The sequence below is a fragment of the Budorcas taxicolor genome, chromosome X (genome assembly GCF_023091745.1).
Source record: "Budorcas taxicolor isolate Tak-1 chromosome X, Takin1.1, whole genome shotgun sequence".
In the NCBI taxonomy this organism is placed as follows: domain Eukaryota; kingdom Metazoa; phylum Chordata; class Mammalia; order Artiodactyla; family Bovidae; genus Budorcas; species Budorcas taxicolor.
In genome coordinates, this window is record NC_068935.1 from 27,836,560 (window position 1) to 27,908,648 (window position 72,089).

Here is a 72,089-nt window from a genome sequence, read left to right on the forward strand (position 1 = left end):
TCTTCCCCTGTAGACCATGAACTAGAGCAAGTCATTAGTCTTAGGCATCTGTGAGAGAGGCCTCCCTAGCACAACCCTGAGTATATAGATGGATACTCAATACTTGCCTGGTGAGTGAATGGCTAGTATCTGTAGTGTATGTTCTATAACTTCATGGGTCAACAGATACTATTAATATTGTTGGGTTGTTGTTTATTTAAGGAGTCAAGCTAAATTGTTGTTGTTTTTACATTGTGTTTCTGGGACTCTCCTCATGTATGAGTTTTATGAAGGGCAGAGTGCATTGGACTGGATTTTTCTTAACAAGTCCATATAACTATTGCCAGGCTTCTTGTCTCTCATTGTAAGAAGTAGAGAAACTTTCTGATGAACTAGAAGTGGTGAAGCAGTGTGCTCATTCATGAATAAAATACTTATCTTTGCCAACTAATTTATTGACAGTAAAATATCACAAAGAGAAATTGCAGAAACCACTATCACTATACAAAAGCCCACATACCCCTCAAGCTTTTCTACCAGTGGATATTCACTACCAAAAATTTTGACAGTGATTTATCTGAATTCCTTGAATGTCTTTTATTTAGTTGCTCTGTGTCCAGTTCATATTGAGTATCACAGAGATCTGACTCTGATGTTAAGCTATGTAGCTGTTTATTGTTAAACAGAGTGAGCAGTAAGGGACTTGAAGGTAGCTTAGACCCCAAATGAAAGATCACCTTTCACTGTTTGGACAGAGGCACTGTTTTTGCATCATATCCTATATTGGTACTACTGTTCCTTATGTGTGAATTAGTCACTGGTGACTCAGCTCTGAAATGGTTAGTCACAGTAACCTTTGTCATTTAACAGCCATAGTTTTTTATTGGCAGCTTCTTAATGAGCTCATCTCCGGGGTGACAAGTGGCAGAGCTATGACTTTTCTTTAAGAAATTTGAGAGATATAGTCAGTCAACATTTTTATTTACTTTGAGAGAGACTTGAGTTCCAAGGCCTGACTGAGGTTTTCCCGATAGTATCAATACTTGCATTGTCTAACAAAACATGTCAAAATTTTCATACTTGTCATCCAATGAATATGGCAATAACAGTATTGGGCAGACTAGGACTGAGAGGTTGCTGGCTGCAGTTTATAATGACTGAAGAATTAGTATCTGTGAACATTCTGCATGTAACTACTCTGGGTTGAATGTTTTCGAAGAAGTTGAAAAAGCACTTAGTATAACCTGAAGTGGAATCTGCTAAGATGTTACAACTGATGATGTTAAAAATACGAGTGGAGAAGAAAAGAGTTAGTGAATAAATACACAAAATTTGTGAAAATATAAGGTCTTTAACTCTTTGGGTTATTCATTATATTATTTATCAGCAGTCACATTGCAGACAATATTTGAATCTCTCATGTGTTATTAAACTGACAGTGTTAATGGGGAACACCCTTCACTCTCATGAACTTAACCATCATGGTTCTGTGAACTTTTGTCAGAAACAGAAGTTGGATGTCCTGAATTTCTCTACCACTCTGTGTGTGTATGTCCATGTGTATGTGATTTTTTTAAGCTCATGGTGGAGATTGAATTATTTTTGATTGAGAACATCTCCCTCAATTACCATTTAACACTGAATGGCTTTGGAAATTAGCTTTTGTTCCAGGTTTGATAATATTTCTTAATGAACTAAACCTAAAGTTACAAAGCAAACAGTGCTTATATTAAAAAACATATTGTGGTAAAGTCATTTCAATGACAATTAACGTTATTTGAATCAAAGTAATGTCAGACTGCTTTATACTCTTCAGATGCTTTCAAAAGTTAAATTAAGGGAGCTCTCTATTCACATACAAATTTGGAGTAGATATATATTCAAGCTCATACTAAAATTCCAGCAGCTTTTTTTTCAGTCCTCTATGCAAGTACAAGGGCTCCCCTTATAGCTCTGTTGGGAAAGAATCTGCCTGCAATGCAGGAGACCTGGGTTTGATTCCTGGGTTGGGAAGATCCCCGGAGAAGGAAATGGCAACCCACTCCAGTATTCTTGCCGGGAGAATCTCATGGACAGAGGAGCCTGGCGTGCTACAGCCCATGGGGTCACAAGAGTCAGACATGACTTAGCGACTAACCCACCACCACCACCATGCAAGTACAAAGGAAGTTTCCATATTTCAGATCCACTAAACTGTGCAGTTGAGGAGCTTCCACATAAACTTCAAATGAAAGTGATTACTCTGCAATGTAATGACATGCTAAAAGGCAAATATCAAAAGAACCTAATAGAATTCTATAATTTTCTTCCAAACAATGAATATGCTAAATTAAAATCATATGCTTGTGGATTGATACCAGTATTTAGAAGTACCTATCTCATGGACTGATACCAGTATTTGCCAATATCTGTGTGAAAAGACATTTGCAAAGGTGAACTATGTAAAACTTCATTACAGAACAGATGAACATATGCAGTTTTGACGACAGAGAACACTTTGATCTTCACCTAAGCAAAATGATATTCTCCCAAAAGAATTTCATTCTTCTCACTAATAGACCTATATTATTTAAACATTGTAAGCAATTATTAACATTTTTTAGTTTCAGCAACATTTTATTTGTTTTGGAATTCTGTTATGTAAGTACCTACATGATAACCATTTTGATTTTACCTTTGAGCACCTCCAAGCCCCAAATGTTAACTCTCTGCCTTTTACAGAAGTTTCCTCAGCCCACGTTATCAATATATTGTACCATTGTGGGTTTTTGCACAATCGTAAAACTAAAAGGACAGGAACCTTCCATACTTAAATGTAGGCTAGAACCAAACGCAGGGCGTCAAAAGAACCAGGAGACGATTGTGAACAATTCTACAATCTAAGCATCTTGATTGTTCATTGGACACAGGGCACATCAATCCTCCATTGTCAGCAAATGAGCTCAGAGCTCGTGACGAGGGGGCACGTCCTATTGGCTACTCTTCTGGCCCCGCCCCTCCTCTGTGGCCTAGGGGAATCTATTGCGTCAGGCCTGGCTCCACTGTTGTCTGAGGCCCAGCTTTCGGTGGGACGCTCCCGCCGTTGGCTGCCTACCCTCCCTGTCGTGGGGCCTCTTCTGTCGTCCTCTCAGTGGCCGCCTCGTCCCGTCCTGCCACCCTCAGCCTCCCCTCGGGGCAGCCACTTCAGGCGCCACCACCTGGGCTGTTGCCGTCATCACCCGCCCAATTGAGGTAACTGCCCAGTGCCATGTCCACCACGAGAGGTGGAGATCAGGGCCCTGAAGGGCAGCAATGCCCAGCAGGCATGGCCGGGGTGCAGGCCGGACTGTCCAGAGCCCGTGAAGGTGTGGACTGCAACTCCGGGCCTCGCAGGGGTGACGCCGTGCCTGAGGCTGGGGCAGGCGGAATCCCTGAGGCCTCAGGAGGCCCAAGGGAGGCAGCCCTGGAGGGTGGGAGCGCCGAGGAGGGGGAGGAGGAGCAGGCAGGGGGCCGAGACCTCATGGCGGACACACACCACTTCCCCATGGCTGGCTTCCGCCTAACGTTGCTGGACCTGGTACGCTCGGTGCTGAGCCGCATCTACTACAATGACTACATCCTCGTCTGGCCCCACAACGGCCACATGTCGGTCCAGCACCGGGCCCAGCAGCACTCGTCCGATCAAGGCTCGGCCGCAGTGGCCGAGTTCTCCGAGCTCCGGGTGTCGTCGGATGGACCGGGGGAGGGGCCGGCGGGGAAGGCTCCAGCCCAGGAGGTGGAGGAGGCGGAGGAAGCCGAGGAAGCCTCTTTATGGGAGACAGCTGCCGAAGAGTCCGAGGAGTCCAGCTTGTGGGAAGTGGCGCAGGAGCCAGCTGCCCCTGAGGGTGAGCCTTCAGGAGGGGAGGGGGTGAGTTGGGGGGGACGGGGACACTGGCATCTGCAGGCCGGGTCTGGGGACCAGGGATCCCGAGGAGGGGGGCAGGCTCAGAGGAGGGCCTCGGGAAGGGAGGCTGGGAGTGAGGGCCTCCTTGAGTCGAAGGCCAGAGGGGCCCAGTAGAAGCCCAACTCCATAACGACCTCTCTGGTTTGGGGTGCGGGGTGCGGAAATAAGCTTCCCTCTGCCAGCCCTGGTAAGAGGTCTGAGATGATCGGTGCCAGTTATGAGCCCACAGGTGAAGATCAGTGAAGGCAGGTGTTTGGGAGGGAGCTTGAGAGGACATGGAAGAGAACAAGCAAATGGCATACGTCATATTTGGTTCATAGCTTTTAAAAATGGTAAGATTCTTGGAAAGTTGATCCCAAAATATTATGAACTGATACAGGAGCACTTGGTCAAAATGAAGTTTCAGGGGGTTGAGGAACTAATGAGCTTCACCGTAGAATTTGTCATTGAGGTGAAACATATTTTGATGAGAAAGTTCTGACTGAAACAGAATGCATCAGACCCAGAGGATTCTGATCTTTGGCCAGAAGTAATCAGTAGCACAGGGTGACAGATTTACTAGAGAAGAAGAAATAATGTGATTGTGAAAATGATCAAGCAGCAACAAAGTGAGGGCCATGGAAGTGTATCCACCAGAAGGAAGGCCCCCAGTTACTCTTTTCTCAGTTGCTCCTATCCTCCTGCTTCTCCTGAGGGTAGAGTTCTGGATGTCTGTTGCTATTCCTTACGAGTTGGGATTTTTTTTTTTTTTCTGTAAACCTCTGGTCCCAAAGTCTGTATTATTCCTCACTAAAGAGATAGGTAAGCACCAGGATGAGAACTCCAAAAAAGAGATCCAAGGCACTGAATGTGAGGTGAAAGAAGAGAAGTATAACAAAAAACAAGAAGAACCAGAAAAGAATCTGGACCCAGCAAAGGACAGGCCCAAAAATTCCAGGTATCTGTGTATAGCTTTGAAAATAAGCCAGCTATTCCCAGGCATTTACAAATTTTGTTTTTGCTTTTTAATTCTCCCAGTAAATTAAGAACAAGTTTGTTTAAAATTAGTTCAGCAATTCAAATTTACCTACTTAATGTTTATAGAACACTCACGCACCTAGTCACTGGACTCCAGTACTCTTGCCTGGAAAATCCCATGGATGGAGGAGCCTGGTAGGCTGCAGTCCATGGGGTCGTGAAGAGTCGGACACGACTGAGCGACTTCCCTTTCACTTTTCACTTTCATGCATTGGAGAAGGAAATGGCAACCCACTCCAGTGTTCTTGCCTGGAGAATCCCAGGGGCGAGGGAGCCTGGTGGGCTGCCGTCTATGGGGTCACACAGAGTCGGACACGACTGAAGTGACGCAGCAACAGCAGCAGCAGCAGCATGCACCTAGTAATATAAAGTGCATTATGTACTGAAGTATACTTCATGGCTCCTCATTTGTTTTTATGAGGTCTTTTGTCCTCTACCTGTAAGACTACTAACAAGTTGTAAATGTATTAGTACCTAAGACCAGTATTTGTTTAGTAAACAGTTACTAGAAGCAGCAGTGAAAGTAACTGGGCTTCGCACTAGTAGAGTGTTTATTTCTTGACCACAGAAGTCGAGTCTCCTGCACTAAGAGATGACATCTTTTAGAATGTGACTACTTACAAATAGCAAAAAGTTCAGAATTTCAAGTAGGGACCACATTTAGTGATTAATAGGTAAACATTTGTTCAGTTGTAGATTTTTTTTTAAATTTTATGTGACAGTTAAAAGAAGAGTAACTTTGTCATAGTATGACTTGCTTATCACTGAGCTGGTAATGAAGGTATAAGATATATCTTGTCTTTAATAATGAACATTTTTCCCTCATTTTCATAATGGTGTATTTCAAAACAGCCTCTTTCTCATATGGTAGATATGGAAACTGAGGGTCTGGGAGAGTAAAGGAGTATCGTCTGTGGCCTGAGCACAGACTTTTAAGGTGAAAAGAGTGATTTAAGTCCAAGAATAGCCTCTCAAAGGGGAAAAAAAAAACATGTATAGTGTTGGGCAAGAGGGAGAGAAGGTTGGTAGGATCATATAATTGAAGCCATCAGGTTGTACATATATCAATATCTATGATGCAGGTTACAAGAGGGAAATATGTTGTTCTTCCCTACTTGTTGAGATAACAGCCCTCAGATATAGATTAGATTAAGAAAGTCTCTGGTGCTGGTAAATACTGTATAATTGTTCATTTTCTATCATTTCATCCTACAGTTTGGAAGACTAGAAAGATGGAGAAAGAAGAATCCTGATTTTCAGGGTTTTCATTTTGCAGAAGCCCATGGGAATGTTATTAATGCTGATTCCATTCCAAAATTCATTTCCCTAAAAGTGACATCCAATAACATGACTTGTACCATCTACAGATATGTTTGAGAGTGTTTGTTCTAGTTAAAAATAAGTTTATTTTATATAGGGCTTCCCTGGTGGCTCAGAGGTTAAAGCGTCTGCCTGCAATGCGGGAGACCTGGGTTCAGTCCCTGGGTCGGGAAGATCCCCTGGAGGAGGAAATGGCAACCCACTCCAGTATTCTTGCCTGGAGAATCCCATGGACAGAGGAGCTTGGTGGGCTACAGTCCATGGGGTCGCAAAGAGTTGGACACAACTGAGCGACTTCACTTCACTTCACTTCACTTCAAACTGAAATGCAGGCAAATTTTGTTTAGGTAAATAATCCTGACTCAAATCTCTTTCACTTTTGTTTGACCCACTTTACTTTCATTGAAAGGCATCACTTTCCACCATTTGGTAAGCCTGCTTTAAATTCCTTATTGCAGCCCCAAATAAATTGAAATATCAAGTTTAAAACAATTTTTGTAAAGACAGAAATGGAGATCAAGCCTTTAGAACTGAGCTTGTTTACTGCATGATGGTAAAGAATCTGCCTGCAATGCAGAAGACCCAGGTTCTATCCCTGGGTTGGAAAGATCCCTGGAGAAGGGCATGGCACTCCAGTATTCTTGCCTGGAGAATTCCATGGATAGAGGAGCCTGGAAGGCTACAGTGCATGGGGTCGCAAAGAGTTGGACATGACTGAATGACTAACACTTCCAGAAAAATATCCAAGGGACAGAGCTGGTTTCAGAAGGTCACAGACATAATACCAGGTATATGAAGTCTAAGAGAACATTCACTCACCAGGTACGGATGGTAGATATACACACAGAGTAAAAAGCAATGCCTGTGAGGATGTGTGCGTACTCAAGCATACAGGAAGGCATGCAGTGGAAAGATAAAAACTACATTTAGGATGGTGGCTACCCCTTGGGGAAAGAAAAGGATGGTGATCCTATTGGGGAGGGATCCACAGTGGGCTTCAACTATATTTGTAATATTACATTTCTTAAGCTGGGTGGTGAGTACATAGATGTCAGCAGTATTATTCTCTATACCTTTGTATAGGTCTGAAATATTTCATAATTAAAAATGAGTAAAATAGAGGAAAGGGAGAGAATAAGCTTGATATCTAGACTGTTTAAGAGGGAAAAAAGGATAAGTCACATTTGATCAGAGGATCAGAGAAGGCTCATTTCTGCATTTAGTTAAAGCTTCCTAAGTGCTCTCTTGGTAGCATTGATACCTTCTCTCATATTCTGTGGTAGGACATCTTATATTCCAACTTATATTAGCATTTTTAATTGAGGTGAAGTTCACTTAAAACCAACCATTTATAAGTGAACAATTCAATGACATTGACAATTTTGTGCAAGCACATCTTTAGTTCTGAGCATTTTCATCACCCCAAAACTCTGTACCTATTAAGCAGTCATTCACCATTTCCTCACCCTCCAATTCCCTGGCAGCCACCAATCTGCTTTCTATCTCAATGAATTCACCTATTCTGGACATTTCCTATAAACAAAACCATACAATATGTGAACGTGTGTGTCTGGCTTCTTTCACTTAGCATGTTTTTAAGGCTCATCTGCATTGTAGCATGTATCAGCATTTAATTTTAGGGCTGAATAATATTTCTGTTGTATGTATATACCACAGTTTGTTTATCCATTCCTTTTGTTGGTAGACATTTGCATTGTTTCCACCTTTTGATTATTGTGAATAGTGCTGTTATGAACATTTGTGTCCAAGTATGTGTGCATGATATATATGTGTGTATCTCCTGCCCCCACCTCACCTCCCCCAGGACTGTGAACTTCTGAATGTTTGGGGCCTTAAGATGTTTTATCTTTCCCAAAGTCCTAGGCACTGAGTTGTCCACTTAGTAGGTGCTCCACTAATATCTGTCAAAGTAAACTTAACACTTACACTGTCATTTTTTTTTTTGTCACTGATGCTGATGTTTTAAAATGTGTTATATTATTCCTTATGGCTAGAACCACATGGTGAGACAGAAGGCAAAGCACTCCCTGTCACCATTATTTCAACTAAAAGGGCAGGTCAAGTAGTATGATTTGAGGCCCTTCGAACTGGTTCTGATTTGTTAGTATTTCTGCGGTGCTAGTTGTTAAAATAGTATTGTTTCTAGACCCAGGGAAGAGGTATCTCTGTCTTGAGCTCTATGCTTTAGAGGGCCACTTTAGTCTTCTTTCAGCCACACCCCTCCTGCCAGGGCCAGGAGCCCAGCCCGTGGGAACAAGGGGTGTGTCCCTGCTAGCCCATGCTCCAGGTACCTGGCAGCCCTAAACAGTCCCTAGCCTGCTTCCAGGGCCCGTGTGCTCCTCTTAGACCTGTCCTGGGGGTGGCTGACTGCACTCACTGCTGGGGTGGGTGCTCCCAGGCCCAAGGAGGGGTTGTAGGCCCAGAAGGGGGTGTGGCCTGGCCTAGGAGCCAGGGCATGGGTGGGGGAAGGGAAGGAGGGCAGCTCTCCCTACGTCATCAGGGCAGAACTTAGAGGAGTATGAGAATTCTAAATCCCAACCTGGCCTTTCAGGTCATTAGAAAGGTACATTTGTCATGGAAGGAGATACAACTTATTTAATGGTTTATCATTTGATTTAAACATTTCAAATATTTTTAGACATGTTATGTGGATCCCTACTAAACTTTTTTTTTTTTGAACCTTGCAAATAGGACAAATGTTATTTTCTGCTCTATTACTCTTTCCCCTTGCTCACTCTGTGTTACACTTGGTTACCTGAGCACAGCGGGGCCCCTTCCTTTTGATAATGGCTTGTTCTAGAAGCCCATCTTGCAGGAAGACTCAGACCTAGTCCCTGAGCCAGGCTGCAGTACAATCTCCATCTTGTCCCCTCTACTCACCTGTCTGCATTTTCTCTCCCACCCATCTCTTTGCTCCTCATGTGTTTACACATGAAAACCCCCTCTTTAGTAGTACCACTCCCTCATATAGATGCCCACCTGGAGGCCATCAGCTTGGTCAGGCACACCTGCATAGGGGTCCTTTCTGCTCCACACAACCTCTCAAGATCATTTGCTCTTCTGACAACCCTTGGGTCTAAATTGTCAATAACCTATTTAATTTCCCTCCCCATGTGACAGAGACAGACTATAGAACAAGCTTTATTGAATTTATTTGCTTTGCATACAGCAGAAATCAAAGAAGCTGAAAACTTATCAAAATGTGCCTTTATGCATCAAAAAAGACTTAACCTAAAAAAAAAAAGACTTCACCTCTTTACTTAAAACATAGTTTTTTGTTGTTAAGTGTGAAAAAGAAATTGTTAATGGAGAGTTCTTAGAGTGAGAATAACCTAATTATGGTCCAGCCTGAGAAAAGGGGGAAGGGAGGTGTAACAGTTAACCTACCAGGATTACCTGGGTAAAGGCATCTACCTTAATGAACTATTCACTATGGAAATACAACAGAAATCAAACCAAATCAATCAAAAACCTAGCACTATCAAAAAGGCAAAAATATAGTATAAGGAAAAATACTTGTTTTATAGAGAAAATGCAAAATCCAGCAAATGATTGTACAGTATCACATTATACCATCATCAGGAAAACCAAGCACCAAGGGTTGAAATTGCTTCTCCCACCCTATAGCCTCTGAATTTTTCTTGCATAAGGCAGCGCCCTACTCAGAAATTAAAGGCACAGTTATGTCTAGGGCTGCATTTCTGTTTAAACAAAGTAGCTCCACAGTGACAGGGGCAGATACCATGAAAGGTGTAATACTAAGACACTTCTGGGTTCCCTGAGAAAATGAGCCAGGTACTGTCCAGGCATCCAGAAGGAGCTCTCCCTTAGGGGGGTGTGGGTGTGTGTGTGTGTGTGTGTGTGTGGCAGGTTGGGGAGGGAGTGGTGGAATGGAGGGCAAGGACTTGGAGTGAGTGGTTCACTGGGGAGGTGGGAGCTGTCCAGCCTAGTGACTGTTGGGTGTGTGTGCCTCTAGGAATGAGGGCGGGGAAAGGCTAATTCAATCACTCCAGGCTTCCAGTTAGCAGAAAGACCTGTTCTATGGCTTTGAGAATTCAATTTTGCTTTGAGCCCAAATCTTGTGAAACAGAGGCTGCTGAGGGAAAGCAACAAGAAACTGGGCTACTGGGAGCCTGGGCATAAGACAGCTGTCCAGGAGCCCCAGACTTCCTTCGTGGAAGGATTCCCATCTGCTTGACTAAAAGCACAGCTTTTGGTCTCCGCTGTGCTGTGCTGTGCTTAGTTGCTCAATTGTGTTCGACTCTTTGCGACCCCATGGACTGTAGCCCACCAGGCTTCTCTGTCCATGGGATTTCCCAGGCAAGAATATTGGGATGTGTTGCCATGCCCTCCTCCAGGGGATCTTCCTGACCCAGGGATCAAACCCAGGTCTCCTGCATTGCAGGCAGATTCTTTTATTGTCTGAGTCACCAGGGAAGCCCCCATGTGCAAAATTTGAATTTTAAGAGGGCCTTAAGTGCTTTTAAAATAGGATGTATGTGACATGTACTATGCTTCTGAGCAACTAGAGAGGGCCACAATAGCACTGGGGTAAGAGGTCAAACACTGGAGGGCTAACCCCTCAGAGGAGTATGATAGTCCCCAAGGAATGGTATGCCTCATAGGAAGGTGCTCACAGCTGCCAGACTTGTGACAGGTTGACATGCGGCATGTGCAAAGAGAGCTCTGTGTAAGTTGCAGGGGTTGGGGGCCCTCAGGGATACAAAGAAGGTGTTTCAAAGGGCATTGGACAGACTGGGGAGCTGGCTGTGCAAATTTTTTTCTTGGAAACCCAGAATTTTCACTTCTATCAATACCACCTCTTCTCAGGAAGCTTTACAAAGTTCAGAGCAGCAACGAAAGAACTAAAGTATTTAATTAGGCTCATAAAACATATAAGCCAATCCTTGGACCAGATCATCTGGATATTTCCATTAGAATGAATTTATTTGATCAAGGGAAATGCCTACCTCTTAGTTGCTCCACCAAAATGTTTTAGCTTTTTCCCTTCTACAGCCCATGGTCCAAAGTTAAAGATTTCTCAATTCAACAGCAGTGCAAACATTTTACATAGTTTTTATAAAGGAAATGCTGGGTTTTCAGATGCTGGCAGTGACTGTACTGAAGGTTAGGCATTCATGGGATCTATTTCATTCAAATAATTATTAGCTTTAATGCCCATTTTAAGGCTCTTATGCTTAATAAAAATGGCTACCATAAATAATTCACTACATGGCATTAATATAGCTATTGGCAATTATAATTTGAAATGCTGATACTCCACCCAGGAGCAGTTTATTGCATCATTTCTGCTATAAGGCTCCATGCCTCAGCTTTCTTCTTGGCCAGGGAGAACCAGACCGGTTCAGCCGGCTCAACCGGCTGTGGTAGCATGGCTGGAAGTGTAGCAGACCTGGTTTCTTTTTCCATCGAAGGTACTTGAAATATCTTCTCATGTTCAAATCCAACTGGAACCAAACCATAGCAAATAACACATAAGCAGTAAGAAGCCCCAGAGATACTGAAGTATGTTTATGGGATGCAATAAAAATTTCCCTCCTTTTAGGTTTTCTCTGGTTTCTAAATGTCAGTGCTATAGGGTGGTATGTGAAAGGAGTAATGTCAGTATGGCTAGAACCACAGAGGCCTGGACATTGGAAGGCCTCAGAATAAACACCTGCAGCTGTAACTGCCAATCTTTGGGTTGTTATTATTGGACTGTCTTACACTTTTGAACTGAGACCAGAGCGGAAACATGTTATATGGTATCCGTTCAGTTTTTAAAATTTCAAATAAGGTAATATTGCTTTTGTTTTTCCAATCCCTTATGTTGTATGAAATCACTGTTGATGACTCAATAGGTCCACCCAGGAAAAGTCTATGCTAAATAACATTATATCAAGACTACCTCGCTATGCCCCAGTTCTGCAAGTACCTCCTTCCCTCATCCTGCTTTACGGTTGATTGACTTAGTGGCTTAGAGTCAGCCAGTGGTTCTCAACTCTGGTCACATATTAGAACCATCTAGGGTCTCTTTAAAAATACAAATGCACATGCTATTTCATGAACTAACTGAATTAGAATCTCCAACAGTGGATCCAAAACCATCTATAATTTTTTAAAAATCACATCAGGTGATTCTAATACATAGTGAGAGTTGAAAACCACTTGATAGGACTACCGTGCGCATGAGAAGCTATTCACTTGACCTACTGTGCTGCTATATCATGGCCAGACAGTGGATTCCTAAATTCCTAGTCTAATTTCTTCATGAGATGGACTAAGGAAGAGAACAAAGATGACTCAATATAAACCTATCCTCCCCTCTCCCTGCTCCTTCTAGAAAGAAAAAAATCCCTCTGACACATAACTCTACTGATGAGACCCCATTCGATTTTATCACAGCACAGTGTTTTTCTCAGCTTTCAACATGCCCCACCTCTCATATCCCTGCTCAGAATATGGAGGGGTTGAAACAAGCCTTTTAAATAGTTTTTTAAAATTCAATACTATTGGGCATCTATACTGGATTATTTTTCACAGTTTCACTGGGAATGTAGAGGGTGAGAAAGTACCACTTCGCTGTGAACTAGAAAGTGGCTTGGTATTCTGTCCTTTTGAATACCAGCCACAGGAACGTTCTAGTGCATGATCACAATTTTGTTCCTATACAGATTCCTTGATGGGGTAAAAGACTGAAAGGCCCTCTGAAAGTTACACACTGGACTGACTTATATTAGTCATAATAGTTGGATTTTCCTAAAACAAGCTAATATCTGTATCTAATGGAAGTACCATGAGAGAATCACAAGCTGACTTGGGGGAAGAGACACGTATTGCCTGAGTTTGAAATGGGAAGTTTCACATTCTGTGAGAGCTCTTTTGGGAGTCGAGGGATAGGGTGTTTTTTTTGTTTTTGTTTTTTACCTGTTTTGGTAGACTTTGGAGGCTTTGTTGGTGCCATCTTCTCTTGTCTCTTGACATCAGAAATGAGAACCATTCTTGGTTGGCTTTCACTTACAAGGCCAGTTCTCTTTAATACAAAAATGAGAACAGAATGATCTTATAAGTCCTGATATGAAAATAGCAAATTACTTACTCAGATCATAGCTGCACGTCCCATCCTGGGCATTATAAGTTCAACATTAACCAAAAAGAAAGAGAGGTAAGGAAGGAAAGAGCACAGAAAGCACCTAGGTTCAGAATTTAGGATCACAAAATCTAAGCTGGTTCAACGTTATCACCTTTCTGAGCTGGGAGAAAAGGTTATCTAATCATATAAACAGTGTAGTAAACAGGTTAACATGAGAATTACTTAGCTCGACTACAACCTTTTCTCCAGCAGTTAACCAGCACTTAACAGAAAGCTCACCGAAATGTGGTGGTTGCAAACAAATCTTATCAATTAATTGGGTTCCATAGATTTCTACACAACAAAACTTGTTTACATCTTGTGATCATGCCTTGCATTAGGAAATGATATAACTATAGGTCTTTTCAAAATGGTACAGTTTAAGCTTTTCAAATTAACCTCACCACAACTGATCTAAATTAATTAGTTTACATATCTTAGTATATTTCCCTTTGACAAAATTTTAACCAAGGTAGACTTTTCTACCTGTATGATCCTGCTCCCATAAAAATAATAATGATGAAATGAAAAGATCTTTAAAGCAAAAAGTGAAAACAGATTTTCACATGATCCTTCAACAAATTCTTTAAGCACTTAAAAGTATAGGAACTTAGACATCTCTTGTTATGTAAACTTCATTGAGTTTTCTTGAGGCAGTTTTATGCAGTGTTGACAAAAGGGGTCCTCATTCTAAAACTTGCAAAGACATTGCAAATGGGACATTAAAAGCAAGATGTCATCCTATCATGTTCTGATCCATTAGCCTAGTTTATCACATAATTTCACTTTTAATCTATAGGGAGGTGCCAGACCAAACCAAATCAATATGTGGAAGCCCGAACACTAAACATTACCTTGTAAATCATTACGTACTGATAATGGAAAGGTGCCCAGAAATAAAATGTTAAGTGAAAAAAAAAAGTTTAATTCCATTCAGTTTCTTAAATGCATATACATATTTAGAGGCTAAAATATTTGTAAGAATATATTCAACTCACCCCAGTGGTGACCTTTGGGGTTTTCTTATATCTACTTATGCCTCAACCAATTTGGAGGAATCCTATTCTAGAATATTTAGAACAGGATTTGATTTATAGAACCTTCTCTATGCATCGCTTTTCACAGATCCTTTAGGAACATAAAGTGGGGGCACCTTTCTATGAGTACAAACCAAGTCTTTCCCCTCAAAAGTCCCTTTGCCTTGATTAATGCACCCAAGGAGGTGGGGAACTGCATGTCTGGCAAAGTTCCTAATACAAACTTAATCAATTGGCTCCAATGACCTTTTGGAGTGTTTTGGAGGCTGCTCGAGGTCCTACTCCGTGTCTGGATTCTTTCATCTCAGCCTTGGCTGCAGCTCTACTCTTGGGTCTTGGCTTTTTGGGAGGAATGTTGGCCTGGAAGCTCCTCTGCTCCTGCTTTATCGCAGTTATCCAAGCTGGCTCTGAGGTGGCATAGTCTGACCATTGACCAGGAGCTTTTCCTGAAAAAGGAATGAAAGAAAGTAGAACTAAAGTGAGGCAGGCTGGGTCTTGAGACTGACTGGGACCTACCTGCAATAATGTCTCAAATGGGATCCTTGTTAACTGCCAAATGAAAATAAACAACAAATAGAGAAGGGCCCCATTCTTTAGTGCCTTCCCCACAACTTTGCGAGGCAGGAACACCTTGAGTAGTTAAGCTGCACTTCAGAGTTTGTCAACTGTCCTTTTACTGGTCCCTTTCCCTCCCTTGTCCATCTCTCTTTCTATCCCCAATTCAGGTAGGACAATGGTTGCCAAATGGGCCAGAGAAGTTCCTAGGAGGCCAGATGATTAGGCCACTGATATCATTTCTCTAACTCCAAGGAAAATCTTATTGCATCTGTTACTTCATAGTCTCTAATGAAGGTGTGTGGTTATGGATATGGTTATAGGCATGTACAAGACTATGTGATGATAATTCTGAAGGTACAAAGGCTTTGAGAGAGATAAATGCTCAAAAAGTCACCTAGCTCTTGATTTTTAGACATTTCAGGTGAGTTAAGAAGCTGTGGAAGTACAAACATTTACAATAAATTAAGACTTCAAGCTGAGAGTCTGAATATAGTGCTCTATTAATGAGTTGGCTTCAAAAATAAACATGGAGGACTTCCCTGGAGGTCCAGTGCTTAAGATTCTATATTTCTACTACATCAGGTTTGATCTCTGGTCAGGAAACTAAAATCCCACATGGTGAGTAGCCAAAAAATAAATAAATAAATAAATAAAAGCTATGTGGTGTTGAAGGGAGCATAATACATGTAAAGATATTTTGAGAAAGGCATAAAATCCCATCTGCATGTATATGGGGTAAGGGGGGTGGGGAGATGGTTACATGTCCATTACAGAATGTGGACAAATGTCCAAAGGAGACCCCATTGGGAAAGAGAAGACTCCCAAGTTAACCATCTCCAAATCTATTCATCTAGAATAGAGCATTATTCTGCCCCTAAATCCCCAAGCGAGCCCTATCAAAGCCACAAGGCAATGGGCAAGGCTAGAACAGACTTCCTCCCATTAAAGATTTTGCTTTCTGGTTCTTCTCACCTCTTGGTACCTGCTGCCCATCTGGGAAGATAAAGACTCACCTGGAATCCTGTAAGCAGGTTGCTTCTTGGCCATCCTTTCAGATTTGGGCCTCCTCTGTTGCTTCTCTGCAAAGTCAGATACTGTGGTGAGGTTTTGCATGGTGCCCAGGGCCCCCTCGGAAGCCCTTCTGATTGGCTGGGCTGTATCTACAGAGGATGAAATTGAGCCCAATGAGAGTGAAAAAAGCTTGATAAAACCTTGTTTCTCACCCTTATACTTCTGTGAGGAAGAGGTTCTTCTCAGTCGGACTCCAAAAACCTTTTCAACATCAGCCCCGTTGTTGGATGAATCTGAATGGCTGTTATTTTGATCATCACTCTCAGGAACTTCCTCCTGAGAAGAACTGCTTCCAGAAGTGGGCGCTTGCAAGAAAGGAGTATTGGCCAGCATGAGCTTGGTAGGGCCAGTTGTGATGTTCTTAGTGAGGTATTCAGAGCTTTGGCTGGGTTTCTTGATTTTGCTTGGAGAAGCCAGGTCTCTGGGTAGAGACCAGCAGCTAGGTTCACTCTCCAAAGTGGTTCCTTCAGCAGCAGCACTCACGGGACTTGGATAAACCTGTTGCTGATGTTCAGGGTCTGCAGGAGCCTGAAAAACTTTTTTGGGAGGCAGATGCTGCTCAGAGCTGCTCCACTTCACAGGTGCACTCACTGGGCCTGTTGAGAGCATCAGTGGCTGAAACTCAGCTCCATCTTTGACTTGGCTGGGGAGTTTGCCAGGCAGCCACTCTTCACAACTCTTCCATTCTTCAGGAGAGCTCTCAGAAGCTGAGGAGGTTTCTTGCTGGTACTCAGACTTCCCCAGTGTCTGGGCAAGATGTCTGGGAGGCAGCTGCTCTTTAAAACTGCCCAGCTTCAGAGGAGCACTCTCTGAATGGGAGAGGACTTCTTGCAGGCCTTTGGGCTTCCCCAAGCTTGGTAAAAGGCTTTTCATGGGCGCTTGCTTCAAAGAAATGGCTGCCTCAACATCGGTACTCTCCCAGCCTGAGGAAACTTGCTGCTCAACTTTCAGCTTCAATGATTTGGAAGGTAGATTTGAAGATGAAGGATCCATGTGAGTTCCCTCCTCTGTACCAGGCCTCTCTGAAAAGACATGCTGTGCCATATACTTCACAAATGACTGAGAAGGACGCTTGACAATCACTGATTTCTTAGGTATGACTTCTTTATCAGCCATGCTCTCTAGACGTGAGGACATCTCCAGAACCCTAGACTTTTTAAGCACTTGGCTGAAATATATGGAAGGCGGTGGCCTTCCAGAAATGCCCACTTTGGCAGCAGCAGTCTCAAAACCCAATGATATTTGCTGGACTTTCTGTCTCACAGTGGAGTAGGGATGTTTGTCAGGCAGCAGCTCGGTAGATGCATCCCCTTCAGTGTTGACACTGTCTGGACTTTCAGAGATTGCTTGTTTGACTCCTGCTCTCATCGAGGCCTGAGAAGTCCTTCTGGGAGGCAGTGGCTCCATGGTAATGCCCCACTCGAAGGCAGCGCTCTCTGGACCTTCAGAGGCTGGTTGCTCAAACATGGGGATCTCCCAGGACTGCTGGATGGTGAGTCTGGGAGGCACAGGCACCCCCGGACCGCTCCACTCTGTGGGAGCACTCACAGACTCCAGTGGAATGATCTGTGGCTGGAATTTAGACTTCACAAAGGGCTGGGGAGGTGGCACCTCCACAAAGCTGCCCTCCCCAACAGCAGTGCTCACCAAGGTTTTCTGGGTTCGAGGATTTGTCAAGGACTGGGGAGGATATTTGGGGAGCAATTTCTCCACCAGACTGATCTTCTGAGCAACAGAACCCTCCAAGCCTGCAAATACACTCTGTTCAGCTTCAGAATAAGTCACAGAGACTTGTTGCTGGGCTAGAGCTCTCATCGGGGGCTGAGAATGATGCTTGGCAAGCAGTGGCTTCATAGAAGTGCTCTTCTCAACCACAGTGCTTTCTGCACCCATGAAGTCTTGGTACTCAATTGCTGGCCTCACCGCGGCCTGGGAAGGACATGGGAAAGTCAGCAAGTGTACAGGTGTGGTCTTCTCAACATCGGGGCTCTCTGGACGTGCAGAGCTTTCTTGCTGAGCTGCTGGTTTCACTGAAGGCTGAGAAGGATGTCTTGGAGGCAGCACGCCTGCAGAAGTCATCGTTTTAAGTGTCATCACTCCTGGGTCCAAGGAGACTGGTGGCTCAACTTTTGGCCTCATCAGGCGCTTAGAAGTCACTCTGGGAGGCAGTGGCTCCATGGAAATGCCCCACTCGATGGCTGCGCTCTCTGGGCCTGTGGAGGCGGGTTGCTTGAATTTAGGGCTCACCCAGGACTGGAAAGTGTCCCTGGGAGGCACCTGCCACTCAGAAGCACCCTGCACTTCAGGTATGGTCTTTGAAGCCAGGGAGACTTCTTTGGGGTCTTTAGGCTTTGGCACAGCCTGGGCAGAGGATCCCATGGCCTGGGCAGGGGGTCCGGGAGACCCCCCTTCCTTGGTATCATTGGCACTGTTGTACTTCTCCACATAATGATTTGATCCCATGGAGACTTTGTCTTCAGGCTCCCCCACAGCCTGAGAAACACATGTGGGAGTCGGTGGCTCATTAGAACCACTCATCTGTCCCAAGAAACCCAATTTTGTGAAGACTTCTTGGCCATCTTTGGACTTGCTCAGGGGCTGGAGAGAGGGTGTGGGAGCCTGGTGCTGCTCGAAATCACTGCCCTCTTTGGAAGTGCTCTTGGAATCAGAGAAGATAGCTGTGGCTTTGGACTTCCCCGAGGACTGTGAAGAATACCTAGGGGCCTGCTGCTGCTCGCGACTGCTCAGCTCCACAGCTGAACCTTTTGATTCTGGGAAGACTTCTTCATTCCTGTGCATCTTGGAGGGTGGGGAAGAATGTCCAGGAGCCAGCTGTTGCTCAGAATCACTGCCCTCCTCTGACGTGCTCTTGGAATCTGAGATGATGACTGTAGGTTTTGACTTCCCGAAGGACCATGAAAGGCTTCTGGGAGGTGGTCTCCTGGCACAAAAGGCTCCCTCCACCAAGGCACTCACGCTCCTGGAGATCCTCGCTGTTAAGGCCTGCAGAACACTTCTGGTAGGCTTTTCTTTGAGGGTCTCTTGAGCGGACTTCATTTTAAATTGGATACTTTTCACATCAAAGCCAGAAGCTTCTTCCTTTTCAGGCTGGCTCTGAGAAGGCTCCATAAACATCTGATCATCCACTGCCACCGAGAGAGGATCTTGGGGTGTAGATGGCCTTCCGGCCACATGTGATAGAGCAGCCCCGGCTTCTGGCTTCTTGGCTCCAGAAGTCCCATTTTCATGGGATGTTGACAGACCACCCACCACGGGCTCTTCCATGTCTTCAGGCTTGAGTTGTGATATTGATGCTTTTCTGGTTTCAGAATCTGCATCAGCAATTCCCCTTCCTGGGTCATTTTTACCTGACAGCAGCTCCTGAGGAGTAGTGCTTTCTGTCTGTGGTGTTGTGAGCTGCTCCATGACTTGCTTCTCTAAGGACAGTTGCCAGAAATGGCAATCCCTGGCGTTCTTATCAGCAGGTGGGGACCCAGCTCCATCACTTAGGCCAAGCACTCCAGTGGATTGTTCAAAGCTTCTTCCTTTGGATCCACACTCGTTCATTCCTGAAGTACTTGAGCTTTTCTTTCCACGGCGTTTCATGTATGCTGCTGGAAATGGGTAACTCTGACTCTCAGTAGCATCTGTGTTTATAGCCGGATCCATTGTCTTCTGTTTAGCAATCTCAATCTTGTTGCTCTGTTCCTGGCTTGAGGCACCTGTACCAAACAGAAGGAAAGGAAAAATGTGTTCTTTTGATTATCTAAAATAAGAATACTCTGCCTTGTCCCAGTGGGTACCTGTTTGCTATTGAATTCCCTAGTGTGGAGAAGTAGCTACTCAGAAGATAGAGAACGACTAGGTCACTGTTAGCCTTCTGCATTTGGAAATTTTTAAATATAAGTGAAATTCAGTTTTATGAACTGATTCCAAGGTTGGCACATCACCATCATATCAACAGTCTGTTCCACCATTAGAAGTGAGACACATCAAAAAGCAATTTTTGAACTTGTAACAATTACCTTTTAGGAAACTGACTGGGGCAGGGTGAAAGGAAATTTTACTTCCTCCTTAGTATTTATATTTTCTACTTAATTCTACTTAATTTTAACATGATATACAGGTATTTTTATTTTTTTAAGAAAGGTGTCAACAGGGGTTTATCTGCAAGGTAGGATTATGCCTTCCCCACTTCTTCTGCTTTCAACTCTATTAAAATGATCTAACATAATATACATGCAAAGAAATTCTTGAAAAGCCTTAACATTTGCACTGATCCACAGGCCTCAGGTCAAACACAAGGCAGCAGTTCTACAGGTTGATCTTCTCTTCCCTAGTAATATTACTATGTGTGTTCAGTCATGTCCTACTCTTTGCAACCCCATGGACTGTAGCCCTCCAGGCCCCTCTGTCCATGGGATTTCCCAGGCAAGAATACTGGAGTGGGTTGCTATACCCTCCTCCAGAGAATCCATGTCTCCTGCACTGGCAGGCGGGATTTTTCAGTTCAGTTCAGTTCAGTCGCTCAGTCGTGTCTGGCTCTTTGTGACCCCATGGACTGCAGCACGGCAGGCCTCCCTGTCCATCACCAACTCCTGGAGTCCACTCAAACTCATGTCCATTGAGTCGGTGATGCCATCCAGCCATCTCATCCTCTGTTGTCCCCTTCGCCTCCCGCCTTCAATCTTTCCCAGCATCAAGGTCTTTTCAAAAGAGTCAGCTCTTTGCATCAGGTGGCCAAAGTATTGGTTTTTTACCACTCACTTTAATCCCTGGGTGAGAGGGCCTTGGCCACCTCCCCTCCCTCATCATCCACTGGTCTCTAGCTCCATCTAGTGGTTACACATTTAGAATCTAGAACTGGGCAAGGTTGGGGTTGTGGGGGTGGAGGGTGCAGGGAGCTGCACTCCAAACCACTCCCATGACATGGAAAATCAATGTATCTGCCCTCCTGGACACCCGAGTAAGTTTTATCCTCTGTGTAAAAGGGACAGCTATTAAAAATAAATATGAAAAGAGGATAAAAAGAAAGTTAAAAGTCACTCACTTAATTTCTTTGTTGCTGTTATATACAAAAGTTTTGTGGTTTTGTTACTCTTCGTGGGAAAATGTTTTTAGAGGTATCCTGACTTTGAACCCACTTGTGAAACCCTTTATGGCAAAAATATGAAATAACTATTTGACTTAATTTGTGGAATAGGAATTTTGGTTTTCCAAGTGTTGCTGGAAATTAGATTGTCATCAGCTGGAGCCAATACACACACACACAAACACACAGAGTGATTTTTCACTCCAGTGGTATTTTTTGTTTGGGGGTTTGATAGGTGTTGGCTGCCAAGGGCATCTGCGGCTGTCCAAGCCCTCTTTGTCCATGGATAAGGGAACTGGTCTCACTGTTAACACAAGACCTTTTCTCTCTATTAGAAGAGAAAAGCAACTTTTAAAAAACAGGCTTTTTTTCCACCAATTCTGTTATTGTGGTCTGGTTTTGTTGCTGTGGGGGAAAGCTGAAGGGGAAATCACTGGCTGCCCTCAGATATCTGGGCTCACTGAAGAACTTGGCATGGACATTAGAGGTGGAGAGGATTAAACAAACTGACTGACAAATATGCACAAAATGCCTCTCTGGTTGGAAATTCATTTAGGTAAAATAGGAAGCCAGGTATGGCCTTTTACCTAACACAAGTGGCAACTATATTAAATGGGCAGTTCAAACGGAGAAACTTGGACCATATTAATATGCATCTTAAATTTTAAGCCCTCAGAAGATCAAGGATAGAGGCCTGGGAAATAATCCATTACATAGTTCTTGTCACATAGCACTGTGCCATTAAGCTTGAGTATGTGTTTATGGATGACGGCGAAGATATGCCAACCTGCACTGTCTTTTTTCGGCTTCTTTTCGTCAGCTTCTTTTGGTTTGGTTGCGCTTTTCTCTTCAGAAGCCACTGGGAGGCTTGGCTCCTCCTGTTTTGGTTTCACCTAGAAGAAGGAAAGACTTTGAATCAGGCTGAAATGCTCTCCATCCACCCCTGCATGGTTGCCAAAGAAAAAAATCATCAGGAAAAAAAAAGTCCTTGCTATCCAAAAGGCTGTGTTGGGAACATAACAATACCATTCACAATGGAAATTATTTCAGTAGTATCCATAACCTGGTGATCATTTTACCTACTGGCAGTACTTCATTTAGACTTGCAGTTTCTGGTCTCTGAGTGATATGCTGCAGGGAACTCTTGAAAACACCTCAGAAACCACTGACCCACACTGCAAGGCCATCAATCTGATGATGGGGCTGTGGGGCCTGATAACAATCATGACATACATCTAAAGGCAAACATACAGCTCTATGTTACCACTCAAAGTGCCTTGGTAAACAGACTCAGCTCAAAATTATTTACTTTTGAATGGATCAAGTCAGATAGACCTGGGTTCAGATCTCTGCTCCATCATGTGCTCTCCGTATGATCTTGGGCAAGTTACTCTCTATATCTCTGTCCACATCTATAAATTAAGAGTAAGGGGAACCCTCCCGTGGGACTTGCAGACCTAAGAAATTCCAAAGCAGGGAGCCAGTAGCAGCAGCCTCTCTGTCATAAAGGATCCTGAACACTTTTATTTTCATTCATCCATGTGTCAGGGAGAGAGGCAAAAGGAAGAAGTAGATGCCCTGACCTTGTTAGAGAGTGCTGCCCAGGCCTTACCTCAATTAGGCAATGCAGAAAGAAGGGTCTTGCTAAATCTTCCTTCATCAACATTCCCTATATGTCCCGGTTTGTGGTGAAGTGTCCAGGTGATCATGCATATACAGGACTTTATGTATATGGCCTAGTGATTGATCACCCTCTGCTTGACATTGAACCAAGGAGATTCTCTCAGTGCTACTAGAAGTCCTCCTTCCTCCTAGGCCCACTGTTCTGCCAGCTGTTCTTTGATCTTATACTTTATTTTCTTACTAAAGCAAAACTGCAATGTTTAAGCTAGGGGCAACATGATGGGGGTGAAAATAGAACTGAACCGGAAGTCAGAAGATGGGGTTCTGGTCCTACTTCTGCCATTACCAGAGTGTATGACCTTGGACATCTATTTGTGCTTTAATGTCCTTCCCGGTAAAATGCCTGCAACTATTAAATCTTTTCATCTCCTCCATCTCTGATTTATAGCCATTTACTTATAGCCGAGAGTTACCGAGGCTAAAGACTCAGCCAAGTGAATCTTCCAGCTAACTGACACATTCTTTACCAAATTTTAAAAATTCTTTGTTGTTGTCATTCAGTAATTAAGTCATGTCCGACTCTTTGTGACCCCATGGACTGTAGCATGCCAGACTCCTCTGTCATTCACTATCTCCTAGAGTTTGCTCAAACTCATGTTTATTGAGTTGGTGATGCCATCCAATGATCTCATCCTCTGTCACCCCCTTCTCTTGCCCTCAACCTTTCCCAGCATCAGGGTATTTTCCAATGAGTCGGCTCTTTGCATCAGGTGGCCAAAGCATTGGAGCTTCAGCTTCAGCATCAGCCTTTCCAATGAATAGTCAGAGTTGATTTCCTTTATGATTGACTGATTTGATCTCCTTGCTGTCCAAGGGACTCTCTAGAGTCTTCTCCAGCACATTTCGAAAGCATCAATTCTTTGGTGTTCAGTCTTTTTTATGGTTCAACTCTCACATCCATACGTAACTACTGGAAAAAACCTTAGCTTTGACTATATGGACTTTTGTCAGCAAAGTGATGTCTCTGCTTTTTAATACATTGTCTAGGTTTGTCATAGCTTTTCTTCCAAGGAGCTTTCAATTTTAATTTCATGGCTGCAGTCACTCTCCACAGTGATTTTGGAGCCCAGGAAAATAAAATCTGCCACTGTTTCCATTTTTCCCCATTATTTGCCATGAAGGGAAATGCTGATGGGACTGAATGACATGATCTTAGTTTTTTGAATGTTGAATTTTAAGCCAGCTTTTTCACTCCCCTCTTTCACCTTTGTCAAAGAGGCTGTTTAGTTCCTCTTTGCTTTCTGCCCTTAGTGGGTATCATCTACATATCTGAGGTTGTTGGTATTTCTCCCAGCAACTTTTTTTTAAAATTTTATTTATTTTTTAATTGAAGGATAATTGCTTTACAGAATTGTGTTGGTTTCTGCCAAACATCAACATGAATCAGTCATAGATATGTATATCTCCCAGCAATCTTGATTCCAGCTTGTGACTCATCTAGCCCAGCATTTCGCATGATGTACTCTGCCTATAAGTTAAATAAGCAGGGTGACAATATACAGCCTTGACGTACTTCTTTCCCAATTTTGAACCAGTCTGTTGCTCCATGTCTGGTTCTAACTGTTGCTTCTTGACTTGCATACAGATTTCTCACGAGCCAGGTAAGGTGGTCTGGTATTCCCATCTCTTTAAGAATTTTCCACAGTTTGTTGTGATTTGCACAGTCAAAGGCTTTTGCAGTCAACAAAGCAGAAGTAGATGTTTTTCTGGAATTCCCTTGCTTTTTCAATGATCCAATGGATGTTAGCAATTTGATCTCTAGTTACTCTGCCTTTTCTAAATCTAGCTTGTACATCTGGAAGTTCTTGATTTAATTCTTAGTTTTTAGTAAAAAAATGTTTTTCAAAGGAATTACTTCCCTATCTTCCTAAACACAGATCAGGGAATATAGTCCAAATTTTCTTGATGATTTGGATGAGTAGTGAACGTGACCTATTGCACTGGATGCTGATACAGTGTGGCCCTGATAGAGGTGGGCGAGGTTCTTCATCCCTATACTAAAGGACCCCAGATAGTTTGTGTCATTTCTTTCTGCTGTCAACTGTCACTTCTCTTTGGTATCAGATCTGATTTTGGTCTGTGGCCATGTTTTAAACATAATTAGCTTGCCTAAGTGTGCTAGAAAGCATAAGAACTTGGCGACCTGTATGTGACACGGAGAGGTCTTTGGAGGGGTTAATAGCTGAGTTCTAAATGCTTGGCATTGCTGGAAGCCTGACCTCCAAAGAAGTGGAACAGTGCTGCCAATTGTAACTCATGGGTCTTATCTGATTCATAATTAAAAAGAATCCTGATCTGGGCTATGATTGAATGTCTTCTACAAAGAACACTGAGTAAATTCCCAGATACTAAGCCAGTAAGCAATTTCTTAGGAGTTAGGTCACTCTTGCTACTTTCTTCCATCCCTTTTATGTAAGTTCCATCTATGTAGAACATCCCAGGCACTAGACACAAGTATGCTCACCTCTGTCCAGGGCTGTCAAACCTGGGACAGTGTCCTTGACTTCACCATCCCTACTTAGGGTATGGATCCCCCAAACCATACCACTTCCCTAGGAGCAGTTTGCAAAGGTTGGAACTCATCTTTTTGGGGGGTGGGGCATGAGTGCAGCTTGCAGGTTCTGCTTCCCTGACTTTAGATTGAACCCAAGCCACAGCAGTGAAAGCCTAGAATCCTAACCACCAGGGAACTCCTGGAACTCACATTTTCTTATATGAGAGTGTATTCCCAGGCCTCCTGAAGGACTTACAGTCACCTGGATGCTCTTCTTTTGTTTCCAGGGATTTAAAGCCATCTTGTATTGAGCAGCTGAGGAATCCAAACAGCTCTGGGTGGTGGCTGGGGTGTTGAAGCCAACAGGCACCTGGGTGCTGCTGGACAAGGAGGGCATGGCAAACGTGATCAAGGACTGTGAGCGAACCAATCCAGACGAAGGCTCAAAGGCACTCTGGAGAGAGTAGGAAAAGAGAAATGAGTCAGCTCTGTATGCTGGCCTTGGTCTCAAAGTTAGAAATTCCTCTGGCTGAAGAAACATTGCTAGAGAAATCCTTCATGATCTGCTGTCCCTTGTTCCTACAGCTAGAGTCAAGCTTCTGGTCAGTGGGCCCCTTGGAGGCAAGGTGCACAATTTCAACTGGTTCCCTTGCAGGTGAAAACAAGAAACAAGATGTTCAGGTTGCTCCCCTGCTTACAATGCATTCTTTTGCTCTCAGGATAGGAACCCCACCATTATACGGAGTTTACAAGGTCAGAGGTTTTGCATGTTCTCTTGTCCTGTACCCCTCTTATATTACAGAAGGGGCTGACTGGGGTGAGAGGCACAATCTATGTCAGTAAAACCCGTCAGAGCTCAGCGATTTCTCCATAGGAGTGCTCGGAGGAAGAAATCTGGTTGGAAGAGGGTTTGTCTGAAAGCTACGTTTGCACAGACAGTACACTACCTTATATTTACGGCTTCTGGATGCAAGGCTGATGGCAGTGCCCAGAGGGATGGAGTGTGCCACCACCAATGGGGTGGGGATGGAGCCTGTCACCTTGTCCTTGCATGGCTGGCCTCTATGCCTCCAAACTATCTGGCCCAGGGGCTCCTAGTTGGCTTCCTCTGTAGGACTTTCAAAGTAGTCTCCTCCAGGCTTCTTTTTTTTAATTAATTTTTTTTATTGAAGGATAATTGCTTTACAGCTCCAGGCTTCTTGACATGGCTTTTTCTACACCTTGAAGAGACACCCCAGAGCACCTCCTCTTTCTAAGAAGTTCCAGGTATTTGTGCTAGCAGAAGCCCCTTTGAAGTCAAGGTGATGACCCCCCTCTCTCCTGGATGTCAGTGGCAAATGATGCTCTTTAGCAGGTAGACAGAAGTCCATGTGTGTTTATTCACTAGTTCTTCCCAAACTAGCTTTATGCAGTGCCAGGGTATTTGCAGCTTTCACATCCCTTCACATTTCCCCCTGACTGTCATATGTTGATCCAGTGATAACCTTAGTTACTATCTTAGCTCCCAATATGGTTCTTTTATGGCCTGTGATTCCAATGCCTGGGGACTTAATATAGCTAGCGGGTCAGACTGATGATACATTCAGCTCACCATCCTCTTGTTGATTCTAGGAAAGGGAGCGGAATGATACAGTTATATTTGTGGGATCCATCACACAAAATATAGAGTGGTCCCAAGCCTTTTCTAACTTCTTTAGGTAACTTCCATCCATGAATGTATATAACAACACCTCATCCTGACACTATTAATTTATCTTTAGCTTGTATTATCTCTTGGAATTATGAACTTAATACTCAGTATACAGACTAGTGGCTCTTATTTTATTGTTCTGAATATTTTTTTTCATGCTTCAGAGTGGTCTTAGGGTTCTGGTCTTTGGGGACTGGATGGCAACATCTGTGCCCCCACTAACTTCACATGATCTGTCTCTCCAATGCCTCTCTGACCGTGGCTTTTACCACTTTCTGTTCCAGACCCAATGTTGGTTTGCTGTTCTTCAAACATTCCTTGCATACTCTTCCCTCAAGGCATTTTCACTTGCTGTTTCTGCGCTTCCCCCATGTCAGTGTTAGCTCACCCACTCCCTTCAGGTCTGGATACAAAAGCCACCTTCTCAGTGACACTTTCCCCGGCCAACTTATTTGAAATGTTAGCCTTCTACACTGACACTTCACAATCTCCCTCCATGGGTTATTTTTTTCCTCCTTGGCATTTTTTATCACTGTCTAACATATTGAGAAGGCGATGGCACCCCACTCCAGTACTCTTGCCTGGAAAATCCCATGGGCAGGGGAGCCTGGTAGGCTGCAGTCCATGGGGTCGCTAGGAGTCAGACATGACTGAGCAACTTCCTTTTCACTTTTCACTTTCATGCATTGGAGAAGGAAATGGCAACCCACTCCAGTGTTCTTGCCTGGAGAATCCCAGGGGCAGGGGAGCCTGGTGGGCTGCCGTCTATGGGGTCGCACAGAGTCGGCACGACTGAAGCAACTTAGCAGCAGCAGCAGCAGCAGCAACATACTGTATGTTTTGCCTATTTTCTTGTTTATTGTCGATATCATGCCCCCCACTGCAATATAAACTCCATAAAGAAGAGTTTTCATCTGTTTTATTTACTGCTGTATTCCTAACACCTACAACTGTGCTTAGTACACAGTAGTTGCTCAATGAATGTTTGTTGACCGGGTGAATTAATTATGTTAAAAGCTCCAAAGAGACATTGACCTTCTAAGAGGTCGTCAGAGAAAGCTGCTCTGTTCTCTGTATCATTTTAGTTATTCTTTCTGAGACCCACTAGCTCCAGCCAAAGATAGATGGAAAAAGTCTCAGCAGTCTGTGGATCTAGAAATAAATTTGCTAGAGGATATCATATGATGCCTATTCAGCAAGTAAATACACACTTAATAAAGAAACATGTTCAATTCAGTTGTCATCCCAAATTTTGTAGCATAACACTATAGATAAAAGCACTGTTTCATGAAACACATTCTATAACATAACAAACAAATCGGGCTCAGCAAAATTCCAGCAGTTACTAGATTGAATGTATTTAGGAGATAGCTTATCTGTTCCCAATCACAGCCTAAGCCAAGAGTCCATCAAACTTAATAATGGACACTAGTCTCCTTATGCCTAATGGACTGTCATTAAGGAATATTTGAGCCTTCAGGCTATACACAGGCCCACAGCTACCCTCAAACCTGGACTAAAAATGAGAGTGTGAAGCCATCAAGCATCATCTCCACCTGATTATGGCACTCAAGCTCAGGCATGTGATTCAAAATAGCTGTAAGAGCATCTCTGTGGTTGGGTTTAGAGTATGTAAGTTGTATATATTTTACAACTTCCCTTAAACTCACCAGTGAATTAAATAAACTATTCAAATAAACTCTTTGGAATGCTGGGCAATATTTCTCAAAATATGGTCTGGGAATCCCCCCCAGTATCAGAATCACCTGGAGTGAGTGCTAAAAAAGCACTTTTACATTAAGATCTGATGAATAATTCTATCAGGGGAGGGGGCCTTACAATAGGCTGAACAGGTTCTCCAAGTGAGTCTTCTGGGGGCTAGAGTTGTGAACCACTGTCTAGTCCTCTGCCATGAAGAGAAAGGCTCCTATTTTCAAACAGAAGCACACCAAGCTCCTGAATAATCACATCAGGTGCCTTAGAACAGGAGGCAGCCATATCTGTTCCCTCTGGGAAGCGGGGTTCCTTCTTAGTCCCTGCTTTTCCTCCAGCCACATTAGTCAGGAGAAACCTAGAAAAGTTACCACAGGAATCAACCACAGGATTTTCCAGGCTTCCCAGGAAAAACAAACTGAATCCTTTCCTGAAAGAAAAGCAAGGAAATGGGACTCCTTCCTCTATTTTTCCTTTGCCATCCCTCCTGCAACCCCACTCCTCCTTCTCTGCACTCTGAGAGCCAACACACCCAAGGTGTATATTACTCAGGAAGGCCAAGACGTTTTCATTCCTTCTCCTGTGATTTAGAGGGGAGTTAGCACAGACAGCTTCTGATTAACAGCTGGAGCGAAATGAGCTCCTTTCACCTCAACATCTGGGAGATGTGCCAGGCCTGGCAGCTAATAACCCAGAACCTTCCTGGGGAAGGAACCTGGGTCAGGACTTCGGGCAGGGGAGGGGATCCTTCAGCACTGATTGTGAGGGGTGCTGGACAGTGATATGCTGTTAGTGGGGGTAAGGAGTGCTCTTTGAACAATTAAAACACATTTTAGCTCCTTTCCCCTTTCTGTCAAGTTTCTGGACCCTGTATAAAATTGTTCAATCAAACATGCACCCTTTTGATCATCCTTCTGATGGTTTCTTTGTCTGTTGTATGGTACCAGGGTTTTCCCATTTTCGTTTAACTATTGATAAGAAACACTTGAGTGGGGATAGAGATCAGTTTGGCTGCTTCTTGGAATATCAAACAAATCAAGCTCAGCAAAATTCTAGCAATTTCTAGATTCAGTGTGTGCAGGAGATAGCTTATCTGTTCCCAATTGTTATGTCTTAAATAATGGCATTGCTGCTGCTGCTGCTGCTGCTGCTGCTGCTGCTGCTGCTGCTGCTGCTGCTGCTGCTGCTGCTGCTGCTGCTGAGTCGCTTCAGTCATGTCCGACTCTGTGCAACCCCATAGACGGCAGCCCACCCGGCTCCCCTGTCCCTGGGATTCTCCAGGCAAGAATACTGGAGTGGGTCACCATTTCCTTCTCCAATGCATGAAGGTGAAAAATGAAAGTAAAGTCGCTCAGTCATGTCTGACTCCTAGCGACCCCATGGACTGCAGCCTACCAGGCTCCTCTGCCCATGGGATTTTCCAGGCAAGAGTACTGGAGTGGGGTGCCATCACCTTCTCTGAAATAATGGCATTACCTGGTGGCTATTTAGGCCAGATTTTATCAAGTCTTTGGCCTGAAAAGCTGTCACTTTAGGAAAAAAGCTCACTCTGAAACTATCTGGGAGGTTTTGACACTGGGATGCTAGGGAGCTAGGTTCTGTATGAGCCATTCAGCTGAAAGCTCCCAAGGCAAGTAGTCTTTGGAACATCTCCAGAAGAAGCAGCAGCTCTTGGTGGGAAAAGTGGTTCTCAGTAGGAGACTTCTCTGCCATGGTATGCTGGCACAGGATATGACTGGCTGTTAGGACTTTAATTTCCCAAGTGTGTCAAAGTACATTATGTGCTCATTCCTGGGAATTCCTGTACAGCTGCAGCCTCACTTAATTTCTGTTTCATAAAAGGTGTTGTGCCATTTTGCCATCCTGAAAGTTGTAGGAGGTAGAATTTCACATATCCCCTGGAGCTCCCTGCTATCTAAAGCTCCCCAGTTCCTTAAGTAGTATAGAGAATAAGAACATGAACTTTGGAGTCAAAAAGGCCTGAATTTGAGGTCCTAGCCAAGCAATTTTTAAAACTGTTTGAGCTCGGACAAGTTACTTAACCTCTTTGAGCCTCAGTTTCTATGTCTTTAATATAGGGATAACAATAATATATACTTTAGAGTGCTGTTTTTAAAATTAGATGAAATGATACATGTGAAGTGCCTTTCACACAGGAAAGTCTGAACAAGTATTAGCTGATATTGTTATTGGTGGGCATTGGTTGTCCAAATTTAGAGAACTGCTAGAGTGCACATGGCTGAGTGAAAACTGGTATGAATTTGGGGAGGAATCCTCAGCTTGAGTCCCAGCTGTATCTCTGATTGGCGCTGTGGCCTTGGTCAAGTCATTTCACCTCTCTGAACCTCAGTTTTTTCCACCCAAAATGGGAATAATAGTATCTTCCCTATCTACATTTCAGAGTTTTTGAGAGAATGAAAGGCACCTATATCTATGCAAAGTAACTTTGTAAGCTACAAATTTCTATGCAGCAATGGTGAAGTGGGCATTATGCTCTCTTCTGATGTATCAGAGGATTTTTAAGAATATTGTTCTGGGCTTCGGAGACCTATTTGTAAATAATAATGATGAATTATGAAGTAAGCCATCATGGGCAAAGCAAGAGACATGATAAGGGGAGAACCTTGCAGCAATCTAAATGAACTCTTCATTAGCCAATACAGTGGAATAACTGGAAGCTACTTAACCCCCACCATGTTAAATGTTAGCAACACTTATCCTGCAATGGGACTACAGTCTAGGCATTTAATCAGCTCAAGCTTTAAGCACCAAAATAACTGATACAGCTCTTTCTCAAGAGTGAAAATGCATGACTTCTTTTCCATACAATTGTTTTTCTCCATAAAAAGCCATATTGAGGAAAAATATTCTACGGACTCATTGGGGAATATGAAGTTGAGTCACTGATGAAGATGAACCGGGTTGGAAAGGTAGCAGGGGTCAGGGAAGCTCTAAGTAGGAGGATCCTCTGGTCTGAGGATGGGGAAGAAAGAGGGAACTTTGCTAAACTGGAACTGAAAGGGACAAGGCACACAACTCTTTACCCAAGGAAGTATGGAAGTAGTCTTAGACAACAAGGCCTTAAGGCAGTCCTTCCCATTCTGCCCCAGGGGTTTTGGAGGAAAAAGTAAGCTTTGGGTCCTTGAGAGATAACATGTATTTTTCCCTGTGTCACCAGTAGGAGGCAGCAGCTCAGAAAAGAAAGAAGAAAACAGCAAACTTGGAAAGACTCTGAGAGGGTAGTGTGTGTTAGTCACTCAGTCGTGTCCGACTCTTTGTGACCCCATGGACTGTAGCACACCAGGCTCCTCTGTCCATGGAATTATCCAGGCAAGAATATTGGAATGGGTTACCATTTCCTTCTCCAGGGGATCTTCCCAACCCAGGGATTGAACCCAGCTCTCCTATATTGCAGGCAGACTCTTTGAGAGGATAGATATTTGGTCATCTTTAGTCTGACTTCATGGTGGAGAAGTCTGACAGAATGTGGTCCACTGGAGAAGGGAATGGCAAGCCACCTCAGTATTCTTGCCTTGAGAACCCCATGAACAGTACGAAAAGGCAAAATGATAGGATACCAAAAAAGGAACTCCCCAGGTCATTAGGTGCCCAATATGCTACTGGAGATCAGTGGAGAAATAACTCCAGAAAGAATGAATGGATGGAGCCAAAGCAAAAACAATACCCAGTTGTGGATGTGACTGGTGATAGAAGCAAGATCCGATGCTGTAAAGAGCAATATTGCATAGGAACCTGGAATGTCAGGTCCATGAATCAAGGCAAATTGGAAGTGGTCAAACAAGAGATGGCAAGGGTGAACGTCGACATTCTAGGAATCAGCGAACTAAAATGGACTGGAATGGGTGAATTTAACTCAGATGACCATTATATCTACTACTGCGGGCAGGAATCCCTCAGAAGAAATGGAGTAGCCATCATGGTCAACAGAAGAGTCCAAAATGCAGTACCTGGATGCAATCTCAAAAATGACAAAATGATCTCTGTTCGTCTCCAAGGCAAACCATTCAATATCACAGTTATCCAAGTCTATGCCCCAACCAGTAACGCTGAAGAAACTGAAGTTGAATGGTTTTATGAAGACCTACAAGATCTTTTAGAACTAACACCCAAAAAAGATGTCCTTTTCATTATAGGGGACTGGAATGCAAAAGTAGGAAGTCAAGAAACACCTGGAGTAACAGGGAAATTTGGCCTTGGAATGCGGAATGAAGCAGGGCAGAGACTAATAGAGTTTTGCCAAGAAAATGCACTGGTCATAGCAAACACCGTCTTCCAACAACACAAGAGAAGACTCTACACATGGACATCACCAGATGGTCAACACCAAAATCAGATTGACTATATTCTTTGCAGCCAAAGATGGAGAAGCTCTATACAGTCAACAAAAACAAGACCGGGAGCTGACTGTGGCTCAGATCATGAACTCCTTATTACCAAATTCAGACTCAAATTGAAGAAAGTAGGGAAAACCACTAGACCATTCAGGTATGACCTAAATCAAATCCCTTATGATTGTACAGTGGAAGTGAGAAATAGATTTAAGGGCCTAGATCTGATAGATAGAGGGCCTGATGAACTATGGAATGAGGTTCGTGACATTGTACAGGAGACAGGGATCAAGACCATCCCCATGGAAAAGAAATGCAAAAAAGCAAAATGGCTGTCTGGGGAGGCCTTACAAATAGCTGTGAAAAGAAGAGAGGCGAAAAGCAAAGGAGAAAAGGAAAGATATAAGCATCTGAATGCAGAGTTCCAGAGAATAGCAAGAAGAGATACGAAAGCCTTCTTCAGCGATCAGTGCAAAGAAATAGAGGAAAACAACAGAATGGGAAAGACTAGAGATCTCGTCAAGAGAAATAGATGGGGAAACAGTAGAAACAGTGTCAGACTTTATTTTTGGGGGCTCCAAAATCACTGCAGATGGTGACTGCAGCCATGAAATTAAAAGACGCTTACTCCTTGGAAGAAAAGTTATAACCAACCTAGATAGTATATTCAAAAGCAGAGACATTACTTTGCTGACTAAGGTCCGTCTAGTCAAGGCTATGGTTTTTCCTGTGGTCATGTATGGATGTGAGAGTTGGACTGTGAAGAAGGCTGAGGGCCGAAGAATTGATGCTTTTGAACTGTGGTGTTGGAGAAGACTCTTGAGGGTCCCTTGGACTGCAAGGAGATCCAACCAGTCCATTCTGAAGGAGATCAGCCCTGGGATTTCTTTGGAAGGACTGATGCTAAAGCTGAAGCTCCAGTACTTTGGCCACCTCATGCAAAGAGTTGACTCATTGGAAAAGACCCTGATGCTGGGAGGGATTGGGGGCAGGAGGAGAAGGGGACGACCAAGGATGAGATGGCTGGATGGCATCACGGACTCGATGGACGTGAGTCTGAGTGAACTCCGGGAGATGGTGATGGACAGGGAAGCCTGGCATGCTGCGATTCATGGGGTCGCAAAGAGTTGGACACGACTGAGTGACTGAACTGAACTGAACTGAGTCTGACTTCTCTATTTGATTTGGTTTTCTGCCTAGCTCCCTACTTGATGCTTAATGAGAAGGCAGTCAGAGCTGGGTTTGTGGGAGGCCTTTGGGGATATAAGAGATGGGGGTGTCATAATTTATGAGACGCTCAGAGAAGCATCCAGGCCAGCACATCTGTTTGGGATGGTGATTAAAGCTCCTTCATGGGATGCTACTGCTGCTGCTATTGCTACTGTTGCTGTCACATGCCCCCTCCTTGTATTCACCCTCCTGAACTAATAAACCAGAGCAATAACTTAGCAGAAATAGCTAAGAAACTCTCATGCTTGGGAGAGCATCAAAGATTAGAATTTCTGCCTGTAAGCCCAACATTTAACCTATAACAACTTGACTCAATTCTTGAATTTACTAATAGAGTTTACTACGTTAAGCAAGACAGATGTTTAGACTGATGTTAGGAAATGTTGACTATAAATAGTTTAGCTCTATTCATTAATCTATAAAATATATAGTTAGCCTACTCAAAAGAAAGAGAAAACTACATGTTTTAAAATGTTAATTTTCTTAAGTGTAATCCCGAAGGTAACCACTAAGAAAATAACTTAAAAATGTATAAAGAAGGAAATGAGAAGGGAATGAAAATAGTACACTAAAAATTCTAATTAAATCCAAAATAAGGGAGGGCAGTCCTAAGATGGCAGAGGAATAGGACAGGGAGACCACTTTCTCCCCCACAAATTCATTGAAAGAACATTTGAACGCTGAGCAAATTCCACAAAACAACTTCTGAATGCTGGCAGAGGACATCAGGCACCCAGAAAGGCAGCCCATTGTCTTTGAAAGGAAGTAGGACAAAATAGAAAAGATAAAAAGAGAGACAAAAGAGTTAGGGATGGAGACCCATCCCAGGAAGGGAGTCTTAAAAGAGGAAAATTTTCCAAACACCAGGAAACACTCTCACCAGCAGGTCTGTGGGGAATTTTGGAATCTCAGAGGGCAGCATACCTGGGAAGATAAATAAATAAATAAATAAATAAATAAATAAATAAATAAATAAATAAATAAAATGCCTAATGGCAACTCCCAGCAGAGAAGTAGCCCAGACGCTGGCATCCACCACCAGCAAGCAGAGGAGCTGAACAGGGAGGTGTGGGCTGCATTGCTTAGGGCAATCTGAGGGAGCTAACGTGAAACAGCAACCCAAACTGTGGGAGAGCCAGAGAAAGAGAGAAAAAAGAGAGAGAGCGAGAACTATCCTGCGAAAAGCCCTAACCTAAGGTACTGCCGGGCCCACTCACAGAACAAAGAACTGAGCAAATACCAGAGGAGAGCTAGCTGGCTGCAGACCGGCCCATCCCCCGCCGGAGGCAGGGAGGCAGGCAGGGGGCAGCCAGAGCCAGAAGGCGAGAGGCAAACTCGGCCCCAGAGGTGGCATCCTCTACCAAACTGAGCAGGCTCCCAGTTGCTAACCAAGACTTCCTGGGATTCTGGACGATTGACATCCGCCTGAAGGGTTGCGGCCAGAGACCAGCTCCCCAGAAGAGACACACGGCACACCTGAGATGGTGCACCTGGGAAACTGAGCGGCTGGGATGGGGGAGGCGATAAGACTCACCTCCCCACTTGAGGAGAGTGTGCTCACCAAGCACCTGGTCGACTGAGCTGCTTGGACCTGGGAAGGGCACAAAACGCAGGCCCAACTGAGTCTGTGCCTTTGTGGAGTACCCAAGAACCTGAACCTGATTGGCTTAGACCTGGGCAGTGCACACAACCCAGGGCCCACTTTAGACAGTTCCCCTGCAGAGCAACCTGGAGCCTGAGCAATGTAGACTGGGAAAGCACACACGCCGTGAGCGGGGGCACACCCAGTGTGGCCCAGACATTGCAAGCACTCCCCACACACACCAGTGATATTTGTTTGCAGCGTTCCTCCCTACCCACAGCACGACTAAACAAGTGAGCCTAAATAAGTGACCACCTTCGCCCCCTTGTGTCAGGGTGGAATTAGACACTGAAGAGACCTGCAAACAGAAGAAGCCAAAATAAACAGAGGGAACCGCTTTGGAAGTGACAGGTGCAACAGATTAAAACCCTGTAGTTAGCACTGATTACATTGGAAGGGGCCTATAGATCTTGAGAAGTATAAGCTGGAACAAGGAACTATCTGAAACTGAACTGACCCCACACTGCCACAACAGGTGCAGAGAAATTCCTAGATATATTTTTACCATTATCATTTTTTAATTAAAAATTTTTTTTATTTTCAAGTCCTCTATTACTCCTTTAATTTTCATTTTTATAACCTACTATTACCTTGCAAAAAAGACCCTATTTTTAAAGCAAACTTCATATATACATTTTATAATTTTTATGATTTTGTTTTTTAATATTGTATTTTTGACAGTCTAACCTCTACTCTAGATTTTTAATCTTCGCTTTTTGGTATTTGTTATCAATTTTGTACCTTTAAGAATCCAATCTTCCATACCCATTTTTACTTAGGGGTGTGATTACTGGCTCGATTACTCTCTCCCCCTTTTGACTCTCCTTTTTCTTCCCCAGGTCACCTCTATCTCCCCTCTCCCCCTTCTCTTCTCCCCCAACTCTGTGAATCTCTGTGTATGTTCCGGGCTGTGGAGAACACTTAGGGAACTGATTACTGCCTAGATCTGTCTTTCTCCTTTTGATTCCCTCTTTTGTCCTCCTGGTCACCTCTATCTCCTTCCTCCCTCTTCTCTTCTCTTCTCTTCTCTATGTAACTCCATGAACCTCGCTGAGGGTTCCAGACTGTGGAGAGCACATAGGGAATTGATTACTGGCTAGACTTCTCCCCCCACCCTTTGATTCCCCCTCTTCTCCTCCTGGTCACCTCTATTTCCCTCCTCCCTCTTCTCTTCTCCATGTAACTCTGTGAACCTCTCTGGGTGTCCTTCACTGTGGAGAATCTTTTCACCATTAACCTAGATGTTTTATCATCAGTGCTGTATGGATGGAGAAGTCTTGAGGCTACTGTAAGAATAAGACTGAAAACCAGAGGCAAGAGGCTTAAGCCCAAAACCTTTGAACACCAGAGAACTCCTGACTCAAGGGAATTAATCAATAATAGATCATCCAAAAGCCTCCATACCTACACTGAAACCAAGCATCACCCAAGAGCCAACAAGTTCCAGAGCAAGACATACCATGCAAATTCTTCAGCAATGCAGGAACATAGCCCTGAGCTTCAATATACAGGCTGCCCAAAGTCACACCAAACCCACAGGCATGTCAAAACTCACTACTGGACACTTCATTGCACCCAGAGAGAAGAAATCCAGCTCCACCCATTAGAACACCAACCAAGCTTCCCTAACCAGGAAACCTTAACAAGCCACTTGTCCAACCCCACCCACAGGAGGGAACCTCTACAAAAAAGAGGAATCACAAACTGCCAGAATACAGAAAGGCCACCCCAAACACAGCAATATAAACAAGATGAAAAGGCAGAGAAATACCCAGCAGGTAAAGGAACAGGATAAATGCCCACCAAACCAAACAAAAGAGGAAGAGATAGGGAGTCTACCTGAAAAAGAATTCAGAATAATGATAGTAAAAATGATCTAAAATCTTGAAAACGAAATCGAGTTACAGATAAATCTGGAGACAAGGATTGAGAAGATGCAAGAAATGTTTAACAAGGACCTACAAGAAACAAAAAAGAGTCAATCAATAATGAATAATGCAATAAATGAGATCAAAACACTCTGGAGGGAACCAACAGTAGAGTAACAGAGACAGAAGATAGGATAAGTGAGGTAGAAGATTGAATGGTAGAAATAAATTAAGCAGAGAGGAAAAAAGAAAAAAGAATTAAAAGAAATGAGGACAACCTCGGGGACCTCTTGGACAATGTTAAACGCCCCAACATTCGAATCATAGGTGTCCTAGAAGAAGAAGATAAAAAGAAAGACCATGAGAAAATACTTGAGGAGATAATAGTTGAAAATTTCCCTAAAATGGGGAAGGAAATAGTCACCCAAGTCCAAGAAACCCAGAGAGTCCCAGACAGGATAAACCCAAGGCAAAATACCCCAAGACACATAGTAATCAAATTAACAAAGACCAAACACAAAGAACAAATATTAAAAGCAGCAAGGGAAAAACAACAAATAACACACAAGGGGATTCCCATAAGGATAATAGCTGATCTTTCAATAGAAACTCTTCAGGCCACAAGGGAATGGCAGAACATACTTAAAGTGATGAAAGAAAATAACCTACAGCCTAGATTACTGTACCCAGCAAGGATCTCATTCAAATATAAAGGAGAAATCAAAAGCTTTACAGACAAGCAAAAGCTGAGAGAATTCAGCACCACCAAACCAGCTCTCCAAAAAATGCTAAAGGATCTTCTCTAGACAGGAAACACAGAAAAAGTGTATAAATTTGAACCCAAAACAACAAAGTAAATGGCAACGGGATCATACTTATCAATAACTACCTTAAATGTAAATGGGTTGAATGCCCCAACCAAAAGACAAAGACTGGCTGAGTGGATACAAAAACAAGACCCCTGTATATGCTGTCTACAAGAGACCCACCTCAAAACAAGGGACACATACAGACTGAAAGTGAAGGGCTGGAAAAAGGTATTTCATGCAAATGGAGACCAAAAGAAAGCAGGAGTAGCAATACTCATATCAGAAAAAATAGACTTTAAAATAAAGGCTGTGAAAAGAGACAAAGAAGGACACTACATCATGATCAAAGGATCAATCCAAGAAGATATAACAATTATAAATATATATGCACCCAACATAGGAGCACTGCAATATGTAAGGCAAATGCTAACAAGTATGAAAGGGGAAATTAACAATAACACAATAATAGTGGGAGACTTTAATACCCCACTCACACCTATAGATAGATCAACTAAACAGAAAATTAACAATGAAACACAAACTTTAAATGATACAATGGAACAGTTAGACCTAATTGATATCTATAGGACATTTCACCCCAAAACAATGAATTTCACCTTTTTCTCAAGTGCACACGGAACCTTCTCCAGGATAGATCACATCCTGGGCCATAAATCTAGGCTTGGTAAATTCAAAAAAACTGAAATCATTCCAAGCATCTTTTCTGACCACAATGCAGTAAGATTAGATGTCAATCACAGGAAAAAAAAACCTATTAAAAATTCCAACATATGGAGGCTGAATAACACGCTTCCGAATAACCAACAAATCACAGAAGAAATTTTAAAAAAATCAAAATATGCATAGAAATGAATGAAAATGAAAACGCAACAACCCAAAACCATGAGACACTGTAAAAGCAGTGCAAAGGGGAAGGTTCATAGCAATACAGGCTTACCTCAAGAAACAAGAAAAAGCCAAATAAATAACCTAACTCTTCATCTAAAGCAACTAGAAAAGGAAGAAATGAAGAACCCACCCCAGGGTTAGTAGAAGGAAAGAAATCTTAAAAATTAAGGCAGAAATAAATGCAAAAGAAACAAAAGACCATAGCAAAAATCAACAAAGCTAAAAGCTGGTTCTTTGAGAAGATAAATAAAATTGACAAACCACTAGCCAGACTCATCAAGAAACAAAGGGAGAAGAAGCAAATCAACAAAATTAGAAATGAAAATGGAGAGATCACAACAGGCAACACAGAAATACAAAGGATCATGAGACTACTATCAGCATCTATATGCCAATAAAATGGACAACTTGGAAGAAATGGACAAATTCTTAGAAAAGTATAACTTTCCAAAACTGAACCAGGAAGAAATAGAAAATCTTAACAGACTCATCACAGACACAGAAATCAAAACTGTAATCAGAAATCTTCCAGCAAACAAAAGCCCAGGACTAGATGGCTTCACAGCTGAATTCTACCAAAAATTTAGAGAAGAGCTAACACCTGTCTTACTCAAACTCTTCCAAAAAGTTGCAGAGGAGGGTAACCTTCCAAACTCATTCTGAGGCCACCATCAGCCTAATACCAAAACCAGACAAAGATGCCACAAAAAAAGAAACTACAGGCCAATATCACTGATGAACATAGATGCAAAAATCCTTAACAAAATTCTAGTAAACAGAATCCAACAACACATTAAAAAGATTATACATCATGTCCAAGTGGTCTTTATATCCCAGGGATGTAAGGATTCTTTAATATCCACAAATCAATATAATACACCACATTAACAAATTGAAAGATTAAAAACCATATGATTATCTCAATAGATGCAGAGAAAGCCTTTGACAAAATTCAACATCCATTTATGATAAAAAACCCTCCAGAAAGCAGGAATAGAAGGAACATACCTCAACATAATAAAAGCTATATATGACAAACCCATAGCAAACATTATCCTCAATGGTGAAAACTTGAAAGCATTTCCCCTAAAGTCAGGAACAAGACAAGGGTGCCCACTTTCACCACTACTATTCAACATAGTTTTGGAATTTTTGGCCACAGCAATCAGAGCAGAAAAAGAAAGAAAAGGAATCCAAATTGGAAGAGAAGAAGTAAAACATTTACTGTTTGTAGATGACATGATCCTCTACATAGAAAACCCTAAAGACTCCACCAGAAAATTACTCGAGCTAATCAATGAATATAGTAAAGTTGCAGGATGTAAAATCAACACACAGAAATCCCTTGCATTCCTATACACTAGTAATGAGAAAACAGAGAAATTAAGGAAACAATTCCATTCACCATTGCAACGAAAAGAATAAAATACTTAGGAATATATCTACCTAAAGAAACAAAAGACCTATATATAGAAAACCATAAAACACTGATGAAAGAAATCAAAGAGGACACAAATAGATGGAGAAATATACTATGTTCATGGATCAGAAGGATCAATATAGTGAAAATGAGTATACTACCCAAAGCAATATATAGATTCGATGCAGTCCCTCTCAAGCTACCAACAGTATTTTTCACAGAGCTAGAACAAATAATTTCACAATTTGTATGGAAATACAAAAAACCTCGAATAGCCAAAACAATCTTGAGAAAGAAGAATGGAACTGGAGGAATCAACCTGCCTGACTTCAGGCTATACTACAAAGCCACAGTCATCAAGACAGTATGGTACTGGCACAAAGACAGAAATACAGATCAATGGAACAAAATAGAAAGCCCAGAGATAAATCCATGCACCTATGGACACCTTTTCTTTGACAGAGGGGGCAAGAATATACAATGGAGAACAGACAATCTCTTTAACAAGTGGTGCTGGGGAAACTGGTCAACCACTTGTAAAAGAATGAAACTAGAACACTTTCTAACGCCATACACAAAAATAAACTCAAAATGGATTAAAGATCTAAATGTAAGACCAGAAACTATAAAACTTCTAGAGGAGAACATAGGCAAAACACTCTCTGACATAAATCACAGCAGGATCCTCTATGACCCACCTCCCAGAATATTGGAAATAGAAGCAAAAATAAACAAATGGGACTTAATTAAAATTAAAAGCTTCTGCACAACAAAGGAAACTATTAACAAGGTGAAAAGACAGTCTTCAGAATGGGAGAAAACAATAGCAAATGAAGCAATGGACAAATCATTAATCTCAAAAATATACAAGCCATTCCTGTAGCTCAATTCCAGAAAAATAAACGACCCAATCAAAAAATGGGCCAAAGAACTAAATAGACATTTCTCCAAAGAAGACATACAGATGGCTAATAAACACATGAAAAGATGCTCAACATCAGTCATTATCAGAAAAATGCAAATCAAAACCACAATGAGGTACCATCTCACACCGGTCAGAATGGCTGCTATCCAAAAATCTACAAGCAATAAATGCTGGAGAGGGTGTGGAGAAAAGGGAACCCTCTTATACTGTTGGTGGGAATGCAAGCTGGTATAGCCACTATGGAGAACAGTGTGGAGATTCCTTAAAAAACTGGAAATAGAACTGCCATACGACCCAGCAATCCCACTGCTGGGCTACACACCGAGGAAACCAGAATTGAAAGAGACACGTGTACCCCAATGTTCATTGCAGCACTGTTTATAACAGCCAGGACATGGAAGTAACCTAGATGTCCATCAGCTGGCAAATGGATAAGAAAGCTGTGGTACATATACACAATGGAATATTACTTGGCCATTAAAAAGAATACATTTGAATCAGTTCTAATGAGGTGGATGAAACTGGAGCTTATTATACAGAGTGAAGTAAGCCAGAAAGAAAAACACCAATACAGTATGCTGCTGCTGCTAAGTCGCTTCAGTCGTATATGGAATTTAGAAAGATGGTAATGATAACCCTATATGCAAGACAGCAAAAGAGACACAGATGTATAAAACAGTCTTTTGGACTCTGTGGGAGAAGGCGAGGGTGGGATGATCTGAGAGAATAGCATTTAAACATGTATATTATCATATGTGAAACAGATCACCAGTCCAGGTTTGATGCATGAGAGAGGGTTCTCAGGGCTGGTGCACTGGGATGACCCAGAGGGATGGGATGGGGAGGGAGGTGGGAAGGGGGTTCAGGATGGGGAACACATGTAAACTCATGGCTGATTCATATCAATGTATGGCAAAAACCACTACAATATTGTAAAGTAATTAGTCTCCAATTAAAATAAATACATTTTTTAAAAAATCCAAAATAAGATAGTAATGGAAGAACCGAGATACAAAAAAGAGCTAAACGGCAGAAGTCCTTCATTATTAGTAATCACTATGAATGCAAATTAATTAAACTCTCCAATCAAAAGGCAGAAATTAGCAAGATGAATTTTAAAAACATGATCTATTTGTATGCTATCTACAAGAAACTCACTTTAGATCCAAAACAAACAAGTTGAAAGTGAAAGGATGATTAAAGGGATTCCAAGAAAATGATAACAAAAAGAGAGCTGGGGTGGCTATACTAAAATCAAAACAGATTTCAAATCAAAATTGTTATAGGAGACAAAGATGGACATCATACATTGACAAACGGGTCAATCCATCAGGAAGATAGAACAGTCATAAACAAAACAACAGACCCACTCCTGAATACATGAAGCAAAAATTGACAGAATTGAAGAAGGAAACGGACAGTTATACAATAATAGAGATGTCAGTATCCCACTTTCACTAATGAATAAACAGCTAGACAGAAGATCAATAAGGAAATAGAGAACTTGAAACAATAATACAAACCTAACATATATATATGTATGTATAATATTCCATTCAACAAGAGCATAATATGTATTCTTCTGAAATGCACATGGAACATTCTCCTGTATAAACCCTATGCTAGGCTACAAAATAAGTCTTAATAAATTTTAAAAGATTGAAACCATGCAAAGTATCTTCTCTGATCACAACCAAACAAAACTACACAATCAATAACAAAAGGAAGGCTGGAAAATTCACAAATAGGTGGAAATTAAACAACATACCCTTAAGCAATGAATGGGTCAAAGAAGAAATCAAAAGGAAAGTTAGAAAATACTTTGACATGAATTAATACTAAAACACAACATAAACTTATGTGGTACAGCAAAAGCAGTCTTTAGAAATGCATAGCTGTATATGCTTGTTAAAAAGAGAAGCTCTCAAATCACTACCCTAATGTTCCACTTTAAGGAACCCAGAAAGATGAAACTAAACCCAAAGCTAGCAAGAGGAAGGAAATAATAGAGATTAAAGCAGAGATAATGAAATAGGGAATAGAAAAACAATATGAAAAATCAATGAAACCAAAAGTCGATCCTTTGAAAAGTAAAACAAAATGGACAAATGTTTAGCTAGATTGATTAGGAAAAAATAAGACACAAATTATTAAAATCAGAATTGAAAGGGAACAATTACTACCGACCTTACAGAAATAAAAAGGATTATAAAACAGTACTATGAATACTTGTATAGATAGCCTAAATGAAATGGATAAATTCCCAGACACATTCAAATTACTAAAATTGAATAAAAAAGAAATGGAAAACCTGAATACACCTATAGCAACAGATTGAATCAGTAATCAAAACCTCAAAACAATGAAAAAAGCAGGACCAGATGGCTTCACTGGTGAATTCTACCAGACCTTTAAATAATAATACCAATCTTTCACAAATATTTCAAAACACATATAAGAGGGAACACTTTCTGATTCTACGAGGCAAGCATTACCATGACTCCAAAGCCAGATAAAGGCATCACAAGAAATGAATGCTATAACCTAAAGCCCTCATGAATACACATGCAAAATACTAGCAAACCAAATCTAACAGCATTTTAAGGGCAATTATACATGATGAGCAACTGGGTTTTACCCCAGAATTAGGAGGTTTAACATATGAAAATCACTATATAATATATGAAAATCAAATGTAATATACCATATTAAAAGAATGAAGGGAAAAATAATATGATCATCATGATTGATGTGGAAAAAGCCAATCCAATTAACCACACAATAGTTTGTGAATGGAAGTGTTAATGAGGACAGTCTACTTATTTTCCAATTGTTGATGGGTATTGTTGGCTGGCCAAAGCTAGATGCATGAAATACACATACATGCCCTCTCATGTCGAATGATTTTTCATATGGATATGTGTTTGTCAAACCATACTATATGCCCTAAGCTTTGGTATTTTTGACATTTGAAATTGTAGAAGCTTTACTTCCATAAAAATCTCTATTAGTTTTCTTCATGAAAGAACTGAAAACATCCGCAAACTTTTTTTTTCCAGAAATACTGTCTCCCATATCTTATAAATTACAGTGCTGATTATTTGGTTTTTAGAATTGGACAGAAAATGTAAAACAACAGGCAAATCAAAAGCCAAAAATGGCAGCTCCTTCCTCAAACATCCCCTTAGTATTGAGCTACAGCAGGAAAAAAGAAAGGTAAGAAGAAATTATGCCTCTGACTTATGCACCCGCCGCCCCTAACCTGCAAATTTGGCTGGAACCAACACTCACCTCCTTGCTTGTCAAGATGTTGTATGATGAACTCTTCTTAGGTAACTCATAATCAACAGACATTTCTTCAAGATCCTTAGAGATGGAGTCAGATAGAATGAGATGTGAGCTGATGCTGGGTTGGCATGGATGCAGTAGTGGGATCTGTCAAGGAAGAGTATAGAAAGAAAAAGTTAAAACCTTGTGTGTCTTCCCCCAAATTACCTGTTGCTCAAAGGTTGAAGGGTTAAGAACCCAAAGTGGGGAAAAAAAAGAAAAACGAGCCAAGGAAAGAATCTCCTACTTCCTTGTCTTCACTTCTTGTACCTACACAAACCAAAGACTAATAAATAGCCTGCGTTCACACTCTGGGTTGCTGCACACTTTTGCCAATCCCAAAGACAGAAACTTCAAATTGCTTCCTTGCTCAAAACCAGAATCCTGGTGTTATCTCTTACTGAGGCCAACTAGAAATCTTATTTGAGTCCGATCTTTGTTTTGATTTTGGTCTTATCTTTGGAAGTCCAGATCTTGGGGAGGTGAGTCTTTGGGTTATGTTCTGGGCTTGGCATCCAGGCTACAATCTTTATTTCTATCATTCTCTCTGTCCAGGAATTATCTGGATGGAATCTTGACTGTGTTGGTTGCTTATCTTAAGCCTGTTGAGACTGATTTTCTGGCAATTTTAGGAAATCTACACAACTATTCCTGGTTAGAACTGGATGACTAGTTTTCTGAAGGGGATAAAAGTTGTTCATTTGGTTTTACCTTGAGCTTCAGCAGACTGATTTAGTTGATTCCAGTTAGTAGTTCATGTTATATACTTGAATTTGAGGCACTGGCCTCTGCCATGATCCTCTTGATGTGTATCAGAATCCATGATTTTATCTTTAACAAATACTGGCTAAGCATGTACAATGTGCCACACCCATTCTAGGCACTGGGTCTGTAGCAATAAACAAAACAAAATCCTTGTTGACATGAAGCTGACATGCTGGATTCTGTCATAGGCTCTGCTCCTGCTCAGGACAGATGGATGTCAAACTCTCAAAGCCAGAGAAAAGGAGCCACATTGAGTTTCTGCCTGTGGAGTACTCCTGGCCAACCTCTAAGGTGCCCTCTTATGACTACTACACCCCACTGGGGGTTCTTAAGAACAGACCTTGGGGATTAAAAATCCCAAAGCACAATTGTAATAATAATCATTGTAGTAATGGCAGTTAACTTTTATGGAAGGCTTTACTTGGCTTTTGTTGTTCACTCACTAAGTTGTGTCTGACTCTTTGCAACCTCATGGAATGCAGCACACCAACCTTCCCTGTCCTTCACTATCACCTGGAGTTTGCTCAAACTCATGTCTATTGAGTCCATGATGCCATCCAACCATCTCATTCTCTGTCGCCCTCTTCTCCTCCTGCCCTCAATCTTTACCAGCATCAGGGTCTTTTCCAATGAGTTGGCTCTTCACATCAGGTAGCCAAAGTATTGGAGCTTCAGCTTCAGCATCAGTCCTTCCAATGAATATTCAGGGTTGATTTCCTTTAGGATTCACTGGTTTGATCTCCTTGCAGTCCAAGAGACTTCAAGAGTCTTCTCTAGCATGACAGTTCAAAAGTATCAATTCTTCGGCTCTCAGCCTTCTTTATGGTCCAACTTTCACAATCCATACATGACTACTGGAAAAACCATAGCTTTGACTAGACAGACTTTTGTCAGCAAAGTGATGTCTCTGCTTTTTAATATGCTGTCTAGGTCTGTCATAGCTTTCCTTCCAAGGAGCAAGTGTCTTTTAATTTCATGGCTGTAGTTACTGTCCACAGTGATTTTGGAGCCCAAGGAAATAAAGACTGTCACTGTTTCCATTTTTTCCCTCAGCAGTATGTGAACTGAGAACTTCCAGATGTTCAAGCTGGATTTAGCAAAGACAGAGGAACCAGAGATCAAATTGCCAACATCCATTGGATCATAGAAAAAAGCAAGAGAATTCCGGAAAGACATCTACTTCTGCTTCACTGAATACTCAAAAGCCTTTGACTGTGTGGATCACAACAAACTGTGGAAAATCCTTAAAGAAATGGAAATACCAGACCACTTTACCTGTCTCCTGAGAAACCTGTATGAAGGTCAAGAAGCAACAGGTAGAACTGGACATGGAACAACAGGCTGGTTCCAAATTGGGAACAATACGTCAAGGCTGCATATTGTCACTCTGCTTATTTAACTTATATGCAGTGTACATAGTGTTAAATTCCGGATTTAACTTATATGCAGAGTACATAGTGTGAAATTCCGGGCTGTTGAAGCCTAGCTTGAAGGATTTTGAGCATGGCCTTGCTAGCATGTGAAATGAGTACAATTGTGTGGTAGTTTGAACCTTCTTTGGCATTGCCCTTCTTTGGGATTGGAATGAAAACTGATCGTTTCCAGTCCTATGGCCACTGCTGAGTTTTCCAAATTTGCTGGCATAATGAGTGCAACACTTTCACAGTATCATCTTTTAGGATCTGAAATAGCTCAATTGGAATTCTGTCACCTCCACTAGCTTTGTTCATAGTAATGCTTCCTAAGGCCCACTTGAGTTCACACTCCAGGATATCTATCTATCTTTAGGCAATAGATGGTAACGTCAATGTGGTTACCATCGTGGTTACCTAAGCCCTTGTTTGTAAAGTTCTTCTGTGTACTCTTGCCACCTCTTCTTAATATCTTCTGCTTCTGTTAGGTCCATACCATTTCTGTCCTTTATTGTGCCCATCTTTGCATGAAATGTTCCCTTGGAACATTTTCTTGAAGAGATCTCTAGTCATTCCCATTCTGTTGTTTTCCTCTATTTCTTTGCATTGATCACAAGGAAGGCTCTCTTATCTCTCCTTGCTATTCTCTGGAACTCTGCATTCAGATGGATATATCTTTCCCTTTCTCCCTTACCTTTCCCTTCTCTTCTTTCCTCAGCTATTTGTGAGGTTTCCTTACACAATGGAGACTAAAGATGTGCCCTCCTTCCTGTTGAGGCAGGGCCAGATAATTTCAACACCTTAGAGACTGGGCTAATGGAAAGACTATAGGTTGGAGGTTGACACATCTGAGTCAGAGTTCCAGGGCTACCACTAACTATATGGTCAGCTGGAACAATTTCTTTAATCTCTCTGAGTCTTTATTCAATCCTCACAGACAACCCCTTGAACTAGATATTTATATTATACCCATTATAGATGAAGAAAGGAAGGCTCAGAGAGATTAAGTAATCAGCCCAAAGTCACAAGGCCAGTAAATAGTAGAGCAAAGATTCAAGCATAGGTCTGCCTGTTTGACTTCAAACAATTCTACTTTATTACCTCGGTGGTCTTGCAGCCTGCAACATGGAATTCACTTCTGGCTGCACCTCTTGGCACAGTTCCAAACATAGCTTCATGCCTGCTACCAGTCCCAGCTCTAGGCAGAGTAGTAGAAACATGAGATCTCTGTGGAAGAAAGAAAAAACATGGGGGTTGGAATGTCTGCACATTAATGTCACCATTATAATACTCAGAGCATTTTTGGGGTGCATAAAGAGAAGTGAATATGGTGATCCTGGCCAATACTGTGTGTCAGGCACTAGGGAAGCACATCATATACTTAGATATTCTCTTATTCAGTGTTTACAACAGTGGGGGTGGAATCAGGAGTAGTCCAAGTATGCGCTGATGCTCGAGTTCACCATTACCTGCAAAGGTCTGCCTCTTGGGATCTCTGGAGAGGGGTATAGCTTCCTTTCTGATATTTCAGGGTCAGGCTCCAACACAAAGATGCTGTCATGAGACAGGGCTCTGATCTCGATTCTGCTCTTGGCCCTGGCCAGGAAGGAAAAAGTCTTATGAAAGCAGCCAAGGGAACCAAAGATACATGTGTGTCTATACTATGGCCTACTACAGACACCTCAGAAGCATATGTGCTGACACACACAGTCTTCCATGAGATATTGAGTGAAAAAAATAAAGAATAGTATGGTCCCATTTAATACATATACATATATGACATGGGTTTCCCAGGTGGTGCTAGTGGTAAAGAGCTTGCCTGCCAGTTCAGGAGACATAAGAGACTCTGGTTCAATCCTTGGGTTGGCAAGATCCCCTGAAGGAGGGCATGGCAACCCACTCCAGTATTCTTGTCTGGAGAATCCTATGTACAGAGGACCCTGGCAGGCTACAGTCCATGGGGTCACAAAGAGTCAGACATGAATGAAGTGACTGAGCACACATATATTACATACATACATAGTTTGTGATCATAGAGAAAAGTCTGGAAGGATATCCACCAAATTGTTAGCGGTGTTCCCCTCTGAGGAATGGCACTAGGAACAGCAGGAGTACTTTCATTTTATACTCTACATACTTCTGCATAATTTTAATGTTTTCAAATGATCCACACATTTTTTTATATAATAGCTTTACTGAGATATAGCTTACATACCATATAATTCACCACTGAAAGTATACAGTTCAGCAGTGACAACACTGTGGAAGGGGAAGGAAGACTCTGAGTCTTGCTATTATTAAGGTGAAAGTTATAAAAGATCTTCCCTCTTCCACCCCACCCTCTGGATTTTAGTAGAGCTAATCTTAGTCTTCCTTGTACCTATATGACTGAGTGACTGAACTGACTGAGACCTATAAGGCAATGGTCTATAATGTATGGTTTGTGAGATATGAAGCAAGCCCCTTGGTGCAAAACCATCTCCCTCCCTAGTAAAGCTATCTGAAATTCCTCACATTCAATGCACTCATTAAGGTCCATTTTAATGAGACCTCTGTGCTGTTAGTGGGCAGTATAACACATTTGCTAGCTGTCTTATTAGTTCGGTTCAGTTCAGTCGCTGAGTTGTGTCCTACTCTTTGCAACCCCATGGATTGCAGCATTCCAGGCTTCCTTGTCCATCACCAACTCCTGGAGCTTGCTCAAATTCACGTCCATTGAGTCTGTAATATCACCCAAACATCTCATCCTCTGTCTTCCCCTTCTCCTGCCCTCAATCTTTCCCAGCATCAGGGTCTTTTCCAATGAGTTGGCTCTTTTGAAAAGACCCTGATGCTGGGAAATGTTGAAGGTGGGAGGAGAAGGGGACAACAGAGGATGAGATGGTTGGATGGCATCACTGACTCAATGGACATGAGTTTGAGTAAACTCCGGGAGTTGGTGATGGACAGGGAGGCCTGGCGTGCTGCAGTCCATGGGGTCACAAAGAGTCGGACACAACTGAGTAACTGAAATGAACTGAACTGACTCTGCATATAAGTTAAATAAGCAGAGTGACAATATACAGCCTTGACATACTCCTTTCCCAATTTGGAACCAGTCCATTGTTCCATGTCTGGTTCTAACTATTGCTTTTTGACATGCATACAGATTTCTCAGGAAGCAGGTAAGGTGATCTGGTATTCCCATCTCTAAGAATCTTCCACAGTTTGTTGTTATCCACACAGTCAAAGACTTTGGTGTAGTCAATAAAGCAGAAGTAGATGTTTTCCTGGTACTCTTGCTTTTTCTATGATCCAATGTATGTTGGCAATTTGATCTCTGATTCCTCTGCCTTTGCTAAATCCAGCTTGAACATCTGGAAGTTCTCAGTTCACATACTGCTGAAGCCTAGCTTGGAGAATTTTGAGCATTATTTTGCTAGCGTATGAGATGAGTGCAATTGTGTGGTAGTTTGAACATTCTTTGGCATTGCCTTTCTTTGGGATTGGAATGAAAACTGACCTTTTCCAGTCTTGTGGCCACTGCTAAGCTTTCCAAATTTGCTGGCATACTGAGTGCAGCACTTTCGCAGCAGCATCTTTTAGGATCTGAAATAGCTCAACTGGAATTCCATCACCTCTACTAGCTTTCATTACCTCCAAGCAAAGCCTTGAGGCAATGGATAGCAGGACACTTGAATTCTGTTGGGATTTCAGATAAGTCTGGGGTTTAAGGCCAGGGGAACAGGCCCAAGTGGAACTCCATAGAGGGCAATTCAATTGATCCAGAAAGAGCTGGGGGGTACCGGGCGTCCAGATTTTCCACATTTCTAAGATGTGGAATTTGGGCCTTCAAAGATGAAAATATGAATAGGAATGGCAGTGGAAGCTGAGAAACAGTCTTCCCCATACTTTATATGATCAGTTACAGCATTTCCCCCAGTCTTTTGGGATAGAGGGAGAAATAGACTTGGGTTCCTTGCTTGCCTGTTGTTGTTGTTGTTGTTGTTTTAATTAACACAGTGATTTCATCCTTATGTCCCAACCCAGCTAGATGGCTTCACCATCTAAGATTTTAGTCACACATTATGAGATCTGGACTCTGAGGGCTGGCCAAGCAAATCAGATCAAGGTTCCAAAATGATGGAGACTAACCTTCCCTTATGAAACAGAGGCCACCAGCTCCTCTCTAGTGGTAGGCTCCACATCTCAAGGGCTTGTAGCTGTGACACAGCAGGATTGCCCTGATCTACCCACACCCTCTCACCCAGTGCTCTTAGGGGAATGGGATATGCATTTGGTATGCCCCATCCAACCCACTGAGCTATGAAGCCCAGACAGCAAGCATATATCTATGGAGCACAGGGGAAACCCCCCAGGATGTGGCTGCATTGGCAGTGGCTGCAGACCCACCTCCCACAGGCAGGGTGACCAAGAGCCCCTGAGGACCAAAGGCCAGTGGTGATTCAGCTGTCAAAGGAGGATCTGGATGTAGCTCCCAGCCTTTTGCCTTGCCCTCAGTCCCCACCCCTCCTGAGCTTACCCTGGCATGGTTTGTTGACCTTGAACTGACTTCAGAAAAGAGATCTCAATACTGCTGCTGGACAAGCTTGGTTTGAGCCGTCTCCCTCCCTGGACACCTTTGGGCTCTTTCTTCTTCTTGACAAAGAAGCTCTTGAAGGCTTTAAATCTGGATTTCTTTTTTCCTGGAAGTTGTAAATGCAAGTGAGGCAGAGTGTGATGGTGAAAGAGAAGACAGGAGAGGAAATGGCTTTTGTGATGGGAACGAGGAGTAGGATCCCAAAGGCCCTGTGGGTCCTAGCTTTTGCACCAGTGCCCCTGGCATTGTTCATCTGCTTTGTTCTCTTCTTAGGAACTCATCAACAAAGTATCTGAGTTTCTGGTGAAAGCAGAAGGTCAGGCCCCAGGCTGTGGCCTCTGGGCAGCCTCTATTCAGGCTCAACTCACCCTGCATTCACTTGCCTCTCAATTTCAACTATTAACACACACCTCTTCCCTGGCCCTAAGAAGTTCATTCATACACAGCAACTTTTGAGCCAACATAAGCACTTGGTACCCTGATCACTGGAGTCTTCGTGATCCAGCTGGGAAGCCAAGCTTCCACGTGTGACAGATACTTTAGGACCTTTGGAAATCCATGTGGGAGCTGGTATTGCCCAACCTGTGTGCTGCAAGGATGCAGACCCAAGGAACGAGTGCAGGGGGTTGGTGTGGTCATGGAAGATGTCTTCTAAGAAGGGCTTTATGAGGAAGGGAGAGGGTCAGGAATTGGGCAGAAAGGGATGCTGGGCAAAGAAGCACCCTGTGCAAAAGGCGTGACAACGTCACCAAAGAATTTTGCAAGGGAGGGTGTGTGTGTGTGCATGTATGTGTGGGTGTATTATGTGCACTGTTCCTCAATTATTGCTGATTGGTTCAGATTACCTACAGGGCTGCTGCCCTCTGCACATGCAGATAATTGAAAGTATGTTCTACTATCATTAAAAAAACAACAACAAAAAACAGGGCAGCAGTGAGGAATGTGACCTTTCAATGCTCTTCAGGCTCTCTCTGGGTTTTCTTGAGTTTCCTAATAAGCACATGCATCTTTCTCCCGGCTCAGAAGAGGGGGAGGGAAGGGGAGTTTGTGCTGCATTCATCCGTGAGAAGGAACCTGCTTTTACTGCTTCACATGCAGTAATTTACCAACTCAGGTGTCTCATTCCAATTCCCAACAGCCTGGTCTCTGGAAGCCAACAAGACTGTTATAAGATAGGCTTAGTGGTGTGACGGAAAACACCACCAGAGAGTAAGAAAACTCTGGCATACTGAACTTGGTTTGGCTCTGCTATTGATTAGCTCTGTAACCACAGGCAAGTCACTCAACCTCTCTGGGGCTCAGCTGGAAAATGAGGGCATCATGCTAATCAATGTCTCCCAAAACGTGTTCAGAGGGATGCTCATAGGTCTGTTGCATGAAAAGGGGGGTCTGCAGTCTAGTCAATCTGGAAAACGTTGATTAAACACAGTTTAGGGGTCTGTGTTCCAATAAAACTTTTCTGAAACTTCAACATGCCTATGTGGATGGTGAAGTGCCAAGAAACTGGGTAACAATGCTGTCTCCCCAGTGCATGTATGCAGAACATCTAGCAAAACACACTTAGGCAAATGCTGAAGTAGGGCTCCTTCTAGTGCTGAAATACTATGGCCTGTCTGTGTACTGATTACTCCTGGGCCTGCCTAGTCTAGAACCTTTGGAAAGGTTTCTAAACCTCAAGGCCTGCCTTAAGTCCAATTTTCCACCATCACTACAATTCATGTTCCTCTTTGCACACTTAAAAGTTGACTGTTGGCACCACACACTTTGCATCTGAATGTTCTCTAGTCTGTGCCTTCATTCATTCACTCAACTATTCAGTGAACATTTATTAAGGTCAAGCACTTACTATGTTTTGTGCATCAATGAGAGAGGAATAAGATACGGTTCTATGTTTTAGCTACTGTCCCCCAACTCAGGGCTGTAGGCAGGCCCTCTTTAGCATCCTTTTTAGCAACTAGCACAGTGCAAACACATTGTGACACTCCAGGGACAACTGAATCCACTGAGGGGTGCAGAAAACCAACATAGCTTGTCACATCCCTTCCTTAAATTGAGATCACTGTGCAGAGCCATTCTTAAACATCCATCATTTAAATACTGGCCCTTATCAGGATTGATATAAATTGTAAATAATGTAGTAGAGTTTGGCATAGGATCTGGCATGTAGTAAATGCTAATAAATGAGCTAGAATTGAGGAATCAATTATTGTCAATTAAAACCAGATTCAATTCTATCTGTAAAACTGATCTATCAATTCTAACCATCTAACGATCTATAGATAAAGAGAAGCACCATTGGGGCAATGAAGGAAGATGGTAGTATGTATGCTTGATAATCCTTGCTTAAGTAACCTCAGTTCTGAAAGGTCTGAGGAATCTCTCATTTAGTAGGATATACAGAGGGAAATGGCAACCCACTCCAGTATTCTTGCCTGGAGAATCCCATGGACAGAGGAGTCTGGTAGGCTACAGTCCATGGGGTCCCAAAGAGTCGGACACGACTGAGCAACTTCACACACACACACACACACACACACACACACACCTACATAGGGTCATGGTTAGGATAAATTTGGCAAGTGTACCTTGAGACAGACAGAATAAAGCATGAAGATGCATTAGGAAATATATATTTTCCCAAGTTCCCTTCTTTAATTTTTTAAGGAAAAAAATTAAATGAATTTCTAGGATAATGAATTATTTAAAATGATGTTTGACCTCATAGAACTACTGTGAGGATTCAATGTGAAAGTGCTGAAAAGTATACAGGACAGAGTAGGCTGGCTCTAAAATAATCTGCATTTTGCTCCCCAGCTTTCTTAATGTTCCCACCCCCCCCCCCCCCGCAAGGATTTCTAAAATCCATGAAATAGGGAGATTTTTATGTAAAATCCTGATTACTATACTCTGTTAATGACTATACTCAGTTTTTTACTGGGATATATTTACCAATTAGATCTCAGGGTAAGTGCCCTTATCTGTAGTATTTGCCTACTTCTGTGGTGAAAATACTCCCATTGTGGTCAATTTCAAGCTAGTAATATGACATTTAGGAAGAGACATGCACAGCCTCTCAAGTCATCATGTGCCAGCTCCAACAGACCACTAAATAATTCCTGCCCAGTGATAAAGAATTGGGCAGTGCCACCTCACAAACAGGAAGGAGCCTTTGTAGGCACTGCCATTTTTCAAACAGAAGGAATGGGATTTATTGATTCTTGACAGGTAGATCTCCTTCTGGCCTTCTGAAATGAGAACAACTTTCTGCTCAGTGTTGGGAACCATAATGGTTATTGTCCTTCTTGCTTAGAAATCCCAGAAGGGAAGGGAGGTGGGTAAAGCTAGAGGATTTCAAGTTGCAAACGTGCTTCTTACATACCAGCAAAGAGAGACAGGAGAGAATCAGCAGGTGGTAGCTAGATCCATGACACAATCTATAAACACTTAATAACTGAATAAAAACACTTCCAGTAAACTTTTCAGGCTGTAAAACTGAGTGTACCAAACATAATTGTACAAAACTTCATAATTTGTACAAGCCAAATTATGCTTTAACACATTTTTATGTTCCTAAATTAACCAAATGACTAATGACTTAAGAACTATGCTGCTGCTGCTGCTGCTAAGTCACTTCAGTCGTGTCCGACTCTGTGTGACCCCATAGACAGCAGCCCACCAGGCTCCCCCATCCCTGGGATTCTCCAGGCAAGAACACTGGAGTGAGCTGCCATTTCCTTCTTCAATGCATGAAAGTGAAAAGTGAAAGTGAAGTTGCTCAGTCGTGTCCAACTTGTAGCGACCCCATGGACTGTAGCCTACCAGGCTCCTCCGTCCATGGGAGTTTCCAGGCAAGAGTACTGGAGTGGGGTGCCATTGCCTTCTCCGTAAGAACTATAACAGGTGTTAAAAATTAAGTATGCACACATTCCAATTTCCCTCCAATCTTCCGTTTATTCCATTTACAGCTTATTTTCCCATGAGGATGTAAAATATTGGTTGGCCAAAAAGCTCATTTGGGTTTATGAACTTTCCCAATTCCCTGGGTGGGGAAGATCCCCTGTAGAAAGAAATGGCAACCCACTCCAGTATTCTTGCCTGGGAAATCCCATAGACAGAAGAGTGTAGTGTGCTACAGTCCATGGGGTCGCAAAGAGCTGGACATGACTTAGTGACTAAACAACAACACTTATGTAGGTCACCTATACACTGGGTAACTTATTCCCCTACAAGGCACGGCAGTGATGGTCAGTGAGCTGACAGCTGTCTGGATTTCTCCTGTAACAAAGCCATTGACCTCCCTGTCCAAGTCCAAGGACTACATATTCCCAAACAGGCAGTAGCTTTCAACATCCCCATCCACTGAGGGCCGGCAGTATGTCATATGCCAGGAAACAGCCCATGAAAGCCATCCCCTGACCTTCCCCCAGAGGAAAAAACACAACTCCAATGAAGAAATTATTGCCTCAGATTGTGTATTTGCTTATCTACCATGCACACAGGCAGCCCTTCTGGGTTGAATTTAATGAGCCTTCAAAATGCAAGGCACATAATGGTGACCTTGCTCTCTTGCATTGCTTCTTGGAAAGAAAACTCTTCTAATTAGCCTTTCTTCCCTTCAACTTCCCAACAGCCACTGTATTCTCTGTCTGGCGATGACTCATGCTACAAATGTATCCAAATGTTTGGTCTCTTAAAAAGGATTGTGAATAGAGAAAGGGTATTTCCTTACCTCCACTCTTCATCAAGATGCACTGCATTGCCATCTTTTTTGGTAGACATCTGTCTAGCTCGTATCCAAAAGATAAGTCAGTTCATTTGGTTGTTGGGGCTGCCTTGGTGAGGAGGCCTATCATTCATTTATTTATTCATTCATTTCTTAAAAACTTTTGAGTGTCTAATCACGCTCTCTGAGGCCCGATACTGAACAATGGTGACACAGAGATGAAGACCCAAGCCCTGCCCTGAGGGATCCGTGCACCATGTTCAGCATCCCCCTACTCACTTCATTAGTGAAGTCAGGCCTCTGGGAAGCCACAAGAAGTTTCTCTGCTCTCTGTCTTTCCAGACCAAGTCTTCTGCCCCACACACTACTAAGAAAACTCAGCAGTCATTGAAGAACAACCCAGTGAACTGTTCAATTCAGTTCTGTCTTTAAATTCAATGTCTCACCTTATATCTTTGGGTTCTTCCCCTTCCCCCCACATTTTTTTTCAGTGTCAGTAAAACTTATCATTGTTTAGTGACCTTTGCCTATTACTCCATTCATGGTCTCCTATCACTCACAGGGGATTCATAGTTTATAATTATAATTTAAATGAATACACATCTAAGTAGATTTTGCAAAAGAAATTTTTGTAAATTGTTCCCATTTAATAGAAGCCTATGGTGATGTCTTTTGTTACTATACCCCCTTTACACCTCAAAATTACAAATTTATCTGTTAGTTAAATCTGGATTACTTACTATCTATGGCAAAACCTCAATTGAACCTCTCAGATCATGGCCTGTTCTGGTTTCTTTTTCTGATTAAGCAGAAATACTTCTTTTGCCCTAGTAAACAGAACCTGTTAATCATCTTCAAGGAAGACTGCAAGGTCTAGACAAAACTTTTTAGGCTATCAGAGATTAAGATGAAAGAGAAGAGCTTAGAAGATGGAAAAGGAAATATTGACTGAGTCTATTGTCATTAGAAATTTGATATGAACTTGTCTTCTTGTGACTTGATTCTTTCTTCTAGGGGTTAAACACACTAAACAAGCCTAGTTCTAGTTATCAAGATTCTATTGGGATACTTACCCTCATCACTGGTCTCCAGAATTTCCACACTGCCAGAAACTTCAATTAGTGATTCAGACATAATTGGTTCACTAAAATAAAATATAGAGCAAGAAACCAAAAAAAATCATTCGATATCCAGTATATTACACAATCATTTTACCCGACTCCTTATCCTCCAGTTAGATTCTTAAACTATGCCAGAAAAGATACATAAAGGGAATTGCCATTAGAGAGAACTATTCTTCCTTTAAAAAAGACAATGATTCCATTTACATGAAATGCACAAGATAGGTAAACACAGAAAGTGTTTTGCTTAGGGCTAGAGGTATTTTTTGAGTGACAGAGTACAGAATTTCTTTTTGAGGTGATAACAATATTCTAAAATTAATTGTGATAGTCACACAAATCTTTTTTTTTTTTTTTTTCTAAATTTTATTTATTTGGCTCCATAGGGTCTTAGTTGTGGCACCCAGGATCCTTGTTGTGGTGTGAGGGTTGTGGCTCGCAGGTTAGTTGCTCTGTGGCATGTGGAATCTTAGTTCCCCAACCAAGGATCAAACCTGAATCCCCTGCATTGGAAGGCAGATTCTTAACCACCAGGGAAGTCTCCAAATCTTTGAATATACTAAAGAGCACTGAACTGTATGCTTTAAAAGAGTGAATTGTATCATATATGAATTATAGCTCAATAAGGCTATTACTGGGACTTCCCTGGCAGTTCAGTGGTTAAGACTCCATGCTTCCAATGCAGGGGGTGCAAGTTTGATCCCTGGTGAGGAAACTAAGATCCCACATGCCATGCAGCTCAGCCAAGAATAAATAAAGAAAGAAAGCTGTTACCAAAAAATAAAAGACAAATATACAAAACCTGATCTATTGTTTGTGTGGGGGCCCATTAGATTTGGAGGCCTTTTACTATTCATGGGTGTACCCAGGCAGACAGAATTGTATTGATAAGCTATAAAGAAAAAATTGAGATACCCGACTACATAAAAATTTTAAACTTTTGGCCAAAAAAAGTAGAGTCAGCAAAAGAATAACAAACTAAGAAGTAATACAGAAAATATAGACTTCAGGGTTGATTTTCTTAACTGTCAAGCATGCATATAAATCAATAAAAGACAAACAACTGGATATAAAATGGGGCAAATGATACAACAGGAAGTTTATCAAAGAAATACATAAAGAAATGCTCAGTCCTACTCATAATTAAAGAAATGTAAATCAAAATATCAAGTCAACATTTTCACCTATCAGATTGTCAAGAAGTTTTAATTTTGATGTTCCATGCTGACAAAGATGGGAAAAATAGACATGTTCATACATTATGGAGTGTAAATTGCCCTCTGAATAAGCAATTTCACAGTATCAAAATAAAAAAATATACCTACCTTTTGATACAGTAACATCACAACTGGAACTTTACCCTGTAGCTATACTCACACTTGCACACAAAAATATACATGCAAGAATGTTTCTTACAGCATTGTTTTAAGTAGCCCCAAATGAGAAATGGCCAAAGTGACCATCAAAAGGATAATTCTCCCTTGACTCTGATTCTATGTCATGGGGGAATTATCTGTCCCTGGCCTCCTTTCCATTAGTGCAGATAATCAACTGAGAGTCTACTGTACATTTTCTTTTTTTTTAGGCAAGTCTCAGATTTTTTATTTAAAGAAATGATGCATAATACATAGCAATAATTTCAACAAGCTTTTTGTTTAAATTTTAGCCTCTATAGACTCAAAAGCACAATTACTTACATATCTAAAAATAATACTCTGAAATTTCTTATTATTTTTCATCTTCTGTACTATTTCTGCTATCAAGATATAGGTATTCCTATATAATGCTTTGGCCTTCCTGATTGACTCAGTGGTAAAGAATCTGTAGGAGGCCCAGTTTCAAACCCTGGTTAGGCACAATCCCCTGGTGAAGGAAATGGCAACTCACCCAGTATTCTTGCCTGGAGAATTCCATGGACAGAGCACCCTGGAGGGCTATAGTCCATGGGGTCAAAAAGATTTAGACATGACTTAGCAACTAAAACAACAACAATATAACGCTTTAGATTTTTTTCCTGTATATTGACCTTAATCATAATACATTTTCCATTCATTCTAGCCAAAGCTAGAGATGATACGTCTAGGGAAGCATGTCAGTTGATAATCGCACTTTTTAAATTATGCTGACCTTTTTAATGGGAGTTGGTGTGTGGAGGGAAAGGGTTCTGATCAGTACCATAACCCAGAGAAAGGATGCTATATTCATATACAGCAGGAGCACTGTGGAGAGGCAGGCAGGGACTTATCATAGTTCCTTATCATAGCTCCCCTTGGGGTCTTGATTCAAGTACCATCAAGTTGAATTAAGTAGGTTCTGGATTCCCTCTCCCTACCCTGGATCTCTTCAGTTCAGTTCAGTCGCTCAGTCGTGTTCAACTCTTTGCGACCCCATGAATCGCAGCACACCAGGCCTCCCTGTCCATCACCAACTCCCGGAGTTTACTCAGACTCACGTCCATCGAGTCCGTGATGCCATCCAGCCATCTCATCCTTGGTCGTCCCCTTCTCCTCCTGCCCCCAATCCCTCCCAGCATCAGAGTCTTTTCCAATGAGTCAACTCTTCGCATGAGGTGGCCAAAGTACTGGAGTTTCAGCTTTAGCATCATTCCTTCCAAAGAAATTCCAAGGCTGATCTCCTTCAGAATGGACTGGTTGGATCTCCTTGCAGTCCAAGAGACTCTCAAGAGTCTTCTCCAACACCACAGTTCAAAAGCATCAATTCTTCGGCACTCAGCCTTCTTCACAGTCCAACTCTCACATCCATACACGACCACAGGAAAAACCATAGCCTTGACTAGACGGACCTTAGTTGACAAAGTAATGTCTCTGCTTTTGAATATGCTATCTAGGTTGATCATAACTTTTCTTCCAAGGAGTAAGCATCTTTTAATTTCATGGCTGCAATCACCATCTGCAGTGATTTTGGAGCCCCCAAAATAAAGTCTGACACTGTTTCCACTGTTTCCCCATCTATTTCCCATGAAGTGATGGGACCGGATGCCATGATCTTCGTTTTCTGAATGTTGAGCTTTAAGCCAACTTTTTCGCTCTCCTCTTTCACTTTCATCAAGAGGCTTTTTAGCTCCTCTTCACTTTCTGCCATAAGGGTGGTGTCATCTGCATATCTGAGGTGATTGATATTTCTCCCGGCAATCTTGATTCCAGCTTGTGTTTCTTCCAGTCCAGCGTTTCTCATGATGTACTCTGCATAGAAGTTAAATAAGCAGGGTGACAATATACAGCCTTGACATACTCCTTTTCTTATTTGGAACCAGTCGGTTGTTCCATGTCCAGTTCTAACTGTTGCTTCCTGACCTGCATAGCGATTTCTCAAGAGGCAGGTTAGGTGGTCTGGTATTCCCATCTCTTTTAGAATTTTCCACAGTTTATTGTGATCCACACAGTCAAAGGTTTTGGCATAGTCAATAAAGCAGAAATAGATGTTTTTCTGGAACTCTCTTGCTTTTTGATGATCCAGCAGATGTCGGCAATTTGATCTCTGGTTCCTCTGCCTTTTCTAAAACCAGCTTGAACATCAGGGAGTTCACGGTTCACATATTGCTGAAGCCTGGCTTGGAGAATTGTGAGCATTACTTTACTAGCATGTGAGATGAGTGCAATTGTGCAGTAGTTTGAGCATTCTTTGGCATTGCCTTTCTTTGGGATTGGAATGAAAACTGAGCTTTTCCAGTCCTGTGGCCACTGCTGAGTTTTCCAAATTTGCTGGCATATTGAGTGCAGCACTTTCACAGCATCATCTTTCAGGATTTGAAACAGCTCAACTGGAATTCCATCACCTCTACTAGCTTTGTTCATAGTGATGCTTTCTAAGGCCCACTTGACTTCACTTTCCAAGATGTCTGGCTCTAGATTAGTGATCACATCATCATGATTATCTGGGTCGTGAAGATCTTTTTTGTACAGTTCTTCCATGTATTCTTGCCACCTCTTCTTAATATCTTCTGCTTCTGTTAGGCCCGTACCATTTCTGTCCTTTATCAAGCCCATCTTTGCATGAAATGTTTATGCTTCCAGAAATAGTCAACCCACCATTGCTGTTTCATGGGTGGGCTCCAGGCTCAGCCTGCACTGCCCTCTAGCTGTAAGCTCTGATGTTTCTCTGGAGCTAGAGAGGGGTGACCACAGGCTCTGAGGTGAAGGCGAACTTGAGTGGTCACCCACTGAGAGTGACTGAGGCCTTGGCAAGCAAAAGTTTCCAAACCACATGGAAAGCTGACAGGGTCCTGGTATCAAAATGACTCGAGACTCTCACTGAGAAGTCCCATGGTTCCCCATGGGTGTGTGTTCTTTCTCACTGCAATGAATAATAAAACCAGCTTGTTCAATGGCACATGTGTTCCAGGTGGGCTTTGATTGAAAGATATTGACACTTTGTTCAAGTCACACAAACTCTGTGATCCAATATTCACAATTCTGCCTGAAGATGACAACCCCAGATCCACACAGTACTCACTAGTTATGACACAAACTATATATATATATATATGTATGTATATATATATATATACATACATACATACACACACACAAGTTCCATCTGGAGATCTGGAAGGAGCAAAGGGATAGAGAAATTCAGAAGCCCTTCAGAAATTCAACAGGAGAACAGAAGAATTCCTTAGGCCAGGAACAATTCACATAAACTGGTGAGTCCCTGTGACATCTTAATAAACGTGGCAGTATCCTTTCCCCTGCCACTAAGAAAGGCTTCTTAGACACTTGGGAAATAAACTATCTCTGAGCTTTAAAGAAGCCCATGGAAAAGGAGCCCATTTTCCAAAATACCAGGCCACAGCAGGCTAACGTTGCTTTTGACCCACCACTGTCAGGGGTAGAAGAAGGAAGGGGAAGGACAACCAAAAAGAAAAAGATGAAAGACAAAGGGAAAACAAAGAAAGAAGGCATCCTACCAGCATCTGTGTTCCTAGAGCTCTAAGAAAATCATTTGATCTAAATAACCTTTGAGTTTCAACTGTCTCAAATTCTTTCTGGCATACTTGCCATATTTCCCCAACTGAGGGCCCTGAGGACAGTACCACCATCAGCAGAGCTGTCTCCCCTTCCAAACCAACAAACCAACAACCACAACCAAACACATGAACCTCCTCTAGATTTGAAATCCTCTTCCTGTTACCACCCATTTCTCTGCATTTCTTTAAAGCCAAACTTTAAAGAGCTCTCTTAACTTACCACTCTTATGTCTTCACTTCTGTGCTTTCTCCAACCAGCTTTCCAAATCCAACTACTTCCAAACCACTGCAGTAAAACTGCTCATGTTCAGTCCAACCATCTGCTACTTGACCTGCCTTCCCAGCAGCATCTAACACTCCCTCTTTGTTGAAAATTTTATCACTTGCCTTTCTGAACATCACATCATACTCCTTTCATTTTCCTCCTACCTCAGTGGCTATTCCTTCTCACCCTCCTTGGCTGTATCTTCCTCCTTTCCCTGGATGTGAAATGTTGTAGCATTTGAGGGCTCTACCCTTGGCCCTTTTCTTTATCTACAGTGATTTCCTAGACCAGCACCATCACATGGAAATGTTAACAGGAGCCACAATTGCAAGCCACAGAGGTAATTGAAAATTTTCTAGTAGCCATATTTTAAAAAGCAAGAAGAAACAGGTGAAGTTAATCTTAATAATGTATTTTATTTAACTCAGTAGAATCAAAGTCTGGTCATTTCAACACGTAATCATTATAAAAATAATATCAATGAGGTATTTTATGTTCTTTTTTTTTTTAATATATACTGTCTTTGAAATCTAGTTTGTATTTTACATGTCTAGCACTTTTCAATTTGGGCTGGCCACGTTTCAAATGTTCAGTAGTCCCATGGGGCTACTGACTACCATATTCTGTGTGCTAAGCCACTTCAGTTGTGTCTGACTCTTTGTGACTCCCTGTAGCCTGCCAGGCTCCTCTGTGCATGGGATTCCCCAGGAAAGAATCTTGGAGTGGGCTGCCATTTCCTTCACCATCCATGTTCTAGATGATTTCATTCATACTTTATCAATACTATCTAGACACTAGAATCCAAAACTTCTGTCTCTAGACTGAGCCTCATCCCTGAACTCCACATTCCTATAGCATCTGTGTAGCCAACATCTCTGGGGGCTTCCCAGTGGTGCTAGTGGTAAATAACCTGCCGGCCAATGCAGGAGACATAAGAGACATGGGTTTGATCCCTGGGTGGGGAAGATGCCCTGGAGGAGGGCACGGCAACCCACTCCAGCGTTCTTGCCTGGAGAATCCTATGGACAAAAGAGCGTGGTGGGCTACGGTCCAGGGTGTCAGACAGAGTTGGAGATGACCGAAGTGACTAAGCGCGTGTGCATGCAGCCAACATTTCCACCTAACAGTGTGTATCAGATGATTGGGTCCCCTCACACTCACTCCTCCTGGGTTTTATGTGCTCTGGTCCCACAACCATGCCCTCCTTGACCACCAAGCCTGCTACCCTCCCACCTTCTTCCTCCGCTCTAGCCTCACTGGCCTTCACGCTAATCCCCAGCATGCCCAACCTCTTTCAATCACAGGATCTTTGATTTGCTGCTCCCTCTGCCCGGAGGGCTCTTTCCCCAGATGGTTGCATGAATGCCTCCTTTATAGAAGTCAACTCAGCTCCGAGGTTACCTCTCAGACAGAACCTCTGTGATCATTCTAGTTAAAGCCTCTAGTCTCTCTCTGTCACTTTATCCTTTGCTCACATCTTATAGTGGTCATCACTATCTGAAATTATATTCTATATTAATTTAGTTACAATGTCTTATCTGTCTCCTCTACTAGAATGTAAATTCCATTAGGGCAGGGGCCTTGTCAGTTTTGTTCATCACTGGATCTCCCAGCACCTGGAATGTACCTGGTACATATATAAAGTGAAAGTGTTAGTCGCTAAGTTGTATCCATGGACTGTAGCCTGCCAGGCTCCTCTGTCTGTGGAATTCTCCAGGCAAGAATACTGGAGTGGGTTGCCATGCCCTCCTCCAGGGGATCTTCCTGACCCAGGGATTGAACCTGGGTCTCCTGCATCACAGGCAGATATATAAGGCACTCGATTAATGTTTGTGGATTAATGTTTGAATCTAATGCCTAGATTCAATAAAAGGAGAAGTAACGAAAGAACCATCTTTGTGGTCAGAAGTTTCTTAGAAGTCGAGGCATGCTACCGGAGGCAAAGGAAGACTTGTCCTGGGAGAGGAACCTTCTTATTCATTAGCCTAGTAGCTCCCAGCAAGGCAGGCCCTGCCACTAGGTTATCCACCTGCACAAAAACAAGCTCTCTTGTCCTTGTCACAGAGACTCCGCTCCCAGGTGTCCCAGACATGAGACGCCTGAGCCCCACTCAGCCAGGCGAGGCCCAGGCCCTCCTAGATGAGATTTCAGGGAAACACAGTCTGCTCCATCCTCCTTTCCAGCCACCACCATAGGCAGAACTTCTTTCCATTTCCCCCAGGCTGACCTTATTAACCAGAGCTTTGTTTCCCCAATATCTCTTCAGAGAGGAGGAAAGGCTGTATTTATTTTTTTAATTTATTTCTTCTGACTGCACCACACGGCATGCAGGAGCTTAGTTCCCTGACCTGGGATCAAACCTATGTCCCCCACAGTGGAAGTGTAGAGTCTTAACCGCTGGACCGCCAGGGGAGTCCCAGACTGCATTACTTTCATGTTTCTTATTGTGGCTAATAGAAGTTTAAAGTGAACTGGTTCCTTAATTATACCAGTGCTCTTTAACGGTGGCCTTGGCACTGCTTCTGGGCTGGTCTATAGTTTTATTTATGACGTTAAGCAAAAATTGCTGTCACCTCAGTGCTATCTCAATCTGACCATGAGCTTAGATGAATTCTCCCCCTTCCTGTTGCCTGCAGGATCACAGCCAAGATCTTAACAGTCAAAGCTCTCAGTTAGCAGGTGCTCCCCGCCCCCTCTGTTCTCCAACAGTCCACCCCCACTCGCACCCTCATGATCTGGTCTCCCTGAATCACTTGCCATTGCCTGAACACAGCGTGTTCTTTCGCATTGTCTGTGCTCCACACAAGCTGTCCACCTGGCCCAGAACACCGCCTCCCTTGGCCCTGCATCCTTGAAATCTTACACATTCTTCAAAATCCAGCTCAAAGATACTGCCCTCACCCTACGCCCTTGCCCCTCTGCCCCCACCCCTTGCCCCTTGGACATGTCTGTCATAGTTGATATCCCCTTGAAGACAGGGACCCCATTTCACTTATCTGGAGATCCCCAGCACCTAGCACCCTAGTGGCTCAGATGGTAAAGAGTCTGCCTGCAATACGGGAGACCCGGATTTGATCTCTGGGTTGGGAAGATCCCCTGGAGAAGGAAATGGCAATCCACTCCAGTATTCTTGCCTGGAAAATCCCATGGATGGAGAAGCCTGGCGGGCTACAATCCATGGGGTTGCAAAGAGTTGGACACGACTGACCAACTAACACAGCACCTGGCATGATACCAGACTCATGAAGGTGCCCACTGTGTGTCTTTATGGATGGATGAGCGCAGGAGTTAGGGGAGGGGGGATGTAGTGACAAATAGGAATCAGGGAGAAATGACTTTCTTGCTTAAACATATGGGAACAACTTGAGTTACACTCGCAGCAAAAGACCCCTCTACATGAAGTCCCATGAAAAAGCTGGCAAACTGAGTAAGGAAAAAGGAGATAACGTATGTTTTTATCCAGCAAAGGATGAGAGGCCTTCAGAACCACTTCCAGAGAGCATAAAGTCCTGTAATAATGGTCATCAGGAAGCCTGACCCAGCAGAAATAGAAAGTTTCATTGTGAGTCATTATTTAAACACGGCCTTGCTCTCTCTAGACCAGCCCCAAATGCTGAAGCCCCAGAACAGCCTTCTCCTTTTCAAATCATCTGACTTAAGAGCTGAACAAGGGCTCTGGGGAGGGGAGGGGAGGAGGGAAAAAACAAGTAAAAAGGCCTGTCTTCCAAGGTTGTTGAAATGTTTTAACCACAGCCTGGTCATGTTTAAGGATTCAGTAGACTTTGCTAGACAGCTTGCTGCCTTCCCAGAGTGGGGAATGCTAATGAGAAGCAGCTGGCCTCATTTTAAAAAATTGATGGATTAAAATGTTTTTCATCTTAGAGTCTGTGGTAGGCAGAATTCTACAATGACCCCCAAGGTTGTTGCCTCCCTGGTTTGCATGCCTTATAAATCCCCGCCCCTTGAGTGTGGGTGGACCTGGCCTAATCAGGTGATCTCTTTTAAAAGTGCATCTATGCATAGAGAAGGGACTTGTGGACACAGTGGAGGATGGAGAGGGTAGGCGAATTGAGAAAGGAGCATTGACATACATACACTATCATGTGTGCTGGAGAAGACTCTTAAGAGTCCCCTAGATAGCAAGGAGATCAAACCAGTCCATCCTAAAGGAAATCAACCCTGAATATTCATTGGAAGGACTGATGCTGAAGCTGAAACTCCAATACTTTGGCCACCTGATGAAAATAGCTGACTCATTGGAAAAGACCCTGATGCTGGGAAAGATTGAGAGAAGGAGAAGGGGGTGACAGAGGATGAGATGGTTGGATGGCATCACCAACTCAATGGATATGAGTTAAGCAAACTCCAGGAGAAAGTGAAGGGCAAAGAATCCTGGCATGCTGCAGTCCATGGGGTCACAAAGAGCTGGACACAACTTAGTGACTGAAAAACAACAATGTGTAAAATAGATAGCTGGAGGGAAGTTACTCTGTAGCACAGGGAGCCCAGCCTCATGCTCTATGATGACCTTGAGGTGGGGGATGGGATAGGAGGGGGAAGGGAGGCTCAAGAAGGAGAGGATATATATATAATTATGACTGATTTGCATTGTTATATGGCAGAAACCAACACAACATTGTAAAGCAATTTTCCTCCAAATAAAAAACAGTGGGTCTATGGATGTGATCATAAAATTTGACTAGTGTTTCTGTATCTCATTTTCTAGATCTCAGTCCTTCACCCCAAAGGTACAACTAAAAAGGTTTTCATATTTCATACAAAACTCTTATATCGTCAATAAGACATTGGCTTGTCCAATATTTTGATGCTTATCTTTATTTCTAGGTAGTTTGGAAGAAACAGTACCAAAGTCATTGGTCATCAATGGACCCTCTAAACTGGGATTTAGCCAGAAACAAGCCTTACAAACAATGTTTGAATGGCTATTTTATCAATTCCCCTGAGGATCATAAGAAGCTAATTTTTTTAATTAATTTATTTTAGTTGGAGGCTAATTACTTTACAATATTGTGGTGGTTTTTGCCCAACATTCACATGAATCAGCCATGGGATTCTTTATATATAATGTGCCTTAGGACATTAGGGCATAATTTTCTAGCAGAACTTTTGTTAAAAAGGTTACACAATAATACTTTCAAAATGACATAGCTAAATATAGTAGGGGCTTCCCAGGTGGCCCTAGTGGTAAAAACCTGCCTGCCAATGCAGGAGGTGCCTGAGACTTGGGTTCAATCCCTGGGTCAGGAAGATCCCCTGGAGGAGGGCATGGCAACCCACTCCAGTATTCTTGCCTGGAGAATCCCACAGACAGAGAAGCCTGGCAGGCTGTCCATGGGGTTGCAAAGAGTCGGACCTGACTGAGAGACTTAGCATGCACACATGCAATACAGTGGCAAGATTTACCTGTACACTGTAATATATGTAATAGTTATTTATTGTTAAACAGACATTTAACAATTATTAAATGTCTCAGATATATGACTGGAAATAATTTCATAAAAATCTGAAAGCATCTTTACCAATATAGTTATCTTAGTGAATAAATGCACTTTGCTGTCTGAAGTAAAAAAAAAAAAAGTGAGTGTAGAGATCACATACAGAAGTCAGAGAGATTCAAAGCTGCAGTGGACACTCTTCTGTGAGCCTGGAAGGAACAAACTGCCATATTGTGGAGAGGACCAAGTGGCAGAGAACGGCAGTGGCCAAGGGCAACCCTTGATTGACAGCTATCAAGGAAGTATGGACCTCAGCCCCACAGCCTCAGACAAACTGCATTCTGCCAACAAGCAGTCAGTTTGGAAGATAACTTCAGATGGGCCCTCAACCCTGTCTGATCCATTGACTGCAGTATTGTGAGGCCCTGAGCAGAGGGCCTGATAAACCATGCCTAGTCTCTTGATTCATAGAAACTGAGAGATAAATTTGTGTGCTAAGACACTCAAATTTTTGGCATTTGTTACACAGCAATGAACATGAATATGAATAGAATACAAATACAAGTTCTATGGGCCCCAGCTCTAATTGAAAATGAAGTAAAAAGTGGGGCAGGTTTGGAGCCATGCAAGCCACAAGGCAGAATTTGGTAGGAGGTCCATGAGGGGACTGTTTATCCCCTTCCCCAACCCATTCCACCACAAGCACTTCTTTATGAAGAACATGGGTTACCACTCTCTCAAGTGGCCTGTCAGCTGAGCAGGTTAGATAGACCTTGCCAAATATTCAGTTCAGTTCAATTCAGTTCAGTTGCTCAGTCGTGTCCGACTCTTTGCACCCCATGAATCGCAGCACGCCAGGCCTCCCTGTCCATCACCAACTCCCAGAGTTCACTCAGACTCATGTCCATCGAGTCAGTGATGCCATCCAGCCATCTCATCCTCTGTCGTCCCCTTCTCCTCCTGCCCCCAATCCCTCCCAGCATCAGAGTCTTTCCCAACGAGTCAACTCTTCGCATGAGGTGGCCAAAGTACTAGAGTTTCAGCTTTAGCATCATTCCTTCCAAAGAAATCCCAGGGCTGATCTCCTTCAGAATGGACTGGTTGGATCTCCTTGCAGTCCAAGGGACTCTCAAGAGTCTTCTCCAACACCACAGTTCAAAAGCATCAATTCTTCGGTGCTCAGCCTTCTTCACAGTCCAACTCTCACATCCATACATGACCACAGGAAAAACCATAGCCTTGACTAGACGGACCTTAGTCGGCAAAGTAATGTCTCTGCTTTTGAATATACTATCTAGGTTGGTCATAACTTCTTCCAAGGAGTAAGTGTCTTTTAATTTCATGGCTGCAATCACCATCTGCAGTGATTTTGGAGCCCAAAAATATAAAGTCTGATGGTGAAAACCCTGAAGGCTCACCTTGTTAAGAGAATGTCACCAACTTCTTTCAAATATGTCTATACTCTATCCCCTCAGCCGGGTGTGTGTGCTGTGTAACCATCAACAGGTGGATGAAGAGTCTTGGGCCGATCATTCTAAGGCATGACCCGGGAAGGAGGAGGGGAAGCACCCAGCTACTTCTAGAGGAAGTGTCTTTTGCCAGGATGCCAACTCATTGAGGAACCAGGGCTCCCCCTGAAATGAAAGTATGAGAAAGGGCCCCGTTTCCCCTTACTAGTTGTAAAATAAGCTAACCTCTAATGGAGTGTGATCATTCCCCTTTTCTCTTTTCCTTGCATGAGATTGGCGGGAGGAAACCAAAGATTTGGCCAATTCTTGAAATGTGGCCCTTGGACTCCATGATGGAGACAGCTGCCCCTTGAATCACATAACAAGCTCTAGAAGTCCCACCTAACAAGCCCACCAGTTATCAGAATGTCTCTGACATGGCCAGTCACCCCACTGACTGGCAGCATTCTCTCGGAGTGATGCAGCTGTGATGCTGAGTTCCACCCAGGCTCTGACTACTTCCATGCACAAATCAGGGCTTTCTGAGGTTGTCAGAATGACTGGCATTTTCACAGCTGGGGCCAGGGTAGCAGCATGTCTCAGCAGGCTCGAGGCCAACCAGTTAGCTCTGGAACCTCTGTTTGCTCATGCTCCTGGGTGCAGAGGATCCCATCCCATCCCTCATGGGATGCTGGACTTGGGAGAAATCATTTCTTTTTTAAATTTTTATTGGAGTATAATTGCTTTACAATGTTGTGTTACTTTCTACTGTACAGCCAAGTGAGTCAGCTGTACGTATACATATATCTTCTCTTTTTAAAATTTTCTTACCATTTAGGTCAACACAGAGCACTGAGTAGAGTTCCATGCTATACAGTAGATTCTCATTAGTTATCTAGTTTATACATAGTACAGTGTATATATGTCAATTCCAATCTCCCAATTCATCCCACCCACCCTCTTTCCCTCCTTGGTGCCCATACACTTGAAGAGAACAATCTTGACAGTCATCTATCCTGGCTCTGAGGGCCCTGGGTGGGTCTCTGCCCAAAGCAGAAACTGATACATGGCTTTGAAAAGGAAAGTGTCAGTCGCTCAGTCGTGTCTGACTCTTTGCAACCCCATGGACTTTAGCCCACCAGGCTCCTCTGTCCATGGGATTCTCCAGGCAAGAATACTGGAGTGGGTTGCCATTCCCTTCTCCAGGGGACCTTCCTGACCCAGGAATCAAACCTGGGTATTCCACATTGCAGGCAGATTCTTTACCATCTGAGCCACCAGGGAAGCTTTGGTGGCTCATTATTTGAAAAGACCTCTTCAGCAGCCTCTGTGAAGCCAACCCACAAATGCCCATGGATGTCAACAGGAAGCTGTCCAAGGGCTAGAGGGCTGCTCCTCCACACTCCACGCCCTCACCTGTGGGCACGTGGCCACCAGAACCATCAAACCGACACCCAGACACACCCTCTAGGGGACTCCTGCCTCGATCACCTGCTCCAGAGTAACTGGCCCCCAGGCCTTTCTTCCATGCCTGGAGGCCAGAGGAAAATGACAGCCCACCACTCTCCACTGCCCCATCACATGGAAGCCCGTTTCAGGAATACCTGTCAACACCCTGATCGTCATCATCCAGAGCACATGTCTTTATCTTGGCAACCTCAAAAGAAGAGGTTGTCTTGGTTGGAAACCTGCTCAAAATGTCTGCAGAGCATCATCTCTCCAGTGGGAGAAGGGAGGAACTGAAAAGATCCACTCCTTATCTCCAAGAAGCGGCTGCCACAGCCACGCTGGCTGCAGGTTCTCCATCCCCCACCCTCCTCTGTTTTGTTTCCTTCTCTGTGCCTTTTCCTCCTCCAGCACTTCCATTTGAAAAGGCTCTGGTTCTGCCTTCCTTTCCCCCTCATTGCACCTCACCCCTCTAGTAAACCAGGAGAAGCACAGAAAGACCCATCTCATGTGGCTCCTAACATCTTAGATCTGCTGGGGATGTGGTGGCACAAGTGGTAAAGAGCTCACCTGCCAATGCCAGGAGATGTAAGAAACGCAGGTTCAATCCCTGGGTCAGGAAGATCCCCTGAGGAGGGCATGGCAACCCACTCCAGTATTCTTGCCTGGAGAATCCCAT

At 42.8% G+C, this 72,089-nt stretch overlaps 2 protein-coding genes across 2 annotated transcripts; one reads left to right on the forward strand and one right to left on the reverse strand.

Moving 5' to 3' along the window:
* Positions 1-3,226: 3,226 nt before the first annotated feature.
* On the forward strand, positions 3,227-5,802 carry CT47C1 (cancer/testis antigen family 47 member C1). Its single transcript, XM_052662606.1, has 3 exons — positions 3,227-3,842; positions 4,697-4,838; positions 5,790-5,802. The coding sequence occupies exons 1-3, from the start codon at positions 3,227-3,229 to the stop codon at positions 5,800-5,802; spliced, it is 771 nt and encodes a 256-aa protein (XP_052518566.1).
* A 5,752-nt stretch (positions 5,803-11,554) lies between these two features.
* On the reverse strand, positions 11,555-57,821 carry KIAA1210 (KIAA1210 ortholog). Its single transcript, XM_052663834.1, has 11 exons — positions 57,761-57,821; positions 51,908-52,070; positions 48,855-48,981; positions 48,487-48,612; positions 45,173-45,316; positions 25,583-25,780; positions 21,937-22,042; positions 16,000-19,779; positions 14,675-14,874; positions 13,187-13,292; positions 11,555-11,727 (listed from the first exon to the last, which is right to left on the reverse strand). Exons 1-11 carry the CDS (start codon positions 57,819-57,821, stop codon positions 11,555-11,557), a joined length of 5,184 nt encoding a protein of 1,727 aa, XP_052519794.1.
* Between the last annotated feature and the right edge of the window lie 14,268 nt (positions 57,822-72,089).

Bases quoted from the DNA above. Each gene is read 5' to 3' on its own strand.
- CT47C1 (XM_052662606.1), top strand. From the start codon at position 3,227: ATGTCCACCACGAGAGGTGGAGATCAGGGCCCTGAAGGGCAGCAATGC. The intron at 3,843-4,696 runs GTGAGCCTTCAG...TCCTCACTAAAG, and splicing joins GGAGCCAGCTGCCCCTGAGG to AGATAGGTAAGCACCAGGAT.
- KIAA1210 (XM_052663834.1), bottom strand. From the start codon at position 57,821: ATGTCTGAATCACTAATTGAAGTTTCTGGCAGTGTGGAAATTCTGGAG. The intron at 14,875-15,999 runs GTGAGTCTTTAT...TTCCTTTTTCAG, and splicing joins ACCTGCTTACAGGATTCCAG to GAAAAGCTCCTGGTCAATGG. The intron at 11,728-13,186 runs GTAAAAAACAAA...GTTTGGTTCCAG, and splicing joins TCCAAAGTCTACCAAAACAG to TTGGATTTGAACATGAGAAG.